General features: G+C 43.2%; 1 protein-coding gene and 2 pseudogenes across 2 annotated transcripts; 1 reads left to right on the forward strand and 2 right to left on the reverse strand.

Moving 5' to 3' along the window:
• Window positions 1-350: 350 nt before the first annotated feature.
• LOC133099843 (nucleoside diphosphate kinase 6-like) lies at window positions 351-937 on the reverse strand (annotated as a pseudogene).
• Window positions 938-1,712: 775 nt separating this feature from the next.
• LOC133099844 (tigger transposable element-derived protein 1-like) lies at window positions 1,713-19,627 on the reverse strand (annotated as a pseudogene).
• Window positions 19,628-21,349: 1,722 nt separating this feature from the next.
• GPR83 (G protein-coupled receptor 83) lies at window positions 21,350-33,711 on the forward strand. 2 transcript variants are annotated; one of them, XM_061202696.1, is made up of 4 exons: window positions 21,350-21,715; window positions 26,379-26,504; window positions 29,687-29,820; window positions 33,087-33,711. In XM_061202696.1, exons 1-4 carry the CDS (start codon window positions 21,350-21,352, stop codon window positions 33,709-33,711), a joined length of 1,251 nt encoding a protein of 416 aa, XP_061058679.1. The 2 variants fall into 2 exon arrangements, with proteins under 2 accessions (XP_061058679.1, XP_061058680.1); XM_061202697.1 differs by lacking the exon at window positions 26,379-26,504.
• The last annotated feature ends 38,378 nt before the right edge of the window (window positions 33,712-72,089 follow it).

A 72,089-nucleotide genomic window follows, 5' to 3' on the forward strand; every position in this document is an offset into this window, starting at 1 on the left:
ATAGACCAAATATTGCTAATACAGAGCCACTGCATTTTTCAGGCAAGTCAATTAGGAAAGCTCCTCCTTGAAAACGGATGAATAGTTCTCAGAAAAAGGAGGAGCCATTATTCCTCTGAACCACCCATGAACATTCCAGAGAAGAGGCAGATAGAGAGTTAGATTCTAGAAGAGACGGCAGCGAGGAGCTAGGCCCTTACGCAGGTGGCGGTGGCCAGCAGAGATGGTGCAATGAGCCCCAGGCCTCCTTGGTCCTAGGAGAACGCTCTGGACCAGAGGTCTGCAAGAAAAGGCTGGGTAATGCCACCAGTCTTCACAGACAGACAGGCCTCCTCTGGACTGTAGCGCAGCTAGGGCTCCTCTTCCTCATACCAGCACTGTTCACTGAAGTCAGGGGAAAAGGCTGCAATCTCTCTACTGGCTGAAACCACAGTCTGAGCCATGGATTGTGTTACAGGTGTTGGTGAGGCCAAAACTCCCACGAATTGAATCTGGGGCCACGTGGCATGCTCGAAACACTCTGGTGGGTCCCATCCCTCTGGGTCCTCCAGATCTGGATGGCATCCTTGTGGGGGAGGATTTAGACTCAGATTGGCCCACTGGCCATGAACTCCACCAGCTCCTGAGAGAAAAAATGTCCTCCACGTTCTTGGTAAAGCTTCTGGCAATCTTCCTTTCTCCACAGAAATTCTCTCATTCGTACAATGAGGAACTTGTTGCTCTGAATCTGCTGATGAACAGCCTCCAGAATCAGTGGGTGCACAACTGCAGGCTTGATCAGGGCCAGAGTGAGGTGGAGAGCATGAGGGCTCCGCAAGATCGAGGTCATCTGTCTCCTGCCATCAGAGAGCCTGAGAAGAGACCCATCAGGGCTGCACTCCCCACCCTTCCTACTCTGGAGCCCTCACTCATTCGATATTGAGTGCCAGTGATGCATCGGACACTGAGCAAAGGCAAAAAACAAAAAACAAAAACAAAAAGCAAAAAAAACCCAAATAACAACAACCCACAATAGACATGACCTCATGGGACATTTAGTCTAAAATACATATACCATTTATTGAACTCTGTTTGCCAAGACTGTGCTAAGCACTTTATAAACATTACATCTAATCACCACAAAACTCTGTGTGGTAGTTATTGTTACCGACTGAATGAGGAAACATATGTTCAGAGACTGACTCACATGTCACATGGCTACACAGGCTGAGGATTGAATCTCAACCTTGACTGACTCCAAAGATCTCACCATTAGCTTCTGGATGAAGAGGATTCTTTCAGAATGCATTTCAAAACATCAATTCAATGACTGGGTGTTGGTTAGGGTACAGGGAAGTGGTGTTCTCATGTTGCTCGTGGGAGTATAAATGGATATATCTTTTCTGCAAAGCAATCTGGCAAAATTATCATAAGCCTTAAAGAGTTTTCATCTTTACCTGGAATTCCATTTTTTGCATTCTACCCCAAGGAGAGAATCAGAAATGTGATCAAAGATTTATGTACAGACATACCTCAGAAATATTGCAGATTCAGCTCCAGACCACTGCAATAAAACAAATATCATAATAAAGGGAGTCACATGAATTTTTTGTTTTCCCAGTGTACGTAAAAGTTATGTTTACACTATACTGTGGTCTATTAAGTGTGCAACAGCATTATGTCTAAAAAAGAGTACATTCCTTCGTTTTAAAATACTTTATTGTTAAAAAATGCTAAACATCATCTGCGCCTTCAGCAAGTCATTAATCTTTTTTCTGGTGGAGGGTCTTGCCTCGATGTTGAAGGCTGCTGACTGATCAGGTGGTGGTTGCAGAAGGGTGGGGTGACTGTGGTAATTTCTTAAAATAAGACGGCAATGAATTTTGCCCCATCGACTGACTCTTCCTTTCAGGAACAATTTCTCTTTAGCATGCAATACTGTTTGATAGCATTTAGCCCACATAGAACTTCTTTCAAAATTAGAGTCAATCCTCTCAAACCCTGATGCTGCTTTATCAACTAAGCTGATTTAATATTCTAAATCCTTTGTTGTCATTTCAACAATCTTTCCAGCATCTTCACCGGAAGTAGATTCCATCTCAAAACACTTTCTTTGCTCACCCATAGGAAGCAACTATCTGTTGCTTCTGTTAAAGTTGTATCATGAGATTGCAGCAGTTCAGTCACATCTTCAGGCTCCACTTCTAGTTGTCTTGCTATTTCCAACACATCTGTGGTTACATCTGCCACCGAAGTCCTGAATCCCTCAAAGTCATCCATGAAGGTTGGAACCAACTTCTTCTAAACTCCTGTTAATGTTGATATTTTGGCTTCTTCCCATGCATCATGAATGTTCTCAATGGCATCTAGGATGGTGTATCCTTTCCAGAAGGTTTTCAATTGACTTTGCCCAGATCCATCAGAGGAATCACTATCTATGGCAGCTGTAGTTTTACAAAATGTGTTTCTTAAGTAATAAGACTTGAAAGTCAAAATTACTCCTTGATCCATGGGCTGCAGAATGGATGTTGTGTTAGCAACATGCAAACAACACTAATCTCTTTGTACATCTTCATCAGAGCTCTTGGGTGGCCAGGTGCATTGTCAGTGAGCAGTAATCGTTTTTTCTAAGCAGTAGGTCTCAACAGTAGGCTTAAAACATTCAGTAAACCATGTTGTAAACAAATGTGCTGTCATCCAGGCCTTGTTCTTCCATTTCTAGAGCACAGGCAGAGTAGATTTAGCATAATTCTTAAGGGCTCTAGGATTTTTGGAATGGTGAATGAGCACTGGCTTCACCTTCAAGTCACCAGCTGCATTAGCACCTAACAGAGAGTCAGCCTGTCCTTTGAAGCTTTGAAGCCAGGCATTGACTTTTCCTCTCTAGCTATGAAAGCCCTAGATGGCGTCTTCTTCCAATATTAGGCTGTTTCATCTACATTGAAAATCTGCTATTTAGTGGAGCTGCCTTCAGTAATTATCTTAGCTAGATCTTCTGGATAACTTGGTGCAGCTTCTACATCAGCACTTGCTGCTTCCCCTTGTACTTTTATATTATGGAGATGACTTCTCTCCTTAAAGCTCATGAACCAACCTCTGCTATCAAACTTTTCTTCTACAGCTTCCTCACCTCTCTCAGCCTTCAGAGAACTGAAAAGAGTTAGGCCTTGCTCTGGATTAGGCTTGGCATAAGAGAATGTGGGAGCTGGTTTGATCTTCTATCCAGACCACGAAAACGTGCTCCATATCAGCAATAGGCTGTTTCTCTTACCATCCGTGTGTTCACTGGAGTAGCACTTTTAATTTCCTTCAAGAACTTTTCCTTTGCAGTCACCACTTAGCTAACAGTTTGGTGCAGGAGGCCTAGCTTTCAGCCTATCTTGGCTTTCAACATGCTTCCCTCACTAAGCTTAATTATTTCTAGCTTTTAATTTAAAGAAAGACGTGTGACTCTTCCCTGCACTTGAACACTTAGAGGCCACTGTAGGGTTATTAATTGGCCTAATTTCAATATTGTTGTATCTCAGGGAATAGGGAGGCCTGAGGAGAGGGAGAGAGATGGGGAATGGCTAGTTGGTGGAACAGTCAGAACATGCAGGAGGGGCAAGATGGCGGAAGAGTAAGACGCGGAGATCACCTTCCTCCCCACAGATACATGAGAAATACATCTACACGTGGAACTGTTCCTACAGAACACCCACTGAACGCTGGCAGAAGACGTCAGACCTCCCAAAAGGCAAGAAAATCCCCACGTACTTGGGTAGGGCAAAAGAAAAAAGAAATAACAGAGACAAAAGAATAGGGACGGGACCTGCACCAGTGGGAGGGAGCTGTGAAGGAGGAAAGGTTTCCACACACTAGGAAGCCCCTTCGTGGGCAGAGACTGCGGGTAGCAGAGGGGGGAAGCTTCGGAGCCACGGAGGAGAGCACAGCAACAGGGGTGCAGAGGGCAAAGTGGAGAGATTCCCGCACAGAGGATCGGTGCCGACCAGCACTCACCAGCCCGAGAGGCTTGTCTGCTCAGCCGCCGGGGCGGGCGGGGGCTGGGAGCTGAGGCTCGGGCTTCGGTCGGATCCCAGGGAGAGGACTGGGGTTGGCGGCGTGAACACAGCCTGAAGGGGCTAGTGCGCCACAGCTAGCCGGGAGGGAGTCCGGGAAAAAGTCTGCAGCTGCCGAAGAGGCAAGAGACTTTTTCTTGCCTCTTTGTTTCGCGGTGCGGGAGGAGAGGGGATTCAGAGCGCCGCCTAAACGAGCTCCAGAGACGGGCGCGAGCCGCGGCTATCAGCGCGGATCCCACAGCAACAGGGACGCAGAGGGAAAAACGGAGAGATTCCCGCACAGAGGCTGGGCGCCGAGCAGCACTCACCAGCCCGAGAGGCTTGTCTGCTCACCCGCCGGGGCCGGCGGGGGCTGGGAGCTGAGGCTCGGGCTTCGGTCGGATCCCAGGGAGAGGACTGGGGTTGGCTGCGTGAACACAGCCTGAAGGGGCTAGCGCACCACAACTAGCCGGGAGGGAGCCCGAGAAAAAGTCTGCAGCTGCCGAAGAGGCAAGAGACTTTTTCTTGCCTCTTTGTTTCGCGGCGTGCAAGGAGAGGGGATTCAGAGCGCCGCTTAAATGAACTCCAGAGACGGGCGCGAGCCGCGGCTATCAGCGCGGACCCCAGAGACGGGCATGAGACGCTAAGGCTGCTGCTGCCGCCACCAAAAAGCCTGTGTGCGAGCACAGGTCACTCTCCACACCGCCCCTCCCGGGAGCCAGTGCAGCCCGCCACGGCCAGGCTCCCGTGATCTGGGGACAACTTCCCCGGGAGAGCGCACGGCGCGCCTCAGGCTGCTGCAACGTCACGCCGGCTTCTGCCGCCGCAGGCTCGCCCCGCCTCCTCCATACCGCTCCCTCCCCCCGGCCTGACTGAGCCAGAGCCCCCGAATCAGCTGCTCCTTTAACCCCGTTCTGTCTGGGCGGGGAACAGACGCCCTCAGGCGACCTACATGCAGAGGCGGGTCCAAACCCAAAGCTGAACCCCGGGAGCTGTACGAACAAAGAAGAGAAAGGGAAATCTCTCCCAGCAGCCTCAGAAGCAGCGGATTAGAGCTCCACAAACAACTTGATGTGCCTGCATCTGTTGAATACCTGAATAGACAACGAATCATCCCAAATTTAGGAGGTGGACTTTGGGAGCAGGATATATTAACTTTTCCCCTTTTCCTTTTTTTGTGAGTGTATATGTGTATGCTTCTGGGTGAGATTTTGTCTGTATAGCTTTGCTCTCACCGTTAGTCCTAGGGTTAGGTCCGTCCGTTTTTTTTTTTTTTACTTAAAAAATTTTTTTTCCCTAATAAATGTTTTCTTAATAATTTTTTCCTTATTTTCTATTTTTAAAAAATTAAAAAAAATTTTTAATAAGTTTTTTCATATTTTTTGTTTTAAAAAATTTAAAAAAATTTTTTCTTAATAAATTTTTTCTTAATAATTTTTTTTCTTATTTTTTATTATAATTGCTTTATTTTATTTTATTTTATCCTCTTTCTTTCTTTCTTTCCATTTTTTCTCCCTTTTATTCTGAGCCGTGTGGATGAAAGGCTCTAGGTGCTCCAGCCAGGCATCAGGGCTGTGCCTCTGAGGTGGGAGAGCCAACTTCAGGACACTGGTCCACGAGAGACCTCCCAGCTCCACGTAATACCAAACGGCGAAAATCTCTCAGAGATCTCCATCTCAACATCAAGACCCAGCTTCACTCAACGACCAGCAAGCTACAGTGCTGGACACCCTATGCCAAACAACTAGCAAGACAGGAACACAGCCCCATCCATTAACAGAGAGGCTGCCTAAAATCATAATAAGGCCACAGACACCCCAAAACACACCACCAGACGTGGACGAGCCCACCAGAAAGACAACATCCAGCCTCATCCACCAGAACACAGGCACTAGTTCCCTCCACCAGGAAACCTACACAACCCACTGAACCAACCTTAGCCACTGGGGACAGATACCAAAAACAAGGGGAACTACGAACCTGCAGCCTGTGAAAAGGAGACCCCAAACACAGTAAGATAAGCAAAATGAGAAGACAGAAAAACACACAGCAGATGAAGGAGCAGGGTCAAAACACACCAGACCTAACAAATGAAGAGGAAATAGGTAGTCTACCTGAAAAAGAATTCAGAATAATGATAGTAAGGATGATCCAAAATCTTGGAAATAGAATAGACAAAATGTAAGAAACATTTAACAAGGACGTAGAAGAACTAAAGAGGAACCAAGCAACGATGAAAAGCACAATAAATGAAATTAAAAATACTCTAGATGGGATCAATAGCAGAATAACTGAGGCAGAAGAACGGATAAGTGACTTGGAAGATAAAATGGTGGAAATAACTACTGCAGAGCAGAATAAAGAAAAAAGAATGAAAAGAACTGAGGACAGTCTCAGAGACCTCTGGGACAACATTAAACGCACCAACATTCGAATTATAGGGGTCCCAGAAGAAGAAGAGAAAAAGAAAGGGACTGAGAAAATATTTGAAGAGATTATAGTTGAAAACTTCCCTAATATGGGAAAGGAAATAGTTAATCAAGTCCTGGAAGCACAGAGAGTCCCATACAGGATAAATCCAAGGAGAAACACACCAAGACACATATTAATCAAACTATCAAAAATTAAATATAAAGAAAACATATTAAAAGCAGCAAGGGAAAAACAACAAATAACACACAAGGGCATCCCCATAAGGTTAACAGCTGATCTTTCAGCAGAAACTCTGCAAGCCAGAAGGGAGTGGCAGGATATACTTAAAGTGATGAAGGAGAAAAACCTACAACCAAGATTACTCTACCCAGCAAGGATCTCATTCAGATTTGATGGAGAAATTAAAACCTTTACAGACAAGCAAAAGCTGAGAGAGTTCAGCACCACCAAACCAGCTTTACAACAAATGCTAAAGGAACTTCTCTAGGCAAGAAACACAAGAGAAGGAAAACACCTACAATAACAAACCCAAAACATTTAAGAAAATGGGAATAGGAACATATGCATCGATAATTACCTTAAATGTAAATGGATTAAATGCTCCCACCAAAAGACACAGACTGGCTGAATGGATACAAAAACAAGACCCATATATATGCTGTCTACAAGAGACCCACTTCAGACCTAGAGACACATACAGACTGAAAGTGAGGGGATGGAAAAAGATATTCCATGCAAATGGAAATCAAAAGAAAGCTGGAGTAGCAATTCTCATATCAGACAAAATAGACTTTAAAATAAAGACTATTACAAGAGACAAAGAAGGACACTATATAATGATCAAGGGATTGATCCAAGAGGAAGGTATAACAATTGTAAATATTTATGCACCCAACATAGGAGCACCTCAATACATAAGGCAAATACTAACAGCCATAAAAGGGGAAATCGACAGTAACACAATCATAGTAGGGGACTTTAACACCCCACTTTCACCAATGGACAGATCATCCAAAATGAAAATAAAGAAGGAAACACAAGCTTTAAATGATACATTAAACAAGATGGACTTAATTGATATTTATAGGACATTCCACCCAAAAACAACAGAATACACATTTTTCTCAAGTGCTCATGGAACATTCTCCAGGATAGATCATATCTTGGGTCACAAATCAAGCCTTGGTAAATTTAAAAAAATTGAAATCGTATCAAGTATCTTTTCTGACCACAACGCTATGAGACTAGATATCAATTACAGGAAAAGATCTGTAAAAAATACAAACACATGGAAGCTACACAATACACTACTTAATAATGAAGTGATCACTGAAGAAATCAAAGGGGAAATCAAAAAATACCTAGAAACAAATGACAATGGAGACACGACGATCCAAAACCTATGGGATGCAGCAAAAGCAGTTCTAAGAGGCAAGTTTATAGCAATACAAGCCTACATCAAGAAACAGGAAACATCTCGAATAAACAACCTAACCTTGCACCTAAAGCAATTAGAGAAAGAAGAACAAAAAAACCCCAAAGCTAGCAGAAGGAAAGAAATCATAAAGATCAGATCATAAATAAATGAAAAAGAAATGAAGGAAACAATAGCAAAAATCAATGAAACTAAAAGCTGGTTCTTTGAGAAGATAAACAAAATTGATAAACCATTAGCCAGACTCATCAAGAGAAAAAGGGAGAAGACTCAAATTAATAGAATTAGAAATGAAAAAGGAGAAGTAACCACTGACACTGCAGAAATACAAACGATCATGAGAGATTACTACAAGCAACTCTATGCCAATAAAATGGACAACCTGGAAGAAATGGACAGATTCTTAGAAATGCACAACCTGCCAAGACTGAACCAGGAAGAAATAGAAAATATGAACAGACCAATCACAAGCACTGAAATTGAAACTGTGATTAAAAATCTTCCAACACACAAAAGCCCAGGACCAGATGGCTTCACAGGCGAATTCTATCAAACATTTAGAGAAGAGCTAACACCTATCCTTCTCAAACTCTTCCAAAATATTGCAGAGGGAGGAACACTCCCAAACTCATTCTACGAGGCCACCATCACCCTGATACCAAAACCAGACAAAGATGTCACAGAGAAAGAAAACTACAGGCCAATATCACTGATGAACATAGATGCAAAAATCCTCAACAAAATACTAGCAAACAGAATCCAACAGCACATTAAAAGGATCATACACCATGATCAAGTGGGGTTTATTCCAGGAATGCAAGGATTCTTCAATATACGCAAATCAATCAACGTGATACATCATATTAACAAACTGAAGGAGAAAAACCATATTATCATCTCAATAGATGCAGAGAAAGCTTTCGACAAAATTCAACACCCATTTATGATAAAAGTCCTGCAGAAAGTAGGCATAGAGGGAACTTTCCTCAACATAATAAAGGCCGTATATGACAAACCCACAGCCAACATTGTCCTCAATGGTGAAAAACTGAAACCATTTCCACTAAGATCAGGAACAAGACAAGGTTGCCCACTCTCACCACTATTATTCAACATAGTTTTCGAAGTGTTAGCCACAGCAATCAGAGAAGAAAAAGAAATAAAAGGAATCCAAATCGGAAAAGAAGAAGTAAAGCTGTCACTGTTTGCAGATGACATGATACTATACATAGAGAATCCTAAAGATGCTACCAGAAAACTACTAGAGCTAATCAATGAATTTGGTAAAGTAGCAGGATACAAAATTAATGCACAGAAATCTCTTGCATTCCTGTATACTAATGATGAAAAATCTGAAAGTGAAATTAAGAAAACACTCCCGTTTACCATTGCAACAAAAAGAATAAAATACCTAGGAATAAACCTACCTAAGGAGACAAAAGACCTGTATGCAGAAAATTATAGGACACTGATGAAAGAAATTAAAGATGATACAAATAGATGGAGAGATATACCATGTTCTTGGATTGGAAGAATCAACATTGTGAAAATGACTCTACTACCCAAAGCAATCTACAGATTGAATGCAATCCCTATCAAACTACCACTGGCATTTTTCACAGAACTAGAACAAAAAATTTCACAATTTGTATGGAAACACAAAAGACCCCAAATAGCCAAAGCAATCTTGAGAACGAAAAATGGAGCTGGAGGAATCAGGCTCCCTGACTTCAGACTATATTACAAAGCTACAGTAATCAAGACAGTTTGGTACTGGCACAAAAACAGAAATATAGATCAATGGAACAGGATAGAAAGCCCAGAGATAAGCCCACGCACATATGGTCACCTTATCTTTGATAAAGGAGGCAAGCATATACAGTGGAGAAAAGACAGCCTCTTCAATAAGTGGTGCTGGGAAAATTGGACAGGTACATGTAAAAGTATGAAATTAGAACACTCCCTGACGCCATACACAAAAATAAACTCAAAATGGATTAAAGACCTAAGTGTAAGGCCAGACACTATCAAACTCTTAGAGGAAAACATAGGCAGAACACTCTATGACATAAATCACAGCAAGATCCTTTTTGACCCAGGTCCTAGAGAAATGGAAATAAAAACACAAATAAACAAATGGGACCTAATGAAACTTAAAAGCTTTTGCACAGCAAAGGAAACCATAAACAAGACCAAAAGACAACCCTCAGAATGGGAGAAAATATTTGCAAATGAAGCAACTGACAAAGGATTAATCTCCAAGATTTACAAGCAGCTCATGCAGCTCAATAACAAAAAAACAAACAACCCAATCCAAAAATGGGCAGAAGACCTAAATAGACATTTCTCCAAAGAAGAGATACAGATTGCCAACAGACACATGAAAGAATACTCAACATCATTAATCATTAGAGAAATGCAAATCAAAACTACAATGAGGTATCATCTCACACCAGGCAGAATGGCCATCATCAAAAAATCTAGAAACAATAAATGCTGGAGAGGGTGTGGAGAAAAGGGAACCCTCTTGCACTGTTGGTGGGAATGTAAATTGATACAACCACTATGGAGAACAGTATGGAGGTTCCTTAAAAAACTAAAAATAGAACTACCATATGACCCAGCAATCCCACTACTGGGCATATACCCTGAGCAAACCATAATTCAGAAAGAGTCATGTACCAAAATATTCATTGCAGCTCTGTTTACAATAGCCAGGACATGGAAGCAACCTAGGTGTCCATCATCGGATGAATGGATAAAGAAGATGTGGCACATATATACAATGGAATATTACTCAGCCATAAAAAGAAATGAAATGGAGGTGTTTGTAATGAGGTGGATGGAGTTAGAGTCTGTCATACAGAGTGAAGTAAGTCAGAAAGAGAAAAAGAAATACAGTATGCTAACACATATATATGGAATCTAAGGAAAAAAAAAAAAAAAAGGTCATGAAGAACCTAGTGGCAAGATGGGAATAAAGACACAGACCTACTAGAGAATGGACTTGAGGATATGGGGAGGGGGAGGGGTGAGATGTGACAGGGTGAGAGAGTGTCATGGACATATATACACTACCAAATGTAAAATAGATAGCTAGTGGGAAGCAGCCGCATAGCACAGGGAGATCAGCTCGGTGCTTTGTGACCACCTAGAGGGGTGGGATAGGGAGGGTGGGAGGGAGGGAGATGCAAGAGGGAAGAGATATGGGAACATATGTATATGTATAACTGATTCACTTTGTTATAATGCAGAAGCTAACACACCATTGTAAAGCAACTATACTTCAATAAAGGTGTTTTAAAAAAAAAAAAAAAAAGAACATGCATGTTATCAATAAAGTTTGCCATCTTATGTGGGCATGGTTTGTAGCACCCCAAAACAATGACAATAGTAACATCAAAGATCACTGATCACAGATCACCATAACAGGTGTAACAACAATGAAAAAGTTTGAAATGTTGTGAGAGTTACCAAAATGTAACACAGAGACAGAAAGTGAGCAAATGCTACTGGAAAAACGGCACCGATAGACTTGCTTGACACAGCGTTGCTACAAACCTTCAATTTGTAAAAAACACAGTATCTGCAAAGTGCAATAAATGAAATGCAATAAAATGAGGTATGCTTGTACAACAGCTTGAATATTTGATAATAAAAAATTAGTATATATATATATAATATACTCTATATAATATACTCTAACAATACATATTATTATAATTTATAAAATATATGTAAATATAGAGAGAGTATATATACAATTATATATTATTTAATATATCAAATTAAATGACATAATGATATAATGTCTGGAATTTGCTCCAAAATAATCTGGACCAGGGGAGGAGAAATAGATTGAAGGTGGGTGATGGATACATTTAAGTTTATTATATCATATTTCTATATAAAAAGGCTTAAGATATTCATAATAAAAGATGATTCCATCAAGCATTATTTATTACAGTGAAAAATATGCCATGAGACAAAATATACAGCCGTTAAAAGGGATGTTTTTGAGAAAAATTTAGTAACATGGAAAATGCTCTCAGAATGATGTAAACAGGACACAAAACTGATAAAATTTCATTTCAACTATGTAAAAAATGTAAAGGAAACACACCAAAATGTTAATAGCAGGATTATGGTGATTTTTATTTTCTTATTTATGTTCTTTTGTATTATTTTACGAATACCATTTATACTCAGGAAAAAAAAAAGTAATGGACTGAAGAAAACAGTCAATCTTTACCTCTAACAGGTCCCTTACTATTGTCACTGTTGGAGATGGGTCATTGGTCTGATTAGCCATCTGAGCCCATGTGACCTGGGTGGTAGTTTTTGGTTATGTGTAAAGGAGGTTGTTGGAGAGGAAATAAAACAGCTGGCTTTGTCATTTATACCCTATGTTTCTGCAGGACACAGGCAGTTGTGTTTATGAGAGATATTTCCACTGTCAAGGAGTGACGGTCAAATTAACAGCTCTGCTTTAGTTCTATAAGTGTTTTGGAATTTTTTGTCTTTAAAAACATTCTATTGATGTTTTCATATATACATTCATCAGGTATTTAGTAAGAGCCTGCTCTGTGCCAGGCACCATGCTAGGTTTGGTTTAAAATATGAAAAGAGCAGAGTGCCCGCACTGAAGGAAGTTCAGTCTAATAGGAGAAGCTGGTGGAGACAGTTACATCGTATAGAAAAGGTTGAGGTAGAGGTAAGCTCAGGATGAACCATCAGACCCAGAAGTCACTTGTTGCTAAGATCTTTCACTTAGCAATTAAACGTTTGGTATAGTATAAATGGTATGGTCTTTTTCCTCACACAATTTAGATTAGATATTATTACTCTGCCCTTAATTTCAGGCTTTTATGATATTCCTAATATGATTTTTTTAAATAATCTGACTGGTTGGCCAGGATCTGACCTTTACATTCCAATCTTACATGTTTGCTCCACTGCAAATAGTATTTTCTTCCTCAGAGAAGTATGATCATCATATTTCAAACACCACAACCTTCTTTGGTTCCCTTGCCTGCAAGCTGAATTTTTGACTGTTATTTGCCTTTATTATAGCATGAACTTTATAAAATAGAAGTCAGGGTAAAATTAATATGAGAAAAGGTGGCTTTTTTTATTCTGGCACTCAAAACCAATGGCTTCCATTGGTAATTCAAAAAAAAAAAAAAAAAGTCTTACGGAAACATTTTTCAAAAGACTGTAAGATCAGTGAAAGCTATTGCTTATATCCTGCGAAAATGAGTTGCAGATCTGGTGATGCTTTCTAGAAATAGCATTAACAAAATTTTTATTTGGTATTGCTATTAAAAAAAAACACTAATCATCATTCCTCCCTCTATAAAATGCAATATTAATCAAATGGCTTAAATGTCATGCTTAATTTTCCTCTTTCACTTTCTGAGGATCTGATTTGAAACGAAGCACACAGCAGAAATAAAAGAGAAGGAGGAAAAAATAGCTCAAGAACAATTAAGAGCATAGAATTAGAGCTGGGGCTAAGAAATATGACTCAACCTGTAGGATTACAGAAAATCTCCTTGTAACGTTAGTTCCATGGCTCTACCCATAGAAGAACTATATTTTCTTCTCTTTGCCTCCTCAGAGATTTACTGAAGAAATCATTTTAAGTGGTTAACCAGCAATAGAATCAGAAAATACAGTTATTTTCTCAGAAGGTAGATTTTACATTGAGTTTAGAGGATGCAGTTTGTATAATTTTAAATGATTAAAATGTAGATATGTCCCTGGACCCTACTAGATAGAAAAAGGAGTATTCAGAAAAATTAAGATTTGCATCCTGGGTTGTCTAATTCCATGTTCAAAGCCTCTGTCACAGTCCTGCCTATTTCCCCTGTCTGGGTACTGGGCTAGGCTCTAGGAGGTAAGAAGATAAGAACAAGATCAATCTTAGCCTGGAAGAGCTGACAGTTTATTTGGAAAGACAGATAAATTGCAAACTGACTACCACAAGGGAAAGGTAACCTCAGAGGACAGATCACATGGTATGGGAGCAGTTTTATTTATTTATTTATTTTTTTCAATCAGATTTTTGCTAGTTTATTTTTTTTTTTTGTCACTGAAATCATTAAAAAAAATTTTTTTAACATCTTTATTGGAGTATAATTGCTTTACAATGGTGTGTTAGTTTCTGCTTTATAACAAAGTAAATCAGCTACACATATACATATATCCCCAAATCTCCTCCCTCTTGCGTCTCCCTCCCACCCTCCCTATCCCACCCCTCTAGGTGGTCACAAGGCACCGAGCTGATCTCCCTGTGCTATGTGGCTGCTTCCCACCAGCTATCTATTTTGCATTTGGTAGTGTATATATGTCCATGCCACTCTCTCACTTCGTCCCAGCTTACCCTTCCCCCTCCCCTGGGAGCAGTTTTAAATGAGAAGATTTGGGGGCATTGACTCTGCTTGTTCTGGGATTGTGGCCACCAAGGGAGTCTGTGAATCTTCACAGGAGAGACAGCAATTGAGCTGGGTCTTGAAGAAGGAAGAGGAGCCTTTCTGGCCTGGGGGGTGGGAGAGGGGATGAGTCTAGACAGAGAAATAACAGCATCTTCAAATAGATAGCACCATAAAATTGCTGGGCTGTGACAAGACCCCAAGATTCTAACCCTAGCAAACGGGTGAACAAGAAAAGGGGTTACTATAAGAAAATGAGGGAAGAGTGGGATATGGTGAGTTTAGTCTGTAGCTGGTTGAATTTTAAGTATTCCAGGTGGAAATGTCCAACCAACAGTTGAATATATAATGTTGATCTGGAGCATTCAAAGAGGTAGTAAGTAGAGGTACAATTTGGAGTGATTGGTGACTGATGATGGTTCAACCAGTAGAGACGGCTGAGATCACCCAGGGGGACATTTAATTCAAGAGGAGCAGATAGTGAAGGATGGCACCCTAGATCACCAACACTAACGAGCAGTCCTGTGGTGGTTACAACAAATGCTACTATTTATCTACATCATGGGTTAAATGGGCTGTTATGAGTTGGTCCAATACCCATGCCACCATTTATAAAGATTCCTATGTAAAAGTGCAGAGTGAGTTCAAGCAACTTACAAAAAAATTGGACCACAAACTGTAAGTTGCTTGTGTGTACTTCCTTTTACTTATCCTAAATATACCATTTTACCCCATGGCTCCAGTGTCCTGGAACTTGGAAACGAATTCCAGCCAACCAATTCCTGGAAACTAATGACCTGCCCACATGCTTCATGTTTTTATTCCATTTGAGACTATCTTCAGCCATAGCTTATATTTTAGCCCTACTTGGTTCATTTGTAGCTCAAGAAAGATGACATCCAACTTTTGCCATTAAAACAAACTCTGTGTGACTGTCATGTACTGGCAATGGTGCTACGTGCCCTTTCTTTCCCTCTGCCACTGTGATTGTCACCAGAGAAGGACTGTGGGAGTGGCAACTTTTTTTTTTTTTTTTTTTTTAAAACAACTCAAATGTGTGCTGTTACACTTTTTTTTTTTTTTTTATTGATTCACAGGTCATTTTATTTTATGAGCACAAATGTTATAAATGAAGTACAACAACTGCTAAAATTTAACATGTATTGAACGATAGTTACTCAAAATTGAACTTAAAATATCTTGAAAATATGTTTAATTATTGGAAGATGATTAAAGGTCAATATACAAGATATTCAGCTATAATGTTGAATTTTATGATTTGATTACCCCTCAGTATTAGGCATACTATCTTTTCATAGAGAAATAAAATTGAACATGCACATTTAAAAAATAAGAATATATTTCATTTATTTAAAAAAATTTGATGCTACCATATTTGTATTGTCTCTTTTAAGAAATGATATTGCTTAAAATTTCTGTGTCTGCATATGAGTTAGAGAATAATTTTCCACAAAACTCTTGCTAAAAGACAAAATGTGTTGAGTCTATTTTTATTTAAACTTAGCCAGAAATTAAAAAAAAACACACATGCAAAAAACCCAAAAACACCTTTAAAGTAGTAGCTTGAGGGAGAAATGATGAAGGGGTGGGGAAGAGAGGCAAGAGGCTGTGATAATACGGGGTGGTATAGCAGCTGATTCAACTTTTGTACTTTTGTTTTTCTTTTGATTTCTCTCCCCCTCTAGCACTTTTTATAAGAAATGTATAAAAGATGAAGATGTGGTATTTTTTTTTAAACATCTTTATTGAAGTATAATTGCTTTACAATGGTGTGTTAGTTTCTGCTTTATAACAAAGTGAATCAGTTATACATATACATATGTTCCCATATCTCTTCCCTCTTGCATCTCCCTCCCTCCCACCCTCCCCATCCCACCCCTCTAGGTGGTCACAAAGCACCGAGCTGATCTCCCTGTGCTATGCAGCTGCTTCCCACTAGCTATCTATTTTACGTTTGGTAGTGTATATATGTCCATGCCACTCTCTCACCCTGTCACATCTCACCCTTCCGGGAGTGGCAACTTTTTAAATCAAGTAGGGCTTTTCAGGAAACAATATTGGTGTTCAGTGAGCAATTGCTTGTGGCGCCAGGAATCTTGGTGTGGTGAGACTCTCAGAAACACCTTTCTAAGACCTCTGTGTGATATTGTTATTCTATAATTCTTTGTCTAGTTTTTATTAAAAATACTCGTGAAATGATTTGCTATTTTTATTTTTTGTTTCAAGTCCATTTGAAAGAGTTAAACACTAAACTCTGCTCTCTGGTTTCTTTAACATGTATGACTATTACTAGGGACAGAAATATAATTACTATTTGGCACTGAAGGGGTTCGGAATGAGCATCCCTGAAATATGCCACTTTGGCTTATGGACTAGTTTGAGCTGAAGTCAATTAAGGCCCAAAAGATTCAGGAAGAGCTGTTGTTGTTACTGTTGTTTTACCTCCCCCTTAACTGCCTAAAAGAATTTAGACAGAGGGTCTGGTCCAGGAAGAGAACTATCACCAGAGATAACTACAGAGAGTGTGGGCTACACGTGGAAAGCTGGGGGAATCCAGCAGGACCTATCTGTTCAAAATCCTCTCTGTTCCACTGTCTCTGCATGGCATGGCAAACATTTGTTTACCAGACATTGGCTCTTCCCATTTCCCTGTGAATTGTCTTCCTTCCCTTTGAAGCCCCAGACCCCTACTGCCTTCTTCTTAGTTCAGAATATGGCATCTCAGACTCAACTGCCTGACTTTCAGGGAGCCTCTCACTGTCTGTTGGGATCCCATACGTATGTAATTAAATTTGTTTTTCTTTTGTTAATCTGTCTTTTGTTAATTTAGTTACTAGGCCAGCCAAAAGAACCTAAATGGGTAGAAGAAAAATTTTTCTCCCCAACAGCACATACTGACTATACACAGTGTCTTTGGTTCTATTCAGAAGGCACAAAAGAAGGAGTTGCTTCATTCTGGAAGCTCTGTGTCTTCCCAAATCTCTTTAGTTACTGCAGTAGTAATGCTACAGGACTGATAAAGCCTCTGAGGAAGGAACTTCTCTTAATAAATTAGTCTTAATGTGAGGGGGTGAGGGGTGAGAGACGTTCTTTCATTAAGCACTAGGCTGTTCCAGCAGTTCAGGGTAAGTCGAGGATGGTGGTGCTTGGCTGGAAACTCAGGAGACCCAGGCCTGGCTGAGCAGAGAGCCAAATGCCTGGAGAAGAGGAAGAAGAAGTGATTCTAGAATCTATACCTACCTTTGTATATTGTGAGTACCCCCGACCCCTTCAGGGCACACCAGTCCAACTTCCACCTGCAATCTGAGGGCCTTCTCTGGCCTCTGGAGCACCCTTCAGCTACCTACTTGGCAAGCAGGAAGTGTAGGAGAATTACCACATCCCTGGGAGCAACCTTCAACCAGTGATTGACAGGAGGTGGAATGTAGATACCCCAGCTCCCTCACCCGGCTTGGACAGCTAACGTGTATGCTTTATACTGGCTTTCCCAGCAGGATTAAGCTCAGTTGCCCACAGTGGTAGCTGGTCTGACAGTACATTCTTTGTCAGCCACCTTCCTTTCCTTGTCTCACTTTTCCTCTTTCCCTATTCATGTTTGCTTTCACTTCCCCAATAATCCCTTGCACTGGAAACTTTGGCTCAGGATTTACTTCTGTGGAAAGGTGAGAACTAAAATATGTCACCTCGTCTTTCAGAGAGAGAGTTTCAAGCCCCTGGCACAAATGGCCTCACACCTACAAGGTGGGCATGGTGAGCAGGAAATCAACGTGAAGGCATGAGGTGCTCCCGATTAGTGTGCTGTCCAGAGCACCAAGCAGGCTACTTAGACGACAGAGCTTGGAAGGACACTGCTTACCCTGGGTTTCTTTGTCTGTGCTTGATGCTGAGTAGCCCTCTTCTGCCCATACATTCTTTCTCAGCACTGGGATTAATTCAACTAACAAGGGTTCCGTTTTCTAAATCACCATCACATTCGAGCCTTGCCTCCCTGAGATGCTGCCAAGTCATCCTGAAGGAGCATCCCAATGTCTTGAGTTACGTGTTCACAGGCAGTATCTTGGTTTCTTTCCTGTAGCTAAATATCTATTATTTCATGTGCCTGGCACCCCTGTCCCTTCTCCTAGGATCAGTCCCATCATCCCCTATTCCAACCACATGATTCTGTGAGACCCACCAGGTCCATCAGTAGAATCGAAGGACATCTGCTCATCACCTTCTCCTCCCAGACACAGTTGTTTAACGAAGGAATGTAAGGTGATGAATTGGAGACAAGAGTGGACGTCTTTGAACTTCTGATAATGGAGAAAGGTAGGCTAAAAGGTCTGGGAGGGGCTGAGGTCCAAGGAGGATCTTTGGTGTTTTTTAGTGTTTGACTTCGAACACACTGAGAACTTGGCAATCATCCTGGCTTCCTCCCTCCAATCTCTGTCAACCCTGCTCCTCCCGTTGTCGACACCTGGATCCAAGTCTCCCCTCTGCTCCTGGATCACTTGAACGGCCTTCAAACCTCCTGCCTCAAGCCCCAGCACCTCTATTCTCCCGTTGCTAGACTGTTCTTTCTAAAATGCAGATCTGATCTTCTCAGTCTCTACTTGTAGCCCTTCTGTGAATTCCTGTTGCTCTCTGGAAATCATTCAAATCTTGATGAGGATTTCAAAACAGATGGGACACTTCTTGTCTGGGCTCCTGTCTACCTCTCTAGACCTCTCTCTCCACTCAACTCTTTGAACAAAAAAACATGTGTTGCCTGCCATTTCAGCAAACAAAGACTGTTGCCCGCCATCAAGCCATCTGCCACTGCAAACCAACCGGAGTGCGCCCTGAGGAGAATTCAGGATGGAGAAAAAGAGGACACTGGCCCTAGATAGTTAAGATGTATGTCAAAGGAATGATTTCAATGAGCCCAGACTCTTGCATCTTCCCATACATAGAAAAACACTAAATTCATTAACTTGAGATGTGTGTTTTTTTTTATTAGCAGTCATCTTTTGGTGTTTGTTTGTTTTTATTTTAACAAAAACTCCTCTATATCGTGGATCCTCCCTTACCTCTCTGGAACAGTTCCTCAGAGTGATCTGAGAGGCTATCTCCTGGGCTATAATCTTCAGTGTGGTCCCTGAATAAAACATAACTGGCAACTTCTAGGGTGTACGTTTTTCTTCAGTTGATAGCTCTTTGCGTAACACGCTCTAGCTCTTTCCACTCCTGTAGTTGTCGAATGAGCTATACTCACATTCATCTCGGTACCTTTGCACGTGCCATGATTCCCTCCTTATGAAATTCTCCATCTTCCTCCCTCTGCCTCCTCCTCTGTGACTTAATGTCTCTTGCTGGTCCCTTAGGACTGAGCTGAAGTGTCACTTTCTCTGGGAAGACTTCCCTGATTCCTTCTCACCTAGATAAGTGCACCTTGTACTTTAGTATGGTGACACTTATCAAACCATTTTCTAATTGCTTATTGACCTGTGTCCCTGGAGCTCAACGGGGTACAGAAGCTGATGTCTAACTTTCCTGGAAAATTTCCAAAGTGAAAGGTGGCTAGGCTTCCCCTCAAGGCCCAGTGAGAAAAGAGGACTTTGGTGGGGGGCGGGGGGTCTGTTCTCCAGAGTTTAGGTGGGAGAAAGGTGCAGGATTTCTCCTGAACCAAGTGGACACCTCAGAAGGTACCTGGGCTTGAGTCATTTGATGGAGTCCCAGCCTAAGGGCACTGCTCAGCAGGGTTTGATGACAAGAAAGAGTCTACATGGGGTTTGCCAATAGGACGGGTGAGGGGGCAGTTATAAGCAGTCGACCAGTTACTGCATATAGCACCTGAGAGTAACGTGGTGGGAGATCCCTACCCGGGTCTCTGAAAACCTCACTTACAGGAAAAAGGAAAGCTTTCCACCAGGGCCAGAAAAGTTAAATAACTTGCTCAGGATTTCACAGCTAGGATGTGATAAAACTGGAATTTGACTCTGATTCAATGGGATCTGGTGAGGTGGATGGCGGGCCAGGGGTGACTGGGAGAGACTTCACAGGGGGGAGTGAAAGAACAGGTCAGCAAGATATCAAGATTTCCTGGAGGAGTAGGTGGGAAACAGAAAACAACATGGGTAACATCCCTTACAGATACAGCTTCAAAAAGTCCCAGGGCAGAAAACTCAGTTACCCAGGAAGTGGGCACAGAGCTATTGATCTCCTTTGATTCTTGGATGACGTCAGGAGAACCGCTTTGAAGTGTTTCCTTGAAAAACTAAGCCACCCCCTCCAACCCGCCCCCCCCCCTGCCCCCTGCAACACACACACACATATTGAGTCTTAGTGAAGGGAAGGAAACAAAACCTGGCCAGCCTCCCAGGACATCTGAAGTCTGATCACTGAAGGCGCTTGGAGAAAGCCTACATCGATTGCCTTGTTCACCTTGTGCCAGAACTGCCAGGCCCCAGTGACCCACCTCAACCTGAAACCTGCCAAGCCTGACGCTCAGACTGGACCAGAGTAGCCCCGCGCGGAACAAGGGGTTGCCTGGAGGGAGCGGCCCCAGTCCCTGCCGCGCGCCCCCCGAAACCCCAACCGCCCCGGGGCGCCTTCCGCCCGCTCCCTTTCCGATGGCGAGGCTTAAGCAGAAAGCAGGCGGATGAGTGTTTTTAGAGAAACAGCCCTGACGCCTGGCTGGAGTTTTATTTCTAGAGCGAGAGCGGGCTGGGGCCGGGGGTGGGGAAGCCCGCCGAGCCGGAGCGCGTCACGGTCGCCCGGAGAGACGCCGCGCCGCCCGATAGGCAGAGGCACTCGCTCGCCCGCAGCCGGGGGGCGCAGCGGAGACACAAAAGTGCGGCCGGCGACCCGGAGCGCGCCGATCGCGGGCGGGAGGCCGGAGGGGAGTGGGCGCCGGCCGGGCGCTGCGAGGCCGGGAGTCCCTGCGCACACAGCCCCGCGCGCTCCTCTCCGCGCGCCCGAGCGCACGTGCGCGGCCTGGCGGGACGTCCCGCCCGCCCCGTCCCGTCCCGGGCGCCGAGGCTCCTGCAGAGATGATCCCTCGGTGCGTGCTGCTCTGCCTCCTCGCAGTGGCGCGAGCCGCGGACGAGCAGAGCCCGGAGGCGGCCCTGGTGGGGCCCAACGCCTCGCACTTCTTCTCCTGGAACAACTATACCTTCTCCGACTGGCAGAACTTCGTGGGCCGGAGGCGCTACGGGGCCGAGTCCCAGAACCCCACGGTGAAAGCCCTGCTCATCATGGCTTACTCCTTCATCATCATCTTCTCGCTCTTTGGCAACGTCCTGGTCTGTCATGTCATCTTCAAGAACCAGCGGATGCACTCGGCCACCAGCCTCTTCATCGTCAACCTGGCCGTCGCCGACATAATGATCACTCTCCTCAACACCCCCTTCACTTTGGTGAGACCGCGAGGGCTGGGCTGGCGCTCCGCTCTCTCCTCTCTCTGTCCTCCTCTCTCTTGCTGTCTCGATGTCTCTTTTATTTCCGTTTCTGTCTCTCTCTGCGTCCCTCTCCCTCTCTCCACCCGATTTCTCTCCTCATTTCCCTGCCGGTCCCCCTCTTCTGCCTGTCTTCCTGTCTTCATCTTTCTTAGTCTTCTCTCTCTTGCCCTCTCATCTCTCATTTCTCATCTCTTACTCTCCTCTGTTGGTCTGTCTCTTAGTGTGTCTGTCTCTGTCATTCTTTGTCTTTCTGCCTGTCTGTCTCTCGGGGGGTCTGTCTCTCTTCTCTATCTCTCGGTGTCTTCATCTTTTTTTCCACTCTGCGACTCTGGCTTTCTCTGTCTCTGTCTCTCTCTCATCATCTTCTAAGCCAGCGCTTCTGCAGCTCATGGCATTGGGGTCAATGATTCGAGTGTCTGCAGCCAGCTGTGAACAAATGACCATTTCCTGTTTAATGTCACTGAGCATGAACCTGCTTGATGATGGTGCAGTAAATCAAAGCCCCTTGAAATTCCAGCATAGATCATTAGGTCAACTCCCCCGCCTCCCAACCGGAGTACAGCCCATTAAATGCCCCAGCATGGGTGCTGCTTTGCACCAAGCTGAAATATCAAACAGTTGCTAGTTGTTAATGGAACCATGAGTGAATTTTCCTAAACCACTTATTTAACTTGCATTTGCCTTCTGTGGTTTGACAGCGAAGTCTGTATGTGAAGACTGTGTTGTGGAAGAGATGAGGGTGAGGTGGGCTTGGGCCCCAGAGCTGGGGCAGCCTGGGGGCATTGGCACAAGGGTGGTAGGTGAGCCCCCTTCTCGCTCCCACAACCTCCACCGAGCCCTGACTGCTGGGCCTTAGTGGCGTCACTTCTCTCCCTCCATGACTTGCGACTGTGGTGCTCATGGATGATTGAGACTGGGAGGGCTATGACCAAGTAATCATCATGACAGTTACACCTGGTATTTCTGCAGCATGAGTTACATTTTTCCAATTTCTGGAATAATCTTGTTGATACTTGAGTTATTACCAAACCATATCTGTTCATATCTCTTTCTCTCTATCTCTTTCTCTTTCTTACACACACACACACACAACACTTGACCAGACATAACAGACAAGCAAAAAGAAGAGGGTGAACTCCCACAAGCCTATCCACCTGTGTGAACGTCCTTCCAACCCTTATGTTTAAAAACTACATTTTCTCTTGTCCTCACTTATGAGAACTTCACTCACATTTTGCAGATAAGGAAACTTAGGCACAGAGAGGTTCAATGCCTTGTCCAAGGTCACTTGGCTAGTAATTGGCAGAGCCAGGATGAGAATTACTTCCCCTGACTCAAGTGCAGCCAGAGGTCTGTCCACTAAGCCACTCAACTGGGACCTAGCGGGCAGGGCACCCTTGGACCACTAATCCAAACCATGGACTTCTCCTGCTCTCCTTCCTGCCTACATTTAACAGATTCCTGGTCACTCAGGATGTTCTGGGGACTAGCCAAGGACAAAGGGACTTCCAGATACCCCCCCGCCCCCTCCCACACACACATACACACACACTCCCCCCGCCCTGCTGCCTTAAAGCACAGGACAATGCATCTCTGGCTCCTCCTGGATCCCCCTTGGCTTCTGACTTGACAATCTGCAGTGCTGGGGTTGGACCGGGCCACCCAGGATGGGAACTGGGAGGCCCCAGGGCATGGCCCTATGCTGTTGCCCAGAGCAGGATGCATGGCTGGATCTGCGGCAGACACAGGGCAGGTGGGGAGGGAGGCCAGGCTGCAGCTGAGAGCTGACAGCCCCTACCTGGAGGATCTCCTGCAAGAGAGGGGATGTCAGGGTCCTGAGAACCCAGCCCCCGCTCCTGGTTGATCCAAAGCAGCTTGGCCTTTAACCTGACCCATGCACCACCCCAATCCAAATTCCTGTCAGAGCCTCCAAGGCTCTTGCAACCAGGGGCGGGTCTTCTAAGCCCTCAGCCAGGCTCCTTGAAGGGGTAAGATGTCCTGCCCTTGGGCTGGTTGGTGACAATATCCTTCCTCCCAGGTCTCCCTTTCTGTCCACTTTATACTCTACATCGGCATGAAGTCCAGCTCTGGTCATTGAGAGAAAAGCAAACAGTTATTCACAACTCCCATGGCAGAGCCGTACACAGAATGTGGTGGAGCCTGGAGAAGGCGATCGTTTACTTTGACCTGCCAGAGTCCCACGAGAGGGTCAAAGGAGACTTTTCAGGGCACGTGGCATTTCGAAGGGGCCAGGATAAGTAGGCATTTCCCAGGCCTAGATGAACGTTCATTGCAGAAAGAGGGACCTGGGAGAACAAAGGCAAGGGTGTCCAAGTTCACGGTGTGTTGAGGGAACGCTGAGTGGTTCACTGTAGCTGGAGCAGCGGAGGCAAGAAGGCCAGCGGAGGAGCCAGCAGGGCAGGGGGAAGCAGAGGTGACCAGAAGGGAAGGCTGGGGCAGGGCTGCGAGCGGGCCTGGGTGCTCGTCAGGCATCTGGCTGTCTCTTGAAAGGCATGATGATTCTAAGCAGGCATCTGATTTCTGATTAAGAAAATGCTGTCAGCAGCGTGAAGGCTGAATTACAGGGGGACAGACTAGAGGACAAGGAAAGCTGTCTGGAGGCTATCATGGTCCAGGTGAGAGATGATGGGGGATTCCACTCGGGCCACGGCCTTGCGACTGAAGAAGAGGGGATGGGTTTGAAAACCCTTCGGGGTAGCACTGGTTGGCTTTGGTGATTCATTGATTGTGGAAGGTGAGAAGTAGGAGTAGCTAAGGATTTCCTGCTCTGTAATGTTACTGGGCTGCTCCTCCCTGCCTATTCCAAAGAGAGTAGTGTCCATGGTCTGCTGCCCCAGGTTCATGATCAGACCAGACTTGTCCCTCGTGACTCTCATCCACACACTCCAGCCAAACAGTTCCAACCCTTGTTCCCCAAACAGGTCCTGGGATTTCTGACCTAGTGCCAAGCCCTTTGTCCTTATCTCCCCATGGGCAAATCCTACCTATTCTTTAACGTTCATCTCAAATGTCTAGTATGTTATAATAATGGCAGGTAATAGTGTTAAGTACTTGCTATGTACTAGGCACTGTCGTACCTGCTTTATCTGTGTTATCTGCTTTACATGTGTCTGAGTTTCATAACAATCATGTGAACAAGGGTTAGCCCCATTTTACAGATGAGGAAAGTGAGGCTCATTGGGCCTAAGTGCCTTGCCCAAGGTGGCAGCTATCACTGGCAAATACTCTGCTATAAATCACTATGCAATATTCTTCCTCTCGAGCTGACCTGCTCTATTTCTTTCGGTGTCTTCTCTCGTTCTCTCTGCCTCAGCGCACTCCCACCCCACCTGGTGGCCCTCTGTCTGGGCCTTCTGTAGGGCACTGACTACTTTCTGTCTTGCATATGAGATACCTGAGTCCTCCTCTGCCCAGATTGGAAGCTCCTTGATCAGAATCAAGGCCTGATCTCTCTCGGGCGTGGGGCATTACTCACAGGAGCTCAGGAGCTGAGTGAGTGATCAAATAGCCATGGAGGATGTGGGGTGAGGCCTAGGCCTGCTCCCTGGACCCCACATGCCCTGGGAGCTTGTCTTCTCTCCCTGCCCAGACCCTGGTCCCTGCTCCCACCTCTGCATGCCCCTGGGACTCCTTCCCAGATGACGTGTCGCAGGCCTGCTTAGCTAGGGTTCCAGAGCACAGCCCACATGCTGTGTTGTGACTCTTTAGATGTGTCTCCTCCATGAGTCTGAACTCATATGAGCCAAAAATGAATTTTACTATTACCATAAAAATGGCTACTATTTATTTCTAATCATATCTTTCTAGCAATCTGCCAGACGTGTTCCACACTTTGTACCCTTTTTAAAATTATTTTATTTTTAAATTTTTTATATGCTTACTTATTTTTTATTAAGTAGTTTTTCTTTTTTTTTTGGCTGCGTTGGGTCTTCGTTGCTGCGCGCGGGCTTTCTCTAGTTGCGGCAAGCGGGGGCTACTCTTTGTTGCTGTGCGCAGGCTTCTCACTGTGGTGGCTTCTCTTTGTTGCACAGCACAGGCTCTAGAGTGCAGGCTCAGTAGTTGTGGTGCACAGGCTTAGTTGCTCCGCGGCATGTGGGATATTCCCGGACCAGGGCTCGAACCCGTGTCCCCTGCATTGGCAGGCGGATTCTTAACCACTGCGCCACCAGGGAAGTCCCTGTAGCCATTTTTTTTTTTTTAAAGTTGATCCCTACAATAAGATACAAGGTAGAGATTTTTAAGCCTTTTTTTTTTTTTGTAAATGTGTAAACTGAGGTTCAGAGAGGTTACCTACCTTGCCCAAGGTCACACAGCTAGAAAAGATTAGAGGTGGGAAATCTAACTCCAGAGCCCATGTCCTTCCCACGCTGTCCTGACACTGAACAGGGCCCAGCCATAACAGCAGGGTCAGGGTTTGTTGAACTGAATGATAGAGAATGAGTCATGCTGGAGAAAAGCATGTGTGACCCACAGTCCAGCAGTGCAGAGGAAGAAGGAGGAGGGGGAGAAGGCTCCTGTGGGATGCTCCTCAGAGACCACAGGGAGCGGGTGTCAGTGTCAAGGCCTGTCTGTCTCCTGATGTTTGTGGGCTCGTCTCCAGGTCCGCTTTGTGAACAGCACGTGGGTGTTCGGGAAAGGCATGTGCCACGTCAGCCGCTTCGCCCAGTACTGTTCCCTGCACGTCTCAGCCCTGACGCTGACAGCCATCGCCGTGGACCGTCACCAGGTGAGGGCACCCACGCCGCGATGCCCTGTCCTTCCCTCCCCGGCTTTGCTTTCCAGGGGGCTGAAGGCAGTGTTTTAGCCCATTTTTCAATGAGCATATTTGTCTTCTTATTGACCACTATGAGTATTAAATTAGGCATATAACCCCTAAAATAGGGGCTAAAATAGGCATATAGCCCCCTTTGTGCTAGGGGCTGCAAAACATTATTCCACGTGTGTTGCTCCAGTGAAGACTCACTGCTGGCATTTTGTGTGTCAGAGCTGAATGAGTTTGTTTTGGGGGGTTGAAAAGCAGATCTGGAAAATCACAGATGAAAAGAGAGTGGCAAATGCAGGTCCGAGGCAAGGCTCCTGGCTGGGAGATGAGATGGATATTTCTGGACCCAGGTTGTTGAAGAGGTAAACAAGCTGGAGGGGGGCGGGCAAGTGGCAGGCGCAGGTGTCGGCTGGGGTAGGGAGGCCCAGCTTCCTGTCCTGCTCCGTCAGATTCACATGGGTCGATATGGTGAAGGGAGCTGGAAAGGACCTGAGGGTGCCCATCCTGGAGGAGGGCGGCTCCACACAGGCGCCTCGCTCATGCTGACTCAATGAACCATTGTTGTACACTGGGTCTCTGCTGAGTCAAGGTGTGCAGGCTCAGGAAGGGGCATGCATAGCTTGCCCAAGATCACATGCCTGGTGATTGATGAAGGTAGGAATAGGGTTGAGGTCTGTCTGGCCCCAGGCTCATGCTCGGATCTCTAGAAGATCACTAGTCTGCTCTGAGAAGACGCAAGGGCACCTACAAGGCTGGTATCGTAAGGGCCACCAGGACAAAGAGAGAATTTATTCTAAGTAGCTCCAAGAGGTACAAAACGACCAAGGGATAGGAAGCTTCTAAGATACAGACTCAAAGATGCAGCTCAGTATGAGGAAGAGTTTTCTCATAGAAGTGTCTGAAGGTGGACAAAGCTACCTGGGGAGGTGAGTTTCATGTCACCAGCCATATTTAAGCAAGGCTTGGATGAACACTTGATAGGGAGGTTTTAGAGGACATTCATGCCTCTAATGGGGAATTGGACTTGGCAAACTTTGAGGTCTCTTTAACCCTGAAATGCCGTCATTTTGGCATTTATGTTACAGATGTTTTGGTGCAAAGTGTGAAAAGGTTGCATACAAATATTTCCTGCCTTTTCTTAACCTTCTCCCCTAATTCAACAAGAGGGACTCTGGATCACCTTTACTTGGACTATACCCACCGCATTTAACACAGCTAACTGAGGGCTGACCCTTGGGCCAAAGGCAGGTCTGAGGACCAGGGGAGCGAGTCTTGCCCACATTGGCCACATTGCTGTGACATATACCCACACATGGGATCCCGTCCCAGAGTCTACAGGTTCTTCAAGTGTCCAGGGCCTCTGACTGAGGCTTCCACTCCCTTTATCAACCTGAACCATGATGGCGTGTGAGGGGCAAGGATGGCAAAGTCCAGAATGGAGATGTGCTGGGCAGCGTCTAAAGCCTAGCCCATTCCTCCCGTAAAACCTTAAAAAATTGGGAGAAGACTTGGGAGGACACAGCAGAATGTCCAGTGTGTCCTGGGATGGCATCCTGAGACAATGGCAGCTCTTTATGACCTCTCTTTCTGACCCGACTCACCTATCCCCAAATGGCTTTTTCAAGAAATAATGATTCTAATCTTGCAACCTAAGTGTTCGTCAACAGATGAATAGATAAAGAAGATGTGGTATCTATGTATAATGGAATACTACTCAGCCATAAAAAAGAATGAAATTTTGCCATGGATGGATTTGGAAGGCATTATACTAAGTGAAATAAATCAGCCAGAGAAAGACAAATACTGTGTGCTACCACTTATATGTGGAATCTAAAAAAATACAACAAACTAGTGAATATAACAAAAAAGAAGGAGACCCACAGATATGGAGAACAAACTAGTGGTTACCAGTGGGGAGGGAATGGGGGAGGGGCCATATAGGGGTAGGAGATTAAGAGGTACAAACTATAGGTATAAAATAAGCTACAAGGATATGTTGTCCAACATGGGGAATATAGCCAATATTTTATAATAACTATAAATGGAGTATAACCTTTAAAAATTGTGAATCACTATATTGTACACCTGCAATTTATACATTATACATCAACTATACTTCAATTAAAAAAAAAAGGAATAATGATTCTAATCTTAAAATGAGGATGCTGTTAAATTCCCAAGTCTTTATTTAAACCTTTTAGGAGAATTGATTGGCATACAGTAGCAATCAATTCCAAGATGCTTTTCAGCACAAAGCCTCTAACAATGGTTTAATTTGGGGCTTGGGAAAGCTGGGCCGCTCTGCAATTTTAGAAATGGTTTTCAGAGACAATGTGGTGAACCCCCAAATAAAGAGCAATGCAGCTTCCCATGATAAATGGTGAAAGTCTCCTCCCGATGTGTGTCGCCCTTAGACCCCTCGGAGCCCTTTGTAACTTAAAGGATCTGGAATCATGGGCAGACGAGATGAGATCCCGAGGTGCCACGGCTGCTCCTGTGCCAGCCTCGCTGTGGGTGTCGTGGGAACAGACCTCCCCCTTCACTGCTCCCCCAGCCTCTCACTGCACCCGGCTTCTGCCACACATGACCTGCAAGAGGCATTTTTTTTAAATTAATTAATTAATTTATTTTTGGCTGCATTGGGTCTTTGTTGCTGCGTGCGGGCTCTCTAGTTGTGGTGAGTGGGGGCTTCTCTTCGTTGCGGTGCACGGGCTCTAGGTGTGCAGGCCTCATTAGTTGTGGCTCTCGGGCTTAGTAGTTGTGGCTTGTGGGCTCTAGAGCACAGACTCAGTAGTTGTGGCGCACGGGTTTAGTTGTTCCGCGGCATGTGGGATCTTCCCAGACCAGGGCTCGAACTCGTGTCCCCTGCATTGGCAGGCGGATTCTTAACCACTGCGCCACCAGGGAAGTCCTGCAAGGGGCATTTGAACTGCCTGGAGTCTCTGAGTCCAGATGACACCCTCTCTGTACCCCCATGGGCTGGATGGTGGGGTGATGCAGCTCAGGGGCTCAATAATGAGTTAAGGGGTGCTTGACTCTATGTAGGACCTACCTGCCTCATTGTGACAAGTGAGCTGCATCGTCTGGATTTCTTATTTGCTTCAAACTGTCTTCAGCCAGTGATGCCCAGTTTGCTTGTCTTCCAGGTCATCATGCATCCATTAAAACCCCGGATCTCAATCACAAAAGGTGTCATCTACATCGCAGCTATCTGGACCATGGCGACGTTCTTTTCACTTCCACACGCTATCTGCCAGAAATTATTTACCTTCAAGTACAGGTGAGATGAACTAGTGGGGAGCAGCCTGGGGATCCGGAGAACCTTGACAGAGGGAAATCTGAGCCCCCTCTGAATCTCAGAGTTACCAGTACCTGCTGCACTGAGCTGTTCTCTCTGTCTCCTTCCCATCCTGTTGCTTCCAGGCCCGTGCGTATCCTCTGCACTTTTTCTGCTTTTTCTCATCTTTTCTTCGCAACACTTTTAGCTTCCTCTTTAGTCTCTGTCCCTTTGTCTGTAAGGTCAAGGCAATAACAATCGGCTTCTGCCACTGGGGACAGGTACTAACCCAGACTGAGATTCAGAATCACCCAGGCCCTGTTTAAAACGGTGATGTTTAAATTCCCTCGCACAACCTACAAACAAACATGTATATCTCTAAGTGTCTCATGCAGGATGCTCTACCCCCCTCCCCACCACCTCCCATTTATCATATGCTTTGTCCTGTGCTCTCACAGAATGGAAAGCACTCAGTGTCTTGAAATTTAAACACTCGTGTGTGCTGCTAGTTAGTTAAAGGTGATCTCCCCTGTTAGACTGTGAGGTTGGGGGGAGCTGGCCCCATTTCTGATTTTGCCATCTTGGTGTCCCTAGCATCTATATTACTGTCTTCACATCACGAGCTCTCTGTACATAGTTACTGAATGAATGAATGAGCTTAGCGTGATCTTCATCAGGTCATTGTTGTTTCAGCTGAAGTTGCATAGAAACAGATCCTGAGATAGAGGAAGGTACATGTGTCTGTGATTTTTAAGAATGTGCTCCCGGGGTAATGGGTAAGGCAGTGGAGAAGCTGGACAGCAAATGGGGAGAGACCAAGGGAGGCTGTGGTTTGCAGGGGGAGCTCTGGAGCAGACTGGTAACAGAGTTTGCCCGCTTTGAGCCAAAGGAGCTGGGCTTTCATATTCCAGGCCTTTCTGGGGGAAATGGAGATACCTGGCCACTTCTGGCTCGTAATGGATCTGTGGAAAGTATCTTCAGTGGCCTTAGGGTAGTTCTAGGCCCCTAGAAGATCACGGCTGACAGCTGTGTCTTGTCAGGTGGGCCGGAGCTGGGGTCCTGGTGCTCCAGACCAGTAAAGGGGATCTAGTGGGTGCACTGCTGGCAGGTCTTACCATGTGCTGCCTCACCTGAGACATACATTTACATACACTCCTGTGACATAAGCGGGGTCCAGAGAACAAGCTCTGAAGGCCAATTTCAACTAATTTATAAAGTCTCTGTCCCCAAATTCTAGACTATTGAATGAATCACATACTCACCCCTTCCCAGCATTCAGACTCCCCAACTGCCTTCACATATGGAAGGTTATTTCTTTTTTCTGCTAACAAAAGCGAAGAGAGTTTTCTTTCTTTCACTAGTGATGGCCACCTGCACGTATAACAAGATCAACAAGCTACATGGTATGATGGAAAAAAAAAGTAGCAATTTTGAGTTGCTGCTCAGAGATTTTACAGTACGAAAACCCTGCTCGCACCCAGAGTCTGGACATTTAGATAAAGACCCGAGCTTAGGATTCCTGCCACAAGTTCCCGCCTTGCTTTTCCTGGGGCATCTTTTAAAATGACCACTTGTGAAAAATTAGTGACCTCTGCCCCAACCACCTTGTAAGTAACAGGTGCTTGCTACCCTGCTCTCTCTCTCTCCTGCTCACCTGTGACCTGGGAGGGAGGACTGCCCTTCTCCTGGCTCATAGTGCCCCCATTCTGGGATGTAAGTAATAGTCTTGTGACTTCCTTTGTGTGAGTGTATTGAAAACTGCGCCTTCAGTCAAAACGGCCCCTGGGTTTTCGCTTCCCCAAAGTGGAAGGAAGCTCCTGAGGGAGCTCCCTGCCACCTCATTCAGCAGATCATAATCTGCATATTCTTAACCCACCAGCTCTGGGTTTTCCAGCATACACAGATGTCCCTAAAAAATTTCAAGAGGTACATTCCATAGAAAATAAGTACTTTTTGTCTGAGTGGCTGAAGGTGTATGAGTTCAGGCATTGCCACTCACATTCTCAAGACCCATTTCTTTGCCCCATTCCTTGGATCCCCTCTGGAATGGGAGTAGGTAGTACAATGGGAAATTCCAAGATTTCCTGAATCCATCATGCTCCCAGGATGAGTTAATTCTAAGACTAGGAACACCAGTGTTGCATTCGTTCATTGAACAAATATTTATTGGGTGTCTATTCTGGGCTAGGAATAATACAAAGTAAAGAGGACACAGAGTGATCTAGGTGTATTTCTCTTTTTTAAAAATTGAAGTACAGTTGATTTACAATGTTGTGTTAGTCTCAGGTGTACAGCGAAGTGATTCAGTTATATATATATATGAGTGTGTGTGTGTGTGTGTGTATATATATATAAATTCTTTTTCAGATTCCTGTTGGTTATCTATTTTATATATTGTAGTGTGTATATGTTATCCCAAACTCCCAGTTTATCCCTCCCCCTGACCTTTCCCCTTTGGTAACCATAAGTTCATTTTCTATGTCTGCGGGTCTATTTCTATTTTGTATATAAGTTCGTTTGTATCATTTTTTTTTAGATTCTGTGTGTAAGCAATATCATATGATATTTGTCTTTCTCTGGCTGGCTTTCTTCACTTAGTATGATAATCTCTAGGTCCATCTGTGCTGCAAATGGCATTATTTCATTTTTTTATGGCTAAGTAATATTCCATTGTATATATGTACCACATCTTCTTTATCCATTCATTTGTCGATGGACATTTAGGTGTATTTCTTTTTTTTTTTTTAATTAATTAATTAATTAATTAATTAATTAATTTTTGGCTGTGTTGGGTCTTCGTTTCTGTGCGAGGGCTTTCTCCAGTTGCGGCAAGCGGGGGCCACTCTTCATCGCAGTGCGCGGGCCTCTCACTGTCGCGGCCTCTCCCGTGGCGGAGCACAGGCTCCAGACGCGCAGGCTCAGTAGTTGTGGCTCACGGGCTTAGTTGCTCCGCGGCATGTGGGATCTTCCCAGACCAGGGCTCGAACCCGTGTCCCCTGCATTGGCAGGCAGATTCTTAACCACTGAGCCACCAGGGAAGCCCTAGGTGTATTTCTTACCTATATCGAACGCCCAGCCTAGTGGGAGAGCTGAAAATGTAATCAGATAATCAGGCTGCTCATCACATGTGCTGTAACAGACGGATGTACCAGGAGCCCAGTGGAGGGAGAGGCCAGTGGTTCCTGGGATGGGGCTTTTCCATGCTAATTTCACACCCTCCTTCTCTATCTATCCCTCTCCCTCTCTGTCTCTCTCTCCCCTGCCCGCAGTGAGGACACTGCCCGCTCCCTGTGCTTGCCAGACTTCCCTGAGCCAGCCGACCTCTTCTGGAAGTACCTGGACTTGGCCACGTTCATCCTGCTTTACATTCTCCCCCTCCTCATCATCTCCGTGGCCTACGCCCGCGTGGCCAAGAAGCTGTGGCTGTGCAACACCATCGGGGATGTGACCACGGAGCAATACCTGGCCCTGCGGCGCAAGAAGAAGAAAACCATCAAGATGCTGATGCTGGTGGTGGTCCTCTTCGCCCTCTGCTGGTTCCCCCTCAACTGCTACGTCCTCCTCCTGTCCAGCAAGGTCATCCACACCAGTAATGCCCTCTACTTTGCCTTCCACTGGATCGCCATGAGCAGCACCTGTTACAACCCCTTCATCTACTGCTGGCTCAACGAGAACTTCAGGGTCGAGCTGAAGGCATTACTACGCATGTGCCAAAGGTCGCCCAAGCCTCAGGAGGAGCGGCCGCCCTCCCCGGTCCCCTCCTTCAGAGTGGCTTGGACGGAGAAAAGCAGCGGCCGCACGGCTCCACTAGCCAACAGCCTCCTGCCCTCCTCTCAGCTCCAGTCTGGGAAGACAGACCTGTCGTCCGTGGAGCCTGTCGTGGCAGTGACCTAGAGGAGGAGGGCAGGAAGGGGCGGGGGGCGGGGCTCTGTCTCCAGATGAGGCTGGGAAAGGGCCTGAGGACAAAGCCTGGGAAACAGCGTGTCCTCACACCCCTTCACATGCTGGAAGCACTTCCGGAAGAAGCCCAAGGACGTTTGAGTGCCTAGGCTCCTCGACCCGTCAGATGGGAAAAGGAAAAGACAACTCCCAGCTCGACACGTGTTTGTGAATTCCTGTCTGAGACATGCTGGTTCCCTGAGCAGCCAGGGGACCCAGGACAGCTTCGGCCCCCGTGGGGGCTGAATCAGTCAACTGCCTACACCTGTCAGGCAGCTGCCTTACAGCCCTGCCACCACTGAGCCCCCGTGAAGGACCCTTGAGTCAGACGTGCGGAGTGGCTGACGCAGATGCCCAGCTCTGCTTGAGAAAGGTCCATCGGCCGGTGAAAGGTCAGCGAGCCAGAGCCGGCGTGGAGGTGTGTATGCCTCGCTTTCTGAAGTCGCTGGAGCAGGCTGAGTCCCAGTTCTGTGGCGGCCCACCACGTGACAAGAAAAGACCGACTGGATTCCTTGAAAGGAAGAGGAATTACTGAGTTTCCTTAAAACAAAGAAAAACTATTATTGAAACTTTGGAACATTCAGAAAAGCACAAAGAAGAAAATAAAAATCACCCCCTTCTCCCACCAACTTCTGATAAGTTCTGTCAAAATACTGTGGCTTTCTTTGCAACTTCTTTCCGTGTGTGTGTGTGTGTGTGTGTGTGTGTATGATTTTCATTTCATGCTGAATTACACTTTTCCATTTAGAAGTAAGCAAGAAACTGGGCATAGCTGAGAACTCCTGAACCCCTCTCCCAGGAATAGTGTCCACCAGAAGAGTTCGAAGATGAGGTGGGAGAGGAGCCCAAGGGGAACACTGTCCCAGAGCGGACAGACTGCCTTCGTCCTGCAGCCAGTGGTGGCAAGGGCCTGGCTGAAGGACCTCTCCTCGGATGGTGGCCATTGTGATGAACCAGGAATAAAACTCATCCAGGAGGCATAATTCTTCCTCTCCTGCAAGCACAGAGAACAAGAGGTGGTGAAATACTGCCCTGCTTTTGCAGGAGATGAGGGAGCAGGCTTTCCAACATGCTGGAAATAGCCATGCTTAGACACCTCATCCTCCCAAGCTGTCTAGTCAGGCCATTTCTCCTCCATGTCATCTGAATAATAAGGCTTCTTCACGCCAATTCCCACAAGACGAATCACTGTCAACATCACTCTGGCGGCTCATGTGTCACTTATCAAACCCTATGGCATCGCCATGGTCCTTAGTGACTCAACTTGCCAGAGAAATCTCATTCCAGAGACAATGAGTGTTTTCATCACCTTCCATCTGGCCCTGAGTGACTCACTGTGTCATCCAGAAGAGAGACGCATCGGGCAGAAGAGAGCTTCATTCACCAGCCCTAAACAATTGCCGCTCTCACACTGGGTTGAGGTTTCTTTCTAGCACCAGAGAGATCCTGAAAGCAAAGCATGGCCATGGAGCTAAGAGGGAAACTGAGGCTCAGGGAGAAGGGGTTTGTCCAAGGTTCACTTAGATCTCTTGGCTGTTAACTGAACCTGAACTTGGTCATATCATCTGCTTCTCTGTAAGGAACCATGGGGGTTCATTATCCTATTCTCTCTATTTACGAGGAAGTTTGAAGATTTTCAAGACGTAAAGTTTAAAAAATAATCTCCTGAACAGTGGATAGAAAAGTGACTTTCATGGGACAGAGAGAGCCTTTTAAGCCCATAGCGATCCCCAGGTGGATTTTTTTCAGACCAAGTGGCTCCCAGGCCTGTGTGTATTGTCTCTTAATGCTGCCATGGAAATTCTTTGAACCAGAAAGAGAACAGGCGACAGGGTTACAGAAAATTTGTCCTGCTCTGAAATCACGGGGAAGGCTTCACTTTGTTCCTTCCTCTCTGAGGGCATCTAGAAATTCTGCCAAGTCACAGAGAAGGCTCTTCTCTGGTGGAAGACCCTCCCCACTGATGGCTCATTAAGTCTGGGTCTCCTGTCAGCTCCCTGTCTCCCCCCACCCCACGTTCCCTGTGTGCCTCAGAGCAGAAGTGATTTGTGTTTGTGAATGTGACATGTGTAAAACTTGAATCTTTCCACTGTGCTGTCATGAGGACTTAACTGTAAATTGCTCCAGTCTCAATAAAATACATAGTGGGTGTGTGGCCTGTGCTTCCTGGACTTGTGATTAGGCCACAGTTGATGACCTTTAAAATGGGGATCCACAAGGATTAGATGAAGAGAGCGTGGAGAGCCTCGGCCCCCACCTCTACATTTTACAGCTGAGCCAAGCACAAACACTGAGCGGGTAAACAGCCAGTTGAAAACCTCCGGTTAGTGCCTTCTTCCACTGAGCTGGCTACCGAGTCCCCTCTTTTGTGGAATCTGTGAAATGGATCTGTGCTGAGTGATTTAAGCCGGGACTCCACCTGTTCCTTGGTGATTCAGGAGGAGGCGAAGCTGCCGCTCCCACACGCAGGGTGCAGTGGGTACCACGTTCCTGTTCACAGGGTTTCTGCCCCCCTGGACCTGGGCTCCCCTTGTCCGACCAGCTAAGCTGGGTAGGAGCCTCTATAAGCGGCTCTTTGCAGGAAACCGCCCTCAACAGGAAGCCCCTTTTCTTGTCACTTTAGCAAAGCTATATTGTAACTAACTTTTAAGCCAGGCATCCGCATGCTCTACTCATCTCTGGCCCAAGCACACCTTTCACATTGGATCACACAGTACCTTGCCTAACGTGTTGGTTCTTTTTGTAGATCAAAGAAGTAGAAATGAAGAACAAGTAATTAACAGAGGACCAGATCTCTTTTTTTTTTTTTTTAATTTACAATATTAGTTTATTTTGTCTATTTGATGTACAGTGGCTGTCATTGCTGTGTCTACTACTGACTAGAATATGGAGTGTTTCACGTTTACCTGCACGTGATGCACTTCACATGCATTATCTCATTTCATTGTCTTGACAACCGTATGTGATAGGTGATGTCTTCCCTAGCTTCCCCTTCAGTAATCTCGTGAACAAGAGGACATCTAGAGGAAGATCACAAGTGGTCGACAAGCCTGCACACAGTGGGGAATGTCGTCGACTCTGACCCCCTACCTCAATGATTAACTGAGGTTACTTCCCTTTTTCCCTTTAAATCTTTCATGGCCAAGCAGAATCTTTGGAGGTGGTTTCTGGGGACACTGAGTCTACCATCTCCCCAGATTGCCAGCATTCTGATTAAAGGCAACTTTCCTTTCTACCAACAGTTGGCTCTCTCCCTCTCTCTCTCTCTCATATTGATTTTTGAGTGGTGGGCAGACAGACCTGCTTCGGTAACACCTCCACTGCATACATAATTACCCTGATGCCATCCAGAGCCCAGGAAATCAATGTTAAATAATTACACAGTAGGGAATTTACTGTGCCTAGGGGAACATTTGAAAGAAAATGAAAGGCGATGGAGAAAAGAGGGGAACTAGGATTTGCTGACGCCTCCTATGTGAGACACTGCGCTAAATGTCTCTGAGCCCGTGAGCTCATTCTCCTTCAGTATTTCTCCAAGGTGGGCATTATTATTTCTACACTGCAGATGAAGAAACTGAGGCTCAGGTAGAGATCCCAAAGCCTAATCTTGAGATTAGGTTCTGAGAAGCCTTGTAGGAAAGAACCTTAATTTGTTTTTAATCTGATATTCTATGAATTTCCTTGATTATGGGACACTTTTTGGGGTAAAACCTGTTAACTGTCCCCAAACCAGTGCTTGAGCTACATGCTTAGGGAAATGCTTGACTACATGGGTTCCAGGGCCCCTTGCAGCTCCATGGTCAGTGAATCCATGCTCCTAGAACAAGTAGAATCTCATGCTGCCTTGTGGGCTCACCTCTGGCTAGAAGCGTCTTCCCAACAAGCTGTTAGCGATGCCTGAGTGGCCAGTGCCCTGCTTGACCAACTATGTCAGGTTGCCAAGGTTAACAGCTGTCTCACAGCTGCCCGGGGCCTCAGGGTCCCCAGACAGCACAGGCAGAACTTGGCTAAACCCTCACTGCTCCAAGCTGGTTGGGATGTGCCTCCAGGGCCCCTAGGGTGATGGAAGCTATGCCAGAGTGCCTGGGGCCAGGAAAGACTGGGGGTCTTGAAGCATCCACTGGGGAAACAGGCTTGTCCTAGAGTGTTGCCCAAAGACGGTAGAAGATGCTCCCAGTGCTGTGGGATCAGGTCGTCAGCATCTTGCTTTGGCATCTCTGTGAACCCTCCCCACACCCTCACCCCGTCGCCTCGCCCCTGCCATTCTCTCTCCTTTCAAGGCGTAGTTAGGCAAAGAACAAATACAATACATGCAATGCTGGAGGCATCTGGGGAAAAGAATAGCCAGTGATAGTTAATGTGAGAAAGCCCTGGGGTTCAGGTTTTAGAGCCTCTCTTGCTGAGAATAAGCTATTTGCTGCTTCATGGTGACAAAGTGCTTGATGTTAACAGTTCCTCCTTGCCTCCTATTTTTAACCTAGCACGGACCCTGTCCTCAGACTGGTCATGAATTTAAGTTGCTCAGCGTCAATATGAGGAGGGCAAAGGAATCATGAACACAGGGTTCAGGATGTTGATTACCTCAGGTGGAGAAGGGGTAGGGGTTGGCACGTAGGGCGATGGGAACTGTTACCGCGTCCAAGCTCGCCCCACGACAGACCAATGAATCGGGAGACAAGGTGCTGAGGCTAGGAATACGACTTTATTTGGAAAGCTGGCAGACCGAGAAGATGGCGGGACTAAAGTCTCAAAATAACCATCTTATCGGGATTTGGATGCCAGCTTCTTTTATAGCACAGAGAGGGGGAGGAGATGAGGAAGTAAAGTAAAAAGGCCATACTTTTTGCAAATATCCCCTGGAATGGCCAGCCTCGGGGGAGGGGATGTGTTAATTTCTTCTTTCTTGCAGCCATCCACAGGTGGAACAGGGTCGGATGTTTCCCTGAACAAAGGCACTTTGGTTTGACATTCAAGCAGAGGGGCAGCATTCCCTGAGGCAGGCCATTATGTATAGACAGTATCCTTTTAGTGAACAAAAGCAACGGGAAGCAAAGGTTAAAGCAAAAGAAACAGATCCAACATGTAGTCTGATTTGGCTTTTCCCTGTTACAGAACCACTTGGCTGTAAATAACTGTCAAGGTTCTAGCTTTCGTTTTGGGCAGTGGGTTCTTACTACCTGATTAAAAATCATGAATCACATAACTAACCAAATAGCTAAAAGCAGATGGACCAACATTAAGAGCGTGCCATAAGCCAAGGATTATAATTCATCCAATTCTGTGCCTCTGCAGTCTATACACAAACAAGCAGTAAGCCAACAGAAATGGAACCTAGAGGTCCAAGCCTTCACTTTTCTTCCCTGAATCCTTCCAATCTAGTTACATCTATATTTGTATTATTAGAATATGCAAATAGAATTCACAGCTGAGACAAGTAGGATATGACAATTACATTTCCTTTTTAAAAACAATCTCTTTTTTTAGATTTAAAACTTGCCACTATTTCTTTGCTTTTGTTTTCTATATCACAGTCACTAATTCTGTCCCAATTTTTCAAAATAGTTAAAACCCCTTTGTGAGGTGACCACACACATCCTGGTCTGCCAGTACCTCTCTCCCACACCTCCTGGGCCATCTGAGCTGCTTCTCCTTGGCTAGCTGATCTCTATGTTTACATATCTCTATGTCAGCAGAGGACCTGCTTTCCCAGGACTCCCCTTCTCCTCTCCCTAGTGGTTAGATCTTCCAATTTCCTAGATCCGTTTCTTCCTCTTTCTTCGTTTACTCCTTACTTTGGAAGAGCACATCTTCCAGCCATTGCCCAAGAAAAGAAAAATTTCTTTTGAGACCTTTGTATGTCCTGAGATGTTTTTAATTCACATGTAATTAGAACTGCATCTGACTGAATATAGGGTAATAGATTGAAAATCACTTTCTCTCGGAATTTTGAAGGCATTTTTATTAGTTTTCTGTTGCTGCCATGACAAATTATGACCGCCTTAGTGGGTTAAACAGCACAAACGTGTTATCTTACACTTCTGTAGGTAGGTCAGAAGTCTGACACAGGTCTCATGGGGCCAAAATTAAGGCGTCAGCAGGGCTGCATTCCTTTCTGTAGGCTCTGGGTCTGATCCGTTTCCTTATCTTTTCCAGCTTCCAGAAGCCACCCATATTCCTTGGCTCATGGCCCCTTTCCTCCAGCTTCAAAGGCAGCAACATGGCATCTCTCTGACCTTCTTTAGCTTCGTTTCTCCATCTCTACTTCTGTGCCTCCCCTCCACTTTCAGGACCCTTGTGATTACACTGGGTCCACCTGAGTAATACAGGATACTGTCCCATCTTAAAGTCAGCTGATTAGCAGCCCCAATTCCATCTGCAACCTTCATTCTCCTTTGCCTGAATATGTTCACAGGTTCTGGGATTAGGAAACGGCCGTCCTTGGGAGGCCATTATTCTGCCGACCAGCATTGCTCGCCTACCTTCTTGCACTTCTGCTGAGAAATTGGATGCTTTTCTGATTCCCAATTCTATGCATGCAACCCAAGGTTACCTACCTTAGGTAGAGGCCAAACAGGTGAGTCAAAAGACTGTAATAAGAATCACTACTTTTGGGACTTCCCTGGTGGCACACTGGTTAAGAATCCGCCGGCCAGTGCAGGGGACACGGGTTCGAGCCCTGGTCCGGGAAGATCCCACATGCTGCGGAGCAACTAAGCCCATGAGCCACAACTACTGAGCACACATGCCCCAACTACTGAAGCCCACGCACCTAGAGCCTGTGCTCCACAACAAGAGAAGCCACTGCAATGAGAAGCCCGAGCACTGCAATGAAGAGTAGCCCCTGTTTGCCGCAACTAGAGAAAGCCCGCGTGCAGCAATGAAGACCCAAAGCAGGCAAAAATTTTAAAAATGTTTAAAAAAGAATAAGTCTCTTTAAAAAAACGAAAGAATCACTACTTCTGCACCTGTCAAGTATTTAATATTGGCACCAACCTGTGTGATTCCCCCAGGGAGGTGATACTGCTTTGAGCTTATATTTTCACTGGGAGGAGGAGCTTCAGGTGCTTCCACTGACACCGCTGTAACTGTCCTCGTGTGTTGATTCTGCCAGTTGCTAAGTATTCTGACTGTTTCTTAGGAACTCAGGATTTAGCCACAGAATAAACTCATGGACCCGGTATGAGTGGGACATAAGCCACAATTCCATTTATCACTGATCTCCACAAGTCCCCACTCTCATCTATGAACCACAATGTCTTTGTTCATCTCTAAGAATTGGTATGACCCAAAAGCCAGTGTCCCGTTATCTCCAAATGTGTACATTGGCCATTGCATAAGCCCCTTTGGAGAAGGGCCAGATAATTGATTAATGAGCTGAACCTGCTGATTGTTATAGTAACCATACTTTCTGTGCCACTAAGAGTGAGTGCTACTACATGGCTTCTGCCACCCCAGAATCCAATCCCATGAACCTCACTGGAATCAGGAAGCCCATTTCAAAGTTAGCATCCTCATATTCATTTCTGCTGCATGGAAGAAATCCACTCTAGCACTTTTACATATGCCTGCATTTCCCTGGCTGTTGTGTTTCTCTATGTCAAGGATAGGTCTGGGCCCTCTCAGAGGACATATTTAGGGGTGAATGCATGGGTCACACCTGCCAAATCCACTTCAATATTACCATCTCTCACAGTCTTTTCTTTACCCTTTCTAACTTATGCTTTATAATATCTCAAATTCTTTTGGCATAGAACACTATGGAGCCCAGAGACAATAGAAACCTAGCAAACAATTAAAACCATTCTTAAGACTCCAAATAGCTAAAATTATCTTGAAAAATAAGAACAGTTTTGGAGCTCTCACACTTCCTGATTTTAAAACTTATTATAAAGTTCCAGAAATCAAAAAAACTGTGATACTGGCATAAAGATAGTCATATAGATCAGCGGAATAGAATAAACCCTCACATATATGGTCAAGCGATTTTCGACCAGGGTGCCAAGACCGAAGAAGGAAAGGAGTCTTTTCAACAAATGGTGTTAAGAAAACTGGATATCCATATGCAAAAGAAAGAAGTTGGACCCTTTCCTCATACAGTATGCAAAAATCAATGCAAAATGGATCAATTACCTAAAGAGCTAAAGTTATAAAACTCTTAGAAGAAAACATAGGGGAAAAAAATCTTCACAACATTGGATTTGGCAATGATTTCTTGGATTTGGCACCAAAAGCACAGATGACAAAAGTTAAAATAGATAAATTAGACTATATCAAAATTAAAAATTTCTGTGTATCAAAGGAAACAACAGAGTAAAAAGACAACCTTTAGAATGGAAAAATACTTGCAAATCATATATTTGATAAGGCATTAATATCCAGAATATACAAAGAACTTCTACAACTCAACCACAACAATAACAACAAAATCCAACTTAAAAATGGGCAAAGGACTTGAATAGACATTACTCCAAAGAAGATATACAAATGGCCAAAAGACATATGAAAAGATTTTCAACATCATTTATCATGAGGGAAATGCAAATCAAAATCACAATGAGATACCACTGCACACCCATTAGGATGGCTACTATCAAACAAAACAAAACAAAAAACAGTGTTGGTGAGAATGTGGGGATATTGTAACCGTTGGACATGGTTGGTGGGAATGTAAAATGGAACTGCTGTTGTGGAAAACAGTATGGCAATTCCTCAAAAAATTAAAAATAGAATGCCATATGATCCAGCAATTCCACTTCTCATTATATACCCAAAGGAATTGAAAGCAGGGTTTCAAAGAGATATTTGTACATCCGTATTCATAGCAGCATTTTTCACAAGAGCCAAAAGGTAGAAGCAACCCAAGTGTCCATCAATTGATGAATAGTAAACAAAATGTGGTATATACACACAAAGAAATATTATTCAGCCTTAAAAAGGAAGGAAATTCTTCCACATGCTACAACATGGATGAAACTTTAGGACATTATGCTTTGTGAAATAAGCCAGTAACAAAAAGACAAATCATGTATGATTTCACTTCTATGAGCTATACAGAGTAGTCAGATTCATAGAGACAGAAAGGGCAAAGGAGGTAACCAGAGGCTGGGAAGAGGAGAGAATGTGGAGTTGTTTAACAGGTACAGAGTCAGTTTTGCAAGATGGAAAAAAGTTCTGGAGGTTGGTTGTACAACAATATAAATGTATTTAACACGACTTAACTGTATACTTAAAAATAGTTAAGGCGGTAAATACTATGTTATATGTATTTTAACCACAATTAAAAAAAAAAAAAGAATGTAAGTTGCACATGAAGAACAAAAAGCCATTCTCAGTAGCCCAAGCTTAATCCACGGACTCTAGAATCTCTGGTGTGTGTTCCCATGTTGATAAACTCAGCCTAATCCACATTTTTATTCCTCCCTCCCTCTTCTAGCACCCTGATAATCACTCTCACATATGTTACCTATGTATTTGTAGATTTCAGTTATTTAAATCATGCAATTTGGTATGAAATATTTCCTCTGGGTTTGATGATGTCAGTGGCCCCTTATGGCCCCCTGGGATCTACAGGCAAATAGGAGGTAGTAGGGCTGGGTCTTGAAGAGGCTTGACATTTCATTTCAAGGAATCCTCTGATGAGGTTAGTACCGGTCTGTAAGCAGGGGGGACCAGCGTCATCAGATGGAGAGGAGGAACTGCTTCTTCATGCAAGAGAGGCTCAGTGAAGTTTGGGGTTATTGGAGTCATCTGTATCCCCCACAAACATTCCTATTCCAATTTCAGGTGCTGCCTTTCCCCAGTAAATGCCTTAACTTTCACATTAGAGAACAAATGAGGCTGTGAATTCAACCTATATTGAATTCAACTTATGTTCAACCTATGTCTGATTAACCACTGAATTAGCTACACGAGCTCTGCAGTTTTGAGATATAGGAAATTCTTTTAGGGCAAGCATGGACTCTCCTTCATTCTCTGATGTAAAATCTTCAGCCTGTCATTTTCTTTTTACCACTATTATAGCTGAGTTAGAAGCAGCCATCCCATCTCACAACTTGTCTATTTCTTATGTCCACTAAAATGGTCAATCACCGTGGCCACCAAAGCTTTGCCTTCCACAGGCAATTCATTCCAAGTGACTATGGTGGATCACTTAAGTCAGGGGTCCCCAACGCCCGGGCCATGGACCACTGGTCCGTGGCCTGTTAGGAACCGGGCCACACAGCAGGAGGTGAGCGGCAGGCGAACGAGGGAAGCTTCATCTGTATTTCCAGCTGCTCCCCATTGCTCACATCCCACCTCCTGTCAGCATTATGGTGAGCTGTATAATTATTTCATTATATATTACAATGTAATAATAATAGAAATAAAGTGCACAATAAATGTAATGCCCTTGAATCATCCCGAAACCATCCCTCCCCGCCCCTACCTGCCCTGGTCCGTGGAAAAGTTGTCTTCCACGAAAATGGTCCCTGGTGCCAAAAAGGTTGGGGATTGTTGATTTAAGTGACTGCTCAGCCAAAGCATGCTCTGGAACACCTGAGCCTCTTCCTGTGATGCTAAACCAATCCTCATTGCCTTCAAACCTATGAAACGAGATAATGAATTCTGGATTCCCATTCCCTTGAAAGGCTGTAGCCTGCCACCATTTCTGGAACCAAATTTTTTTTTTTGATTCAAGCATTTAAAAAAATTTATTGAAGTATAGTTGATTTACAGTGTTATGTTAATTTCTGCTATACAGCAAAGTGACTAAGTCATACATATATATATATATTTTTTTCTTTTTCATATTCTTTTCCATTATGGTTTATCACAGGATATGGACTATAGTTCCCTGTGATATACAGTAGGACCTTGTTTACAAATTTTTTATTAATCAATGTTCTTTGTTACAGAAAACATAACCCACTCTAGCTAGTTTAAATCACTGGAAGAACTCTTTGACCTTCACATAGTTCACGTCTACCTTTCAGGTATCTGTGTATCTGCTTTCCAGAACCTGGGTCACATGAAGATTGCTAATTGCAAACGTTATGGCATATGTAATTCTTAAAAAAGCATTCCAGGCTCTGTAGTATAAGAAAGCAGTTGGAATGGATGTCACAATGAACCAGCCTGATGTAGCTCATGTAGCAAAGATCCATAGGAAGTAATCTCTCTTGGTCTTTGAAAGTCTAAAAATTACTTTATTATCACTCTGAAATGATCGTTTAGCTCTATAAAGAATAGCAGGTTGAAATGATCGTTTAGCTGTATAAAGAATAGCAGGTTGACATATTTTCCCTCAACACTTTGAGGATATTATTCTACTGTTTCTGCCATATATTGTTAGTGATAAGGAGTCTTCTGTTAGAATGTCTTTTCTTCGTGGGTAGCTTTAAAGATTTTTATCTTTGATGTTTTTTGAACTTTTGCTACTAAGTATCTGGATGTATATTTGTTTTTATTTATTCTATTTAGAACTGTCTAATCTTTCACCATAAGGATTTATGTCTTTTCTTCAGTTCTGAAAAATTACCTGGCAATATCATATTAAATATTATCTATCCCCATTTTCTCTTTTTCTCACCCTGTAACTCTTGCTTGCCATTCATTAGAACTTCTTATTAGATCCTCTTTGATTCTTAGTTTCCCTTTCATACTTTTCATCTCCTTATCTCTGTTTTCCATCCTATATGCTTTCCAGAGATCTTTTAATTCACCATTTCTCTTTAGCTGAATCTAGCCAAGTATTTATTGTATTTTTAAAAATTTAAATGACTCTTATTCCTAGTGTGACTACACACTCCTTTTTGAGATATATCTGCACTTTTCTCTTAATGTCTTCTCTTAGTATTATGGACACTATTCTTCCCTTTATCTTTTTGAACAGGTTAGTGATTCTTATGGCGAAGTCCGTCAGAGATTGAGCTAATATCTGTAGTTCCTTGGCTGCAAATCTTCCTGTTTGTTGTACCTGCTAACTCTCCTTTATGAGGGTGGATTTCCTTATGTGTTGTGTAATTTTTGCCTAGGAGCTCATATTTAGCAGAAGTTGTTTTCTGGAGAAGTACTGTGGAAATGCCAGGCATATGCATTATCCTGAGGAATGGGTTAGCATTTGCCTCTGTTGGGGGCCCCTGAATTTCAGATGAATTGTTTCATTGTGGTTTAATCAAACTTTATTTTTTGATTCCATCATAATTTTAAAATGCATTCATTGATATAATAATCCCCTATCTTTAGATGAAAGTTTGGAAAGTCTCTATGCCTTTTAAAAATAAGCTTTTATCTTTTAAAATAGTTTTAGATTTACAGAAAAATTGTGAAAAGAGTACAGAGAATCCTCTTCTACTCCACACCTAATTTCCCCTATTAGAAACACCCTATATTAGTATGGTAGATGTATCACAAGTAATGAACTAATACTGATACATTGTTATTAACTAAAGTTCATACTTTATTCAAATTTCCTTAATTTTTACCTAATGTGCCTTGTCTGCTACAGGATCCCACTCAGGATAGCACATTATAGTCATCCTGTCTTCTTAGTCTCCTCTAGACTGTGACAGTTTCATAGACTTTCCTTGTTTTTTGATGATGATTTCCTTGTTTTTGACTTTGAGGAGTACTGGTCAGGTCTTTTGAAGAATGTCCCTCAACTGAGATTTGTGTGATGTTTTTCTCATGATTAGACTGGGGTTTGGGGAAGGAGGTAAGGTGCTATTTTCATCATATCATATCAGAGGTACATATTAAGAACATGAATTGTATCACTGTTGGCATTAAACTTGATCACCAGGCTGAGGTACTGTTTCTCATGTCCGTTTCTCATGTCCCCCCCACCACCACCCCTTTTTATACTTTACTCTTTGGAAGGAAGTCACCATGTACAGACCACACTTAAGGAGAGGAGTTATGCTCTACCTCCTTGAAGATGAAGTAGCTGCATAAATTATTTGGAATTCTGCTTTGCAGGAGATCTGTCTCTCCTTTCCCATTTATTTATTTATTCACTCATTTGTTAACATCATGGACTCATGGATATTTATTGTATACTTCAGGTTGCAATCTATTACTACCTTATTTATGTTGCTTCCCAAATTGTTCCAGTTTTGGCCATTGGAAACTCTTTCAGTTGGCTCCTGTATCCACTTGATATACCCCCATCAATGTGGGTCTTTTTTAAAGTACTTCCTTACTTTCTGTTACTATAAGATATGCTAGGATCATCTTGTTTATTTCCTGCCCCAGGCTTAGAATCAGCTAATTCTCCAAGTATTCTGGTTCATTTTTTTTGGAGAATGGTATTAGAAACCAAGCTTTGGGTGCTAGGGGTGCCCATTGTTACTGGAGTGTCTTTAGACCTTCCAGGACCTCTCAGCTGGAAGAGTGAGGAAATAAACACATGTATACTAACCTTGTATATGTGCGTATATCTATAAATACTTGTATATGTAACTATCTATACCTGTATTAAGGTAGACATGAGTTCATACTGATATCTCCAACTTTAGTCCATTGCCAGATGGATCATTTTAGCCTCCTCTCCTTCTGTATATCCCTTGCGTTGTAAACTCCCACTCCAACAGTGAGAAACCTGGCTGCCACCATCTGCTATCCTTTTACTTAACTGTGTAAGTAAAAGTGTGCATGTATAGTAGTGAGGAGAGATAAGAGTCCTACCTTGATGGGGTGACTTCATCCTCTCTGGTATGGGCAGATGGTTAGAGCCAACTTTTTCTTGTAGGTGCTCTCAAGGTCTCTGCAGAGACCTTCCAAGGGCCCCACCCATCAACCACAATCCTCAAAACAAAGGAGATGCATTTGATTCCCTGGAACACTCTGCCCTCAGCCTCTGGTTCACATGCTGTAGTTCATGCCCTTCCTCATAGCTCCAGCTCCACTGTCTTTCTCCCATGTGATTCATGTTTGTTCACAGAAAAACACTTGGACATCCTTTTTCTATACATTAGAGCAATACAGGCTATTCTAGCATGGCAGCCTTCTGTTGGCTACACTACCAAACCAATGAGGTAAAGTCATTCCTTATCCTGCTTTCCGTGATTGCCTGTACCCAAGTCAGACACGTGTTCACAGTATCCCCAGACTCCAGGGGACACATATCAGGCTCTCAAGGAAGCTCCTTCATTAGGCTTGAGATGAAGAAAGTAAAATCTCACACTTCCCATCTGAAGCAGGGGTGGGGGGTGGAGGGGAACTAATAGACAACAGCTCTCTTCAAATAATGTTTTTCTGGAAATTTCTCCCCCTCTTCGAATCCAAGTCCTTTCTATATCCTTGATTTAGCTGAGGGATTCAAGAAGAGAAGGTATGGTTTGAGCTCTGTCTCACATTCACTTTGGCATCCATCTGATAGCCATAGAATTGGTTCCTCGGTGAAACTAAAACCAGAAGAGTCCAACTTTAACAACTTCTTATGTAACATAAGAATCAGAGATTCTAGGAATCAGAGGCTTCTAGCCTTGACAGAGCACAGGTACTCAACCCAGACATAGTCACTTCAAAGAAAGCTCTGTCTAGCGCTGAGCCTCAAAAGTGCTATATACGTGTTTAGATCTTACACACTCAAAGTAATTTTATCAGCCAGAGGCTTGGTTTTCTTTCTGGGGCGAGCTGAAATCTCTTCTCTCCCTTATTATACGAAGTTTTGCTGATGCGCTTTTTCTCACCTAAATTTTTGTTTTATTAAATTTCCTTACCTCTCCCAGGCCCTAAGGGTATTTGTTAGGTCATCACTTTAGAACTTCTTGTTCCTTCTTGCAGATCCAGGCTATAGAAAACAATTTTTTTAAAACTGAAGTCTCATCCTGCAACCATGCTAAATCAGTAATTCATTCTAGTAGATGTTTATATGTGTGTGTGTGTGTATATGTGAATATATATATATATATTAGATGCTTTAGAATTGTCTATGTACATGATCATGTCATCTGCAAAAAAAGACAGTTTTACTTCTTTCTAATATATATAACTTTTATATCTTTTCCGTGTCTTATTGTACTGACTAGATTTTCCTGTACAATAGTGAATAGAACTGGTGAGCATGGATTTCAGATGTTGTATTTTCCAGTTTTAAAATTTTCACTTCCAGATTTTGGCCATCCAAATAGGTGTGTAGTGGTAACTCTCATTGTTGTTTGGATTTGCATTTCCCTGATGACAAATGATTTGGAGCATCTTTTCATATGCTTATTTTCCATCTGCATATCTTCTTCAGCAAGGTGTCTGTTGAGGTCTTTGGCCCATTTTTTAATCGGGTTGTTTGTTTTCTTATTGTTGAGTTGTAAGAGTTTTAACAGTCCTTTATCAGATGTTTTTTTCAAATATTTTCTCCCAGTCTGTGGCTTGTCTTCTTATTCTCTTGACGTTATGTTTTGTAGAGCAGAAGTTGTTTTAAATAATTTAGTCCCATTTTAATAATTTTTATCTTCAAGAGCAATTGCCTGAACTTTTTATACCACCAGTACAGATATCCCATCCTTCTCCTATTTGATTGTTTTTTATAATTTCTATTTGTTTGCTGAGATTATCAATATGTTCATTCATTTTGAGTATATTTTCTTATAAAATAATTGAGTAATTATAATAATGGTGGCTTTAAAGTTCCTTGTCTGCTAATTGGAACATCTAGGTCATCTCAGAACTGGTTTCTATTGCCTGATTTTTCTCTAGCATATTGGTTACATTTTTCTGTTTCTTTGCATTCCTATTGATTTTAGATTGATTGCACACTGGATACCATGATGCTATGTTGAAAAGACTCTGATTTTATGTTTTTCTGAAGGATATTATTTTTCTTATTTTGGTCTAGCAGGCAGTTAACTTGATATACCCTGTGGTGGGCAGCAGCTGAAATCTTTTCTCAATCCCCCCAACTCCCACCCACTGCTTATCAGCTGAGTTCTCTGGGGCCTCCCTAACACATGTATAGTTTAGTGGTCTGCCAAGAATTTTGGCTCAGTTTATATTAAGATTTTGTGGCTCACGCCTTCTGCAGCTTCTTCTCCACAGTTTCTCCCCCTAGCTTTCCAGCCACTCCACAAGCTCTGAGCTTTGTCTTGTGCTATCTCAAGGAGTAAGGCTCTGGCTTTCTGCCACCCCAAGCTTCCTGCATATTGGGGAATTTCTGTAGACAAAAAGCCTCAAGTTTCCAGATCACACCATTTGTAATTGTTGTATTTTAAGAGTGGACCCTTGTCCAGTTTGTACATGCTTTTTGTCCCTTTCCAATGCTTTCATATAGATGTTTCAAAATATTTTCCCAGATTTTTAGTTGTTGCTAAGAAAGATTAATCTAAGCAAGCTATTACTGCCATAGCCAGTCTGAATGAGTTTCTAAGGTTGTTTCTCAGCCTAGGCTTTCCATACCCCAAGAGCAGTATGAATGTGGCCCCATACCCAGGTATAGAGCTGGGTTAGATTTCTAATCTCTTGTAACTCTATTTTCCACCCATGGTCCATAAGTGGGAAACTTCTATAGCACACTTCCCCTGGCCAATCAGTATTCTAGTTCCACTTCTACCATTCAACCTGATAGCAGCCACTTATAGGCTTGCAGCTTTAGGCAGAAATTTCCAGCCCTGAGCCACCCCCTCCCCTGCTCCATGAATGCGGCCTTCATATTCACAAAGGCAATACAACCTCAGCATTTAAAATGTATATTCAATCTTCTTCTTTTACTTTTATTTATTTTTTGGTTGCGTCGGGTCTTAGTTGCGGCATGCGGGATCTTTCCTTATGGCGCGCAGGCTCTTTGTTGCGGCATGCAGACTTCTCTCTAGTTGTGGCATGTGGGTTTTCTCTCTGTAGTTGCAGAACGTGGAGTGCAGGCTCCAGGGTGCGTGGGCTCTGTAGTTTGGGCACTCGGGCTCTCTCATTGAGGCACACGGGCTCAGTAGTTGTGGTGCGCGGGCTTCTCTCTAGTTGTGACGCAGGCTTAGTTGCCCCGCGGCATGTGGGCTCTTAGTTCCCCGACCAGGGATCGAACCAGCGTCCCCTGCATTGAAAGGTGGATTCTCTACCACTGGACCACCAGGGAAGTCCCCATAAAATGTATATTCAATCTTGATGTCCCTGTGGGCAGTTCTAAATCAACTCCTACTTACCAGTTTATCTGTTCATTTACTTCTTATTTATGGAATTTAGATTTTTTTCATTTCTTAGTTTTAAGCAACATTCCTATGTGTTGGTAGTTGGCATGGAGCATCTTGCATAAGCCCGGTCACACATTTTCAACAAAAGCCCAATAATTCACTTCGCATAAGGATGTCTTTTAACGTATTTTTTAAAAAAATTCAGCTTCTATTATGCTTTAACTACTTGAGGGATGGTGTGCAATTTAGTCAACTTCAAGTTAAAAGCTTACTTAAGAGTCACCATAAACAGAAAATGATGTGCACATTTCAAATGAGAATTCTGAGGGAAATTGCAATTTTATAGACAAATGAAAACATTCAGAAATTATTCAAGTATTTATTGATATGGGCACTTTAAGTGCTAGAAATACGGTAGTGCATTCTCACTGCAAACACTGTACTGTGAAGTGTTACTAGCCCTCTTTTATAAATGAGGAAGCAGAGACTCAGAAAAGTGAGACTGAAGTGATTTGTCCACACAGTTGGTAAGAAGTTTTTACTGGCTGTTAGACCCAAGTGTTTCTAGCTGCAGTGGTCATGCTTTTGATCACTATTCTGTGCAGCTGTGGGTCTTGCCAAGAATTACCTAGTAGCATCTTGAAGACCTGGAGTAGATAGCCCAAGGAGGTAGCTGACTTGGGCCTTAAATATCTATCTATGAGACTCTTGGGGCTGCTAAATGAATTTGGAGCTACCCGAGGAATCCCCACATCAAGTAGATTCTTGGCAGTCAGTGAGTTAAATCTGTGGTTTCAACAACTCACTAAGGACCCCAGAAGTCCATGATGTGTAGTAACTTACAAGTATGAGGCATGAATTTTTTTCATCCTTCAAAGTTTTTCAATATTATGTTTACAGTTTTAAAAATTATTGAACATGGAAAATATAAAAATAGGAACAAAAGTCTCTGGACCAACTACCTTTATACATTGTCTCACACCTTAGAAGCAGGTACATTTAACCATCTCAGTAACAGATATGTAGGTAAGGTTAACAGAATACCATTTCCCCTTATCCCTTGCAGCTAAGAGTGACCAGGTTATGACTGCTATGGCCAAAAATATAAGCTAGTCTTCTGGTGCTATACCTTCTCCCTTACTTTTTATTCCTGCCTAGAATGAGGAATTAATGCCCAGAGCTGCAACATCCAATTTGTGACCATGAAGAAAAGGCCGAGAGAACTGCAGTGATGTTGGCCCTGACAGTGGGTATTTCTGAGCCAATGCCGGCAGCTGTTTACACCTGCACTGCTTGTTATGGGTGATGGGGCTGGAGGGGAGAAACAACTCTATTTCTTCAAACTACAGCAGTCAGATTTTCTATTAATTGAAGCCTAAAGCGTTCTTAAATGGTTCACCTTTTTAACTTTGAATAATGTATTTTAAATTCCCCTTTCTTGAATTAGCAATTCTCTCCAATATCTATTGATTCCCTGCTATAAAGCATGAGTAACTGGGACTTCCTTGGTGGTCCAATGGTTAAGAGTCCGCCTTCCAATGTAGGGGACGCGGGTTTGATCCCTGGTCGGGGAACTAAGATCCCACATGCCACGGAGCAACTGAGCCTGCACGCCACAGCTACTGAGCCCACGTGCTCTAGAGCCCACGCACCACAACTAGAGTCCGTATGCTGCAACTACTGAGCCCACACGCCACAACTAGAGAGAAGCCTGCGCACCGCAACGAAGATCTCGCATGCCGCATCTAAGACCCGACACAGCCAAATAAATAAAGAAATATTAAAAAAAAAAAAGAGTAATTAGTTCACTTGCAATCTACCACTTCTTTACGCCTCTTGGACTCTGTCCCAGACCCTTACCGATTCCTACTTTTGTTGGTTAAATAATCATTTTAAATCTATCTAGGGGTATCATATTAGTTTGCTAGGGCTGCCACAGAAAATAAATCCAATAAATTACCACAGACTGGGTGGATTAAACATCATAAGTTTACTTTCTGACAGTTGTGGAGGCTGCAAGTCCAAGATCAAGGTGCCATCAGGGTTGGTTTCTAGTGAGGCCCCTCTTCCTGGCTTGCAAATGGCACCTTCTCACTGTGTCCTCACATGGCCCTTCTTCTGTACAGACTTGGTGGGGTTGGGGAGTGGAGAGCCAGAGAGACCTCTGGTATCTTGTCCTCTCCTCATAGGGACACCAGGCCTATTGCCTTAGGGCTCTGCCCTCGTGACCTCACTTAACCTTAATTATGTCCTTAAATGCCCTGTTTCCAAATATAGTCACACTGGGGCTTAGGGTTTCATATGTTGATATGAATTTAGGAGGACACAATTCAGTCCCTAACAAATATCATTATAAATAATTTGCTGAAATTTTCCTTCCTTGTTCTATTACCTTTATACCATTTATCTTGGTGACTCACCATGAAAAATGACTGAAGTAGCTTCCTACACTTACATCTAAGAGAAAGTAATTGTGATGGTCCAGAGATTAGACATTCAGGTTACTTTAAAGAGGGACAGGTTAGGAAGGACTCAAGTTTTTGTTGTTTTTTTTTTAATTTTTATTGGAGTATAGCTGATTTAAAATGTTGTGTTACTTTCTGCTGTACAGCAAAGTGAATCAGTTATATATATACATATATCCACTCTTTTTAAGATTCTTTTCCCATATAGGTTATTACAGAGCATTGAGTAGAGTTCCCTGTGCTATACAGTAGGTCCTTATTAGTTATTTATTTTATATGTAGTAGTGTGTATATGTCAATCCCAATCTCTCAATTTATCCCTCCCCCCTTTAGGACTCAAATCTTTTTTTTTTTCTTTTTTCTTTTTTTTTGGCTGCACCACGCAGCTTATGGGATCTTAGTTCCCCACCCAGGGATTGAACCCGTGCCCCCTGCAGTGGAAGCACGGAGTCCTAACCACTGGACCTCCAGGGAATTCCCAGGACTCAAGTCTTTAATGTGAACAGGACAAATCCATACAGAAAAAAATAAAGATAAAAGGAGATTTTATGGCACTTTCAGTGAGTGTCCAATTTGTTTGTTAAGTAGAAGTTAAAACTTCAGTGAAAAATGAAAACGTAACTAACTTAGATTGTGAGGTTGTATCTAGGAAACATATGACTTGACTAAACTGTAATTTGGAGGGCAGTTAGGTGCCAGTACAAACATTTTCACAAAGGCCATTCTGAGGGTTTTGTCAAAGTCTTGGGAATAGCCCTTGAAACTGTCAAGGATTGCTGTCTTATGTCAATGAGACCTGAACAGCTTGTTTTTTCTTCTTTTGAAGGAAAATAATCAAAGTTCAGTATATGTTATTTGGTGAATATTTGTCATTGGAACCATATGTTGCTAGAAATAGGCATATCTGTGGATGTGCAAGATGCAAGGTTGCTCTCAAACTTCAGCATGAGAAAAAAAAAAAAAGTATAGCAGTTAGAAAAGAAAGTACAAAGAGAGGAAAACAATAGCTTGGAGAGCATGCTAGATTTTTATCTCGTCCCCCCACCCCCCGAATTCTATTCAAGGAAAAATAGTTTTGAGCCTCAGTCCCTTGGCAATGAATAATTTTTATTTTGCCCCCCCCGGCTATTTTATTTTCATGAGCTGGAGCATGATCTTGAAAATAATGAATGAATCATTGCTGCCAAGGAGTCAAGGAAAGGCGAAGCTGTTTCTGATGAATGATGGAGACATAAGTATTTTGAAATAGCACTGTAATTTCATTTTCTTCTAAGTCTTTTTGAATAAACAATAAGAGTCCATGAGTTGAAATTACAGCAAGAAGCAATTAGGTTTTGACGGAAGAGAGAAGTTCTTGGGGCAGTCCCAGGGTGAGGCTTTAAGACATGGAATTGTTTCCTCAAGAAAGCTGAGACATCTCTCTCCTCAGAGGTACTTGTCTGGGAAGTAGGGCTCAGTGAAGAGTCCTCTGCTGGGTATTTGTCTCATCCTGTGACTCTGAAGCCAGGAGGGGCAGGAGGGTGTGCTGGTTAATGTCGTGGCTCTGCTGGGGTTTGACAAACCAGGGCTTGAATCCATATCAGCCATGTGCGCTCTTGGGCAACTAAATTAACTTCTCCGAACCTCAATTGTATGACCTGTAAAATGGGCCATTTGAAAGGATGAAACAATGCATGTAAAGTGCTTGCCCTGTTGTAATTGTTCAAAAAATGGCAGCTGCCATTATTGTCTGTAAGGTGCCCTACAGAGCTCAGAAAGGAAGGGTGCAATGAATTGACAGCGGTGGAGCAAAGACTGTGGCTGGTACCATATGCTACCAGGACCTCCCGCTCACTCTCTCACTTAATTTTACAACTACATTGCACAGATTTATTCTTTCCATTCTTCATTCCAATGTGTTCCCATCCTTGAGGCTTTTGTTTTGGTTTGTGATTGGTTTATTTAGGGGGCATCGCACTAAATGAGTTTGAAGGCCATTGCCTTGGAGCACCCTGTGGGCACCAAGGGGCTTAGACTCTTCCGAGCCTGCCTTGGGCATGGATGGACACTGCCTTCCTCAGCATGACTTTGGCTCTTAAAACTAAGCTACTCCTACACTGAGGAGCCACCATCTCCTTTCTGATAAATCTTGCTTCCACATTACAAGAAAGAACAGCTCTTTCTCCTCCATTGTTATGACCGTCTCCCAAGAACCCCCTCCTGAGCAGTCACACCCACCTGATGCACCACAGGAGAAAAGAACGAGCTCTTTTTGTCACACTCCTGGGCAGGTTTATGTGTGCTATCGTGAGCTGGGCGCATTAGAATTTCATTTTTAGTAAATACTCCTCTAGCTGTAGGGTTCCTTTTACAAAAGCAAATGTCTCAGTGACCACGTAAATGATCCGTTATTAATGCATGAGCCCATATTTGCCACCAGAGCTTGGACTAGGGTAAGCCAAGTGACGTGCTGAGGTCACAAAGTTTAAGGAGGCCCTTGCACTGCCCCGAGAGTGAGTACCTTCTTAAGTTTTGCAACCTTTGCACCTTGTTTGCCTCATCCTGGTTAACCCAGTGGTCTCCGAACAAGTCGGCACGTGCTGGTCTCGTCCCCTTCAATTAATTCTTCGTGCCATGGGTTAAGGTAACTCAGCTGAGCCTGTCCTCTCCAGATTGAAACTCCTTAAAGACCCCCATTGCCTGCAAAAGCCTACCTACCCATGTAGCCTCACCTCTCCTCTCTTTCCGCCTCAACTCCTGCTGGGCTGAGCTACTAACTTGAACTTCCTATGTGTTCTGGACCTTTGCACAGCCAGATCCTCCTGCCTGGGAGTCCATCCACCCTTTATTTACCAAGAAATTCTTTTTTAACTCGACTCTGTCTTTCAAGTATCAGCTGAGGACCACATCCCCACATCCTGACTGCCTAGTCTAGGTTAAGAGCCCCTCTTCTGTGAAAGCACAGAGCCCTGGTCTTCCTCCAGCCCTTTTTTTTAATCAGAATTGCTTCTGTGCTTGTTCTCTCTCTCCCATTAACTTGGTTGCTGCCTGTGGAAGGAAGTTAGACTTCTCTTGAGTGCCTAGCACAGGGTAATTGGGAATAAATGTGGGTCAGATGTCTATGTAGCACAGGTAATATTTTACAAATACTGCTGTGTTTCTCCACCCCCAACAAACCTTAAGACATTAGAATTAGGCCATGAGACATACTGCCTCAGAGAAAAGGGTTGTAAATACCACCTAGAAGAAGACCACCAAGCAAGGAAGAAGGAAAATATGATGTAAAAGGGAGCTCCTTCCACACAGGAAAAGGAAGGAGAAAGCCCCTGGGGTGCTGGGAAGATGAAAGGGAGAGAGAGTGAGAAAAGAGGAAGAAGAGGAAGAGGGAGAAGAAGGAGAAGGAGAAAAAGAGGAAGGAGGAGGAGGAGAAGAAGGTGTAAAAGGAGGAGGAGGAGGAGGAAGTGTCCTCCCACTTCATGCTCCTCTCCCCAAACCTTGGAGGGGTTGAAAGTAGAAACATCTGAACAGGGCTTGGATGCCCTGCCTTCTCAGATATGGATTGAGGAGACTTCGCGCTTCACAGAGAGGCATGTGCCTTGTCAAACATAGCAAGAGAGCTGTAGAGCAGCGAGGATGGAGTGAGGGTGGCTTTGTGTGAATAGCATATACATAATTATTTCTTATCATGCCACAGGTATTTCAGTGGTGGCACTTGCTCCTTATGGTATCTGATCTCATTATAAACAGTGCCATTCCATTTTGGGGGAAAAAACAACAATAGGGAACAGTGCCTGAGAGATGCTTAGAACCTGTGAACTCATCAGCTATTCAGCTCTCATGTCCTACCAGTCATTTCTCATTAGGATACAGAGCCGAGAGACACACACAAATTAAACTCCTGGGTAGCAGGGAGCCTCTGTTCTTAAGCAGAAAAAAAAAAAGGGGGCTGCTATGGTAGAGTGGAGCTTGTGTGGAGCAATTACCCTGGCCTGTGCAAGAAAGAGTGAAGCACAAGGAAGGCATCAGGTGGAAACTAAGGGCAGAGAGATGGGAGCACGGAACAGAAGGGTCACACACCCACCTATTTATCCACGAGCTCGTTAAATATGGACTGAGCACCTATATTTGCCAAGCACTGTGGAAACACAAGTAAAACTGATAAGGTTGAATCTTTTTCTTTCTAGTTGAGGAGATTTAAAAGTATATAAATATATCACTATACAGTGTATTTTGAGATAACACAGAAGAGGGAGGAGTTATTCTCTCCAGAGAGGGAAAGGCATCCAAGAAGGGGTAAATCTGAGTTGGTATTCCATTTCCACTCCTACTTGCCTAACACCAACTGGGTGTATTGCAATTCAGGTCCTACACTACCTACCCAGAGTTAGCACAGACCACACAGGTTCAGGGCAAACTCCTCCACAAGGCTATTCTCACTTGAGATGTCAGCCACACGTTCCAGGGGCCCCCAGGCCACCTGTACTTCTGACTGCCTGGCTACAAATTCAGGGGTTCCCGTAACTCCCTCACGTGGGATAAATCACTAGAAAGACTCACAGAACTTAGGAAGGCACTCTACTTAAGATTACAGTTTTATTATTATAGATACACATAGAGTGAGATATGGGAGGGATGCAGGGCTTCTGTGCCCTCTCCCTGTGGAGTCCACCCTACTGGCATATGGATGTGTTCACCAATTATGAAGATCCACTGAGCTTCAGTGTTCAGAGTTTTTATTGACGTTTCATTTCATTATATAGGCAGGATCGATTACATCATTGGCCATGCAATCTCCAGCCCCCTCCCATCCCTGGAGGTCAGTCTGGCCTAAAGTTCCAAGCCTCTAATCATGGAGCTGGACTCTCTGGTGATCAGCCCATCCATCCTGAAGCTATCTAAGGGGGTCCACTGGGGAATCGCCTCATTAGCATAACAAAGGCATTCCTATCATTCAGGAAATCCCAGGACTTTAGGAGCTCCGTGCCAGGAATGCCTGGACAAAGACAGACAAATTCTTCATCAGAGCACAGTTGGGTTTAGAAGGTTGAACAGAAGTTCAGTAGATGGATATCCCAAGTGAGTCACCAATTTTTTATGTGACTGAGGAGACACTGCCAACCCTGGCCTCCAAACCATCTCTCCTCACTCTGCATGATGCAGGAACTGTAATTTCTACAATTATGACCACTACTTGGGAGTAAGTCATTGACAGCTCAGTCTGTCAACCTGGAGAGGAGGTGAATGATCAAAGACCAATTCAAAATCAATTATCAGGTTAGTTCTGGTAGAGAGAAAGATCCCAGGAGGATCAAGTCTTAGGAGCAGAAAAGACTATGGTTTAGGGGGTTTGGGTTTAAACCTTGCCCTGGTAACTTAGCCGTGAAATCTTGGGCAAGTCACTTAACCTCTCTGGGCTTCAATCTCTCTTATCTCTAAAGTGAAGGTTTAGGACCACATGCCCTCTAAAGCCTGTGGCTGATACTACATGTAGGCTAACCCAACACCCTTTTGAAAAGGCCAAGAGAATCTCAGAAGTGCTGGCCTAAACCGCTGAACCTAAGCCAGCCACCTACTTCCCTGAGAGCAAAACATTGTCATGTGAGCAAAACAAGCCCCTATTTATCTGAGCACGGTTAGTTGAATTTTCTGTTCTATGCATTTGAACCCCTTGCTAACTGATACCAGGTTCCTATAGGTCTGGAATTCTAAATACTTATTGAAGGCTGATAAGGCATAAAGCACTGTGTGAGATGCACAGATAATCATTACATATAGTCCTGCCTTCCAGGAATGCACAGCTTCAGGGGAAGAAGGGCTGGGGCATCCATGGGCACTTTGCATCCTCTTTGAGGTCAGACTGGTTTGAATTCAGGCTTTATCACTTCTGGGCTCTGCAACATTGACTGAGCTCCCAGGCTTGTAACCTCATTCACAAAATGGGGATGATAATGCCTTTGTTAATGTGTACTACTGTCTGGAGGCTGAGCGTTTATCTTTACAGAAGCCTATTTCCCAGCACAGTAGGTTTTCACTGCCCTAAAACAAAACGAAACAAAGCAAAAAATTAGAATATGCTTACTCTCCACTGGTGTTCTGTATTCTAATGAGTGATTTGGCAAATCTGGTGAGTCACATTTTCCCCAAGGCCAAACAGCTCTTAACTACTTTGTTTATGTAGTTACCTTCCTTTGTTACATTCTGTATTTCCTCTTAATCTGCGGTGTTTTATGGCCCTCCTGATAGGAAATTGTTTCCTTTGTCGAATAGGTGGAATTTTAGATACAGGAACCCCCTGCTTTTCACAAGTTCACTAAGCACTGCTTCACTACAACCTGTTTTCACTAACCGAAAGAAATCCAAGATGTGAATGAAAAATGTCACCTGCCATATAAAGAAATCCAAGATGTGAATGAAAAATGTCACCTGCCATATTAGCAAACAGAGGATGTTGCAGCCATCAAGCCAGCAGCCACTGCAGCAGCCCCCAACTGTGCACCCCCTCCAGATGGAGAAAAGCAGGATACTGGCCCGAGATAGTTAAGGTGCATGTCAAAGAAATGATTTCAATGAGCCCAGACTCTTGCATATTCCCATACATAGAAAAGTGCTAAATTCATTAACTTGAGATATCTGATTTTCTTCAATTAACAGTCATCTTTTGATGTTCTAGTTGCCTGGGTTTTGTTGCAAAAACTCCTGTATATCCTGGCTTCTCCCTTATCTCTTCAGAGCAGTCCCTCAGAGCAATCTGGGAGTCTGTCTTCCGGGCTCAAGTCCTCAGAAAATCCACCAAATAAAACATAATTCTCAACTTTTGCATCATGCATCTTTTTCAGTCAACAGAGGATTTTCGTTTCTACAAAAAAAAAAAAAAAAAAAAGGCAAAAATTGAAAATAGCATTCAACATTTGTTTTCAGGGAGCCTCAATAGAGGCAGCACACATGCCAGGAGCAAAAGCAACACCGCCAAACTCCTTTCCCAGGAGCCACATTCAGCATCTCAGCATCAAGCCGCCATAGCTTTGAACTGTGTCTGTGAACATCCATGCTGTATCTCCATGTATTTTGTGCATGTGGTAGCAAGATGTATCCCCAGGTAATTGTTTCTTTGCTTTACACTATTTCGGCTTACAAAACGTTTCATAGGAACGCTGTACTTTCAGATAGCGGAGAAAACCTGTACTACGGTGAGTGCCAGAAAGTTGGGAATGGTTGGAGAAGTTATTTGAATATCAAGGAGTTTCTAGAAAGCTGTGGAAAGAAGCTAAGAAACTCCTCAAGCAGCCACATATTGTTACCGTGTCCAAGCTCGCTCCGCTCGCTGCACGACAGGCCAATAAATCAGGAGACAAGGTGTTGAGGCTAGGAATACGACTTTATTTGGAAAGCCAGCAGACAGAGAAGATGGCGGACTAATATCTCCAAAAAAACCATCTTATCAGGGTTTGGATGCCAGTTTCTCTTATAGAACAGAGAGGGGGAGGAGGAAGTAAAGTAAAAAGCCCATAAGTTTTACAAATATCTCCTGGAATGGCCAGCCTCGGGGAGGGGATGTGTTAATTTCTTCTTTCTTGCAGCCATCCACAGGTGGACAGGGTCAGGATGTTTCCCTGAGCAAAGGCACTTTGGTTTAACATTCAGGCAGAGGGGCAGGGTTCCCTGAGGCAGGCCATTGTGTATAGACAGTATCCTTTTAGTGAACAAAAGCAACGGGAAGCAAAGGTTAAAGCAAAAGAAACAGATCCAACATGGAGTCTGATTTAGCTCTTCCCTGTAACAATATCAGAAATCTCCCTGCTGGCCTCTTGGGTTTGCTATGGGATGGGAGGAAGTTGTATTTGATCGGAGGGAAGTAGTCTTGATAGAAAGTTGCAGAAGATTCTTTCATGCCATGGGCCGGATATGTACAATTTTCGTGAAACTTCCCTTCTCTGAGATGGACTTGAGACTTTGCATAGCCTGTTCCCAAATGGTTTACGGCCACCTGAGAAATGGAAAATTGGAGATTCTATAAACCCAACACAATGTTCACTTCTCCAGTCTTGGTTTTTACAGATAAAAAATGGAAAGTGCAGGAACTGGCAAAAGTGTATGGGTCACTCAGCCTGCAGTCTAGAAATTATTTATAAATAATAGTAATACAGTGAAACAAGTGAACAGCAAGTAGATCCCAAGTGGTGAGGGGCAACTTGAGTTCACGGCCCAGAGGTGGGGGGTTGGGGAATGGGATGGTACAGAGCCAGAGCAGGCTAAAGAGGAATTTATGAGATAACACGGAGAAAGCATTTAGGACACTGCTGACACCTACAAGTGCTCAATAAACATTTTCTCTTCTTATTTTTCCTTTCCTTTCCCCTCTTCCTCCCCATCTTGCCTGGGCTGCAGAGGCAAAACAAGGGGGATTGGTTTCCCTGGCAGCAGCCCAATGTTGGAAGCAGGAGGTATGGGAGTGGAAGTGATGACGTTGAATTTGACCTGAGCCCTGTGATCCTGGAAAGCAGGGAAGGTTAAGAAATCTCCTCACCCTTTGTGTTCTGGCAAATGGTTTACTACAAAGACCTACCCTTCCCTATATGACTTAGATAAGGCTCAGGGGAACCCCCCTTGTTATCCTATGACAAGGCCAGACATAGACATTCTAAATTCCCATTCTTGGCCTCAAAAATGATTAGATGAACTGTTTGGCCTCACTGATCAATAGGGACAAAATGCTGTTAACCAAACTTTGGTTAAAATTCTCTCATTTCCGAAACGCTATATGTTAAATGTATCTTATGATCATTCACAACACATATTAGCATAGTAAAAGTTTGTAGTAAAGAAAAAAAAAATTTTTTTTAATTCTCTTATTTCCTCAGGCCCCTGACCTTTGGCCCACCCTCAGCTTGAGCCATAGCCCCTCATTATGGTTTCTTTTGGAAAAGAGGCTGGCCTCAGGGTAAAACATTCTCTGAACTACTGCGTGGGACCCTTTCATCCCCCTTCACCCCATGGGTTCTTCCTAGCTTTTTTTTTCCACGCTTGAGATGCTTGCTGATCTTTTGGACAGTGTTCTCATATAGTCCCTCTCCCCACCTCGCAATAATCCCTTTTAATAAAATCTTACATTTTTTTTTTTTGACAGAATGTTGTGATAGACAGCTTCCAAGATGGTCCCAATGATCCCCACTCCTGGAATTCGCTCTTCACTCTTGTATAATCCCCACCCCTTGAATGTGAGATGGACCTAGTACTTTGCTTCTAATCAATAGAATACATGGCAAAAGCGATTGGATGTCCCTTCTGAGATTAGGTTGCAAAAGACTCTGATTTCTGTCTGAAATCAAATTTTCTGGCTGATTTCTGTCCCAGCCTCTGGAACTGTGAAAAACAAATTTTTATATTAGTTTATAAGCTACTCAGTCTGTGGTATGTTATTATAGCAGCTCAAATGGACTAAGACATGAGTGATACTGTTCCCGGTGAATTTAAGGTTCTTGCTTCGTCTTGAAAGAATTCAGAGACGAAGTGATAGGCAAGAAGTGGATTTATTTAGAGAGAAACACGCTCCACGGACAGAATGTGGGCCATCTCAGAAGGTGAGAGAGCCTCGAAATATGGCGTGGTTATTTTTTATGGGCTGGGTAATTTCATAGGCTAATGAGTGGGAGGATTATTCCAATTATTTTGGGGAAGGGGCAGGGATTTCCAGGAATTGGGCCCCTGCCCACTTTTTGACCTTTTATGGTTGGCCTGAGAACTGTCATGACACTGGTGGGTGTGTCATTTCAATGCTAATGTATTACAATGAGCATATAATGAGGCTCAAGGTCCACTGGAAGTCAGTCTTCCACCATCTTGGACCCAGTTGGTTCTAACCAGTCTTTGTCATGTCCTATGGCTATACCATTCTTTTAAAGGTTGTGCCCTGCCCCATTCCCTCCCGTTTCAATACCTTTGTAGGGGAACAAAATTTGCTACCCCAAAGTGTCTCTTTGGCATGCAGATTATTTCAAGCTGAGAACAGTCAAGGCCCAAAAGACTCAGGAAGATCTGTAGGAGCTATAAGGCTATAGTAAGGAGTTTATATTTTATTTTAAATGTGAATTATCTACACAAATCCTTTGCCCATATTTTAATTGGAGTGATCATATTTTTAAACTGATTTTTAAAAATTCTTGTTGTATTAGGAATATTAACATCTATGTGTATGTGTTGTAGATATTTCCCTCTGTTTTTCATTTGTCTTTTAACTTTGTGTACAGTGTTTTAAAAAATCCCTTTCCCTTTCTTTTTTATTTTGCTTTTTAAAAATATTAGTAAATCTATGAAATTTTACTTTATAGCTACTGGTTTCAGAAAGTTCTTCTCACCAAAATTATTACAATATTCACTCAAATTTCCATCTTACTCATTACTTTCACACATCAGCAATTTTTCAGTTATTTTTAAAAATTATTAAATCACGTGTAAGACAAATATTGGTCCCTCCAGAGGTCCACCTCTGGACCTCCTTGGAGGGACCAAGGCTGAGAAATGGGTTAGAACTGGGTGATGTTATACCTCTTACTTAATAACAAAACCATAGCAACATATATTACTTAATGTCTTGCTGTAGCTATTTTGATGCTCTTGGGGTGTGGGGGGGAACACACTGACTTATGTCCACAGAGGATAAACTCTAAACTTAGCCATTGGTGAGAAATGGGCCCCTTCTGTCTGCTTCCCTTTGTCCCCATCTATTATCTAGCTTCCTGGAGCTCTCTGCTAAGGCACCAGGATCCACCCCAGGGAAAATTGCTCCTTCCTTCCAAAGTTCACCCTTGAATTGAAGTAATCAGAGCCTGGTAAGTTCTAGGTTCTTCTTCTGCAAAGCAGGAGTCAGAGTACTGGAGCCCAGCAGTTTCAGTGGCTATTCTGGGATGGGGAACCACAGCCCCTGTCTCTATAGACAGATGCAGAGCTCAGAAAAGGCCGGGATGAATTTAAATTTTAGGCTTTTTCATTGCTAGTGCCAACTCTTAGCCTCTCTACTCATGAAATGTCCTGGCCCTGAGAAAAATCCTGTCTCAGTTTTTGAATCTCACCCTTGAGTGGATTTTGATCCTCTGGAAACTTTCCACAGATGGTGTGGGTAAGGATATACAAGCTGCCTGAGCTGTGAATTTGGAGAGCAGGAAGTGCAGAGCAGCTGCTCAGGCGTCACACTTTGGCTGGAATGCTCCCACTAGCCCAGGGGTTTGAGCTTCTAAACTCCCAGCAGGTGGCAAAGCCCCTAATGTTAATTGATTCAATGGTTTATATTTGAAGCATATTATTTTATTTTATTTATTTATTTATTTTAACATCTTTATTGGAGTATAATTGCTTTACAATGGTGTGTTAGTTTCTGCTTTATAACAAAGTGAATCAGTTATTCATATACATATATCCCCATATCTCTTCCCTCTTGCATCTCCCTCCCTCCCACCCTCCCTATCCCACCCCTCTAGGTGGTCACAAAGCACAGAGCTCATCTCCCTGTGCTATGCAGCTGCTTCCCACTAGCTATCTATTTTACATTTGGTAGTGTATATATGTCCATGCCACTCTCTCACTTTGTCCCAGCTTAGCCTTACCCCTCCCCATATCCTCAAGTCCATTCTCTAGTAGGTCTGCATCTTTATTCTCGTCTTGCCCTTAGGTTCTTCATGACCTTTTTTTTTTTTCTTAGATTCCATATATATGTGTTAGCATATGGTTTTTGTTTTTCTCTTTCTGACTTACTTCACTTTGTATGACAGATTCTAGGTCTATCCACCTCACTACAAATAACTAATTTTCATTTCTTTTTATGGCTGAGTAATATTCCATTGTATATATGTGCCACATCTTCTTTATCCATTCATCTGTTGATGAACACTTCAGTTGCTTCCATGTCCTGGCTATTGTAAATAGAGCTGCAATGTACATTGCGGTACATGACTCTTTTTGAATTATGGTTTTCTCAGGGTATATGCCCAGTAGTGGGACTGCTGGGTCGTATGGTAGTTCTATTTTTAGTTTTTTAAGGAACCTCCATACTGTTCTCCATAGTGGCTGTATCAATTTATATTCCCACCAACAGTGCAAGAGGATTCCCTTTTCTCCACACCCTCTCCAGCATTTATTGTTTGTAGATTTTTTATGATGGCCATTCTGACCGGTGTGAGATGATGTCTCATTGTAGTTTTGATTTGCATTTCTCTAATGATTTAATGATGTTGAGCATTCTTTCATGTGTTTGTTGGCAATCTGTATATCTTCTTTGGAGAAATGTCTATTTAGGTCTTCTGCCCATTTTTGGATTGGGTTGTTTGTTTGTTTGTTATTGAGCTGCATGAGCTGCTTGTAAATTTTGGAGATTAATCTTTGGCAGTTGCTTCATTTGCAAATATTTTCTCCCATTCTGAGGATTGTTTTTTCTTCTTGTTTATGGTTTCCATTGCTGTGCAAAAGCTTTTAAGTTTCATTAGGTCCCCTTTGTTTATTTTTGTTTTTATTTCCATTTCTCTAGGAGGTGGGTCAAAAAGGATCTTGCTGTGATTTATGTCATAGAGTGTTCTGCCTATGTTTTCCTCTAAGAGTTTGATAGTGTCTGGCCTTACATTTAGGTCTTTAATCCATTTTGAGTTTATTTTTGTGTATGCTGTTAGGGAGTGTTCTAATTTCATTCTTTACATGTAGCTGTCCAGTTTTCCCAGCACCACTTATTGAAGAGACTGTCTTTTCTCCACTGTGTATTCTTGCCTCCTTTATCAAAGATAAGGTGACCATATGTGCATGGGTTTATCTCTGGGCTTTTTATCCTGTTCCATTGATCTATATTTCTGTTTTTGTGCCAGTACCATACTGTCTTGATTACTGTAGCTTTGTAGTATAGTCTGAAGTCAGGGAGCCTGATTCCTCCAGCTCCGTTTTTCTTTCTCAAGACTTCTTTGGCTATTTGGGGTCTTTTGTGTTTCCATACAAACTGTGAAATTTTTTGTTATAGTTCTGTGAAAAATGGCAGTGGTAGTTTGATAGGGATTGCACTGAATCTTTAGATTGCTTTGGGTAGTATACTCATTTTCACAATGTTGATTCTTCCAATCCAAGAACATGGTATATCTCTCCATCTATTTGTATCACCTTTTTTTAAAAAAATTTATTTATTTAATTTATTTATTTTTGGCTGTGTTGGGTCTTCGTGGCTGCGCGGGGGCTTTCTCTAGTTGCAGCGAGTGGGGTCTACTCTTCCTTGTGGTGTGCAGGCTTCTCATTGCAGTGGCTTCTCTTGTTGTGGAGCACAGGCTCTAGGCGTGCGGGCTTCAGTAGTTGTGGCACGCAGGCTCAGTAATTGTGGCTCGTGGGCTCTAGAGCACAGGCTCAGTAGTTATGGTGCTGGGGCTTAGTTGTTCCGTGGCATATGGGATCTTCCCGGACCAGGGCTCGAACCCGTGTCCCCTGCATTGGCAGGCAGACTCCTAACCACTGCACCACCAGGGAAGCCCTGTGTCACCTTTAATTTCTTTCATCAGTGTCTTATACTTTTCTGCATACCGGTCTTTTGTCTCCTTAGGTAGGTTTATTCCTAGATATTTTATTCTTTTTGTTGCAATGGTAAATGGGAGTGTTTTCTTAATTTCACTTTCAGATTTTTCATCATTAGTGTATAGGAATGCAAGAGATTTCTGTGCATTAATTTTGTATTCTGCTACTTTACCAAATTCATTGATTAGCCTTAGGCGTTTTCTGGTAGAGTCTTTAGGATTCTCTAGGTATAGTATCATGTCATCTGCAAACAGTGACAGCTTTACTTCTTCTTTTCCAATTTGGATTTCTTTTATGTCTTTTTCTTCCCTGATTGCTGTGGCTAAAACTTCCAAAACTATGTTGAATAATAGTGGTGAGAGTGGGCAACCTTGTCTTGTTCCTGATCTTAGTGAAGATGGTTTCAGTTTTTCACCATTGAGAACAATGTTGGCTGTGGGTTTGTCATATATGCCCTTTATTATGCTGAGGTAAGTTCCCTCTATGCCTACTTTCTGGTGGGTTTTTATCATAAATGAGTGTTGAATTTTGTCAAAAGCTTTTCCTGCATCTATTGAGATGATCATATGGTTTTTATTCTTCAATTTGTTAATATGGTGTATCACATTGATTGATTTGCATATATTGAAGAATCCTTGCATCCCTGGGATAACTCCCACTTGATCATGGTGTATGATCCTTTTAATTCTGTTTGCTAGTATTTTGTTGAGGATTTTTGCATCTATATTCATCAGTGATATTGGTCTGTAATTTTCTTTTTTTTGTAGTATCTTTGTCTGGTTTTGGTATCAGGGTGATGGTGGTCTCATAGAATGAGTTTGGGAGTGTTCCTCCCTCTGCTATATTTTGGAAGAGTTTGAGAAGGATAGGTGTTAGCTCTTCTCTAAATGTTTGATGGAGTTCACCTGTGAAGCCACCTGGTCCTGGACTTTTGTTTGTTGGAAGATTTTAAATCACAGTTTCAATTTCAGTGCTTGTGATTGGTCTGTTCACATTTTCTATTTCTTCCTAGTTCAGTCTCAGAATGTTGTGCATTTCTAAGAATTTGTCCATTTCTTCCAGGTTGTCCATTTTATTGGCATATAGTTGCTTGTAGTCATCTCTCATGATCCTTTGTATTTCTGCAGTGTCAGTTGTTACTTCTCCTTTTTCATTTCTAATTCTATTGATTTCAGTCTTCTCCCTTTTTTTCTTGATGAGTCTGGCCAATGGTTTATCAATTTTATTTATCTTCTCAAAGAACCAGCTTTTAGTTTTATTGATCTTTGCTATCCTTTCCCTCATTTCTTTTTCATTTATTTCTGATCTGATCTTTATGGTTTCTTTCCTTCTGCTAACTTTGGGGTTTTTTTGTTCTTCTTTCTCTAATTGCTTTAGGTTTAAGGTTAGGTTGTTTATTTGAGATGTTTCTTGTTTCTTGAGGTAGGCTTGTATAGTTGTAAACTTCCCTCTTAGGACTGATTTTGCTGCATCCCATAGGTTTTGGGTCATCGTGTTTTCATTGTCATTTTTTTCTCGGTGTTTTTTGATTTCCTCTTTGATTTCTTCAGTGATCTCTTGGTTATTAAGTAATGTATTGTTTAGCCTCCATGTGTTTGTATTTTTTACAGATTTTTTCCTGTAATTGATATCTAGTCTCATAGCATTGTTGTTGGAAAAGATACTTGATACAATTTCAATTTTCTTAAATTTACCAAGGCTTGATTTGTGACCCAAGGTATGATCTATCTTAGAGAATGTTCCATGAGCACTTGAGAAGAAAGTGTATTCTGTTGTTTTGGGGTGGAATGTCCTATAAATATCAATTAAGTCCATCTTGTTTAATGTATCATTTAAAGCTTGTGTTTCCTTATTTATTTTCATTTTGGATGATCTGTCCATTGGTGAAAGTGGGCTGTTAATGTCCCCTACTCTCTCTAGAAGTGATCAATAGCAGAATAACTGAGGCAGAAGAACGGATATGTGACCTGGAAGATCAAATAGTGGAAATAACTACTGCAGAGCTGAATAAAGAAAAAAAAATGAGAAGAATTGAGGACAGTCTCAGAGACCTCTGGAACAACATTAAACACACCAACATTTGAATTATAGGGGTCCCAGAAGAAGAAGAGAAAAAGAAAGGGACTGAGAAAATATTTGAAGAGATTATAGTTGAAAACTTCCCTAATATGGGAAAGGAAATAGTTAATCAAGTCCAGGAAGCGCAGAGAGTCCCATACACGATAAATCCAAGGAGAAACACGCCAAGACACATATTAATCAAACTATCAAAAATTAAATACAAAGAAAAAATATTAAAAGCAGCAAGGGAAAAACAACAAATAACTTACAAGGGAATCCCCATAATGTTAACAGCTGATCTTTCAGCAGAAACTCTGCAAGCCAGAAGGGAGTGGCAAGACATATTTAAAGTGATGAAAGGGAAAAACCTACAACCAAGATTACTCTACCCAGCAAGGATCTCATTCAGATTTGACAGAGAAATTAAAACCTTTACAGACAAGCAAAAGCTAAGAGAATTCAGCACCACCAAACCAGCTTTACAACAAATGCTAAAGGCACTTCTCTAGGCAGGAAACACAAGAGAAGGAAAACACCTACAATAACAAACCCAAAACAATTAAGAAAATGTTAATAGGAACCTACATATTGATAATTACCTTAAATGTAAATGGACTAAATGCTCCAACCAAAAGACATAGACTGGCTGAATGGATACAAAATCAAGACCCATATATATGCTGTCTACAATAGACCCACTTCAGACCTAGACCTAGGGACACATACAGACTGAAAGTGAGGGGATGGAAAAAGATATTCCATTCAAATGGAAATCAAAAGAAAGCTGGAGAAGCAATTCTCATATCAGCCAAAATAGACTTTAAAACAAAGACTATTACAAGAGACAAAGAAGGACACTACATAATGATCAAGGGATCAATCCAAGAAGAAGATATAACAATTGTAAATATTTATGCACCCAACATAGGAGCACCTCAATACCTAAGGCAAATACTAACAGCCATAACAGGGGAAATTTGAAACATTTTAATTCTGAAAACGCTTTCTCACATTTTCTCTCTTCTCCTCCTATTTCAGTGGAAAAAGTAGCCCACTTCCTTCCCAAGGTCAATCTTTGTGTTTATACCCTAGTTTACCCACCGCCCTTGAACTTATCTCCCCAGTTCTTCTGTCCTCTTTTAAGTTTATCTCCACTAGCACTTTTTATTTATCTTACAAACATGGTCCCCAACTCTCTCTGAGTCTCTTGTATGTTTCCTTCCTAACAATTGTCTCATTTGTAGTTATTTTAATTTGTATTGTTTACTCATATTTTTACTGTATCCCTCATTATTATTTATATTCCCTAAGGACTGGAATTATGTTTGCCCTGTTCATTATTGTATCCATGGAAATAAATGAAGAGCAACCAGATAAGAACAAGCAAAACCTTTTTATTAAGAGCTTGCAAGGGAGTCAGCCACCATCACTTGAATTTTGGCAGAGCCTAAAAGGCAGGCAGAACACTGGAAAAAATAGAAGGCTTCAGGTATGCCCTGATTGGAGGCTGTTAGCATGGGGATGCTGTAGGCATGCTAACTAGAAATGAGGCATTGATGCGATTGGTTAGAGAAGACTCTTTGGCTTTCTCCAGTTGGTCTTAAGTTGGAAATAGGGGCCAAAACCAGAGATGCTATCAGTGCTTAATCAAGTCTGGCCATTTAGGGCTGATTATTAGAAGGGTTATTATTTGGCTTCCTAGACTGTTTGTTGTAGAAAATAGTTTGACTTCTTGGACTGATTATCGCAGATAGTAGGTTGGCTTCCCTCACTGGTTGTTACAGGTTATGGGGCATAATCTTAGTTTTATATACAGTGTAGTCATTGTTCATTTGTATATTCAGTCCTTCAGTCCCCAGGACCAGCAGTGTCTAGCACAGAGTAATAACTCAATAGTTATTTATGAATTAATTAATATATGATGGCAACACAAAATATGACATTGTCCCTCTGAGATACAGTTCTTTGCATTTCTCTCCTACCCCTAGCTTCTGCTTCCTGTCCCTTCACTAGCTTCTATTTGTAAGCATCTCTTTGCAGGAAACTGCCCTCAGTAGGAAACCCCTTCTCTTGTCACTTTAGCAAAGCTACGTTGTAACTAACTTTTACATCAGGCACCCCCATGCTCTACTCATCTCTGGCCCGAGCACACCTTTCAAATATTTTGATCACACAATACTTTGCCTAAACTCTTGGTTCTTTCCGTAGATCACAGAAGTAGAAATTAATAAGTAATTAACAGATGACCAGATCTATTCCCTAGCTTCCCCTTTAGTAATCTCGTGAACAAACTGTGTGAACAAGATAGCATCTAAAGAAAGATCACAAGAAGTTGACAAGCTTGCATGCAGTGGGAGATGATGATGAGTCTGATTCCCTATCTCAATGATTAACTGAGATTACGTCCCTTTTCCCTTTAAAAACTTTCATGGCTGAGCAGAATCTTCAGAGTTGGTTTTGGGGGTATGTGTCTGCCTTCTCCCCAGATTGCCAGCTTTCTGATGAAAAGCAACTTTCCTTTCTACCAGCACTTGCCTCTCTCTCGGGTATTGATTTTCAAGCAGTGAGCAGTTGGACCTGAGTTTGGTAACAATTTCACCTGTCATCTTCCAACTTGCAGGTAAGCCAGAGACTCTCCACAAGTGTTCTGTTTTCCTCTCTACATTTTTCTTAGAATTCGTCTACTTCCACAGCTCCAAGTAACACTTCCAGGAAAGTGATTCCAAATTACTCATCTCTAGCCCTGACCTCTCTCGTGCACCCCAAGCCAATTATTTGAGGGACATCTCCATGCTGACATCCCACCAGCATCTCCAAGACTATCAGCAGTCCCTCCTCCCTGGGAAGGCCTCTCTCTTCCTCCAGATTTTTCTATGTGGTTCATTTGTGGCAAAAGCAATACTGAAAGTGATTTCTGATTTTGGGAGAAGGTAAATCTGAGGATGGACTTGAGCAGAACAGAAGGAAGGATGGAAAATGAAAAATGGGTGATTGGTTTTGTTGGCAGGAACACTGCCTCCTTGGGATGCAAGAAGAGACTGGATACTCAAGCTGTCTCAAGGGCTGAAGCTGGGAAATATGATCCAATTTGAAAGACACTAGCCTGGTCCCCCAATAGCAAAATCAATGGGACATTGGCGAGTACCCAAGGAAGCAGTAATTATTGTGGAGTGGGTCAGTGGAGATTGGATGGGGAAAGGAC

This window comes from Eubalaena glacialis, chromosome 10 (assembly GCF_028564815.1).
Source record: "Eubalaena glacialis isolate mEubGla1 chromosome 10, mEubGla1.1.hap2.+ XY, whole genome shotgun sequence".
Taxonomy (NCBI): Eukaryota; Metazoa; Chordata; class Mammalia; order Artiodactyla; family Balaenidae; genus Eubalaena; species Eubalaena glacialis.

Bases quoted from the DNA above. Each gene is read 5' to 3' on its own strand.
- GPR83 (XM_061202696.1), top strand. From the start codon at position 21,350: ATGATCCCTCGGTGCGTGCTGCTCTGCCTCCTCGCAGTGGCGCGAGCC. The intron at 21,716-26,378 runs GTGAGACCGCGA...GCTCGTCTCCAG, and splicing joins TCAACACCCCCTTCACTTTG to GTCCGCTTTGTGAACAGCAC. The intron at 26,505-29,686 runs GTGAGGGCACCC...CTTGTCTTCCAG, and splicing joins TCGCCGTGGACCGTCACCAG to GTCATCATGCATCCATTAAA.